The 72,089-nt window shown below is 38.4% G+C and overlaps 1 pseudogene; it reads left to right on the forward strand.

Moving 5' to 3' along the window:
• The first annotated feature begins 12,284 nt into the window (after nt 1-12,284).
• On the forward strand, nt 12,285-16,797 carry LOC100994762 (keratin, type II cytoskeletal 8-like; annotated as a pseudogene).
• Nucleotides 16,798-72,089: the final 55,292 nt, after the last annotated feature.

Below are 72,089 nucleotides of genomic sequence, written 5' to 3' on the forward strand. Positions count from 1 at the left end.
CGGATTTACACTGCCACCAGCAGTGCATACGCATTCCCTTTTGTCTGAAACCTCACCAGAATCTGTTATTTTTTGACTTTTTGATCATAGCCATTCTGACTGATGTGAGATGGTATCTCACTGTGGTTTTGATTTGCATTTCTCAAATGGTTAGTAATGTTAAGCATCTTATTTTATATGACCGCTGGCCACATGTATGTCTTCTTTGGAAAAGTGTCTGTTTCCATCCTTTGCCCACTTTTTAATGGGTTTTTTTTTGACTTGTAAATAGTTAGCTTATAAATTCTGGATATCAAACATTTGTGGGATGCATAGTTTGCTAATATTTTCTCCCATTCTGCAGGTTGTCTGTTTACTCTGTTGATAGTTTCTTTTGCTGTGCAGAAGCTCTTTAGTTTGATTAGTTTCCATTTGTCAATATTTGCTTTTGTTGTAATTGCTTTTGGCATCTTTGTCATAAAATCTTTGCCAGATTTTATGTTCTGAATTGTATTTCCTAGGTTTATCCCCAGAGTTTTTATAGTTTGGGGTTTAAAATTTAAGTTGTTAATCCATATTGAGTAAATTTTTGTATATAATATAAGGAAGAGGTTCAGTTTCAGTCTCCTCAGATAGCTAGCCTGTTATTTCAGCACCAATATTTTAACAGCGAGTAATTTCCCCATTGCTTGTTTTTGTCAACTTTGTCAAAGATCAGATGGTTTGTCTATGTCTCTGTTTCTTTACCAGTGTCATGCTGTATTGTTTACTCTAGCCTTGTAGTATGGTTTGAAGTTAGGCAATGCAATGTCTAAAGCTTTGTTCCTTTAGATTAAGCTTGTTTTTTCTGTTTGGTCTTTTTGTTGTTGTTGTTCCCTACGAATTTTAAAATAAATTTTTCTAGTTTTGTGAAGAATGTCTTTGGTAGTTTAATAAAAATAGCTTTTTTTTTTTTCTTTTTTGACAGAGTCTTGCTCTTTCACCCAGGCTGCAGTGCAATGGCCCCATCTTGGCTCACTGCAACCTCCACCTCCTGAGTTCAAGTGATTCTCCCGCCTCAGCCTCATGAGTAGCTGGGATTACAGGTTACCGCCATCACGGCTGGCTAAATTTTGTATCTTTGTAGAGATGGGATTTCACAATGTTGGCCAGGCTGGTCTTGAACTCCTGACTTCAGGTTATCTGCTTGCCTCGGCCTCCCAAAGTGCTGGGATTACTAGTGTGAGCCACCACCGTGTCTGGCTGAGGAATAGCTTTGAATCTGTAAATTGCTTTGAGCTGTAGGGCCATTTGAATGATATTCATTCTTTCTATTCATGAATATGGAATATTTTTCTACTTGTTTGTGTCATCTCTGAATTCTTTGAGCAGTGTTTTGTAATTCTCATTGTAGAAATATTTCATCTCTCTTGTTAGCATTATTCCTAGGTATTTTATTTTTGTGTGTGGGTATTATGAATGGAATTGTATTTCTGATTTGGCTCTCAGCTTGGATACTGTTGATGTAAAAAAATGTTACCGATTTTCGTACCCTAATTTTGTCACCTGAGATGATGCTGAAGTTGTTTATTAGGTCGAGTAGCTTCTGTGCAGAGATTATGAGTTTTTCTAGATATAGAATCATGTCATGTGAAAAAGGTACAGTTTGACCTTTTCTCTTACTATTTGGATGCTTTTTATTTTTTGTCTTGCCTAATTCTTCTGGCCATGACTTCCAGTACTATGTTGAATAGTGAGAAAGGGCATCCTTTTCTTGCTCTGTTTTTCAAGAGAATGCTTCCAGCTTTCACCCATTCAGTATGATGTTGGCTGCTGATTTGCCACAGAGGGCACTTATTATTATTTTGGGATATGTTCCTTTGATGCTTAGATTTTGATTTTTTTTGTCTTGAAGAGATGTTGGCTTTTACTGAAATATTCTTTACATCTATTGAGATGATCATATAGTTGCTGTTTTTAATTCTGTTTCTGTGATGAATCGCATTTATTGATTGGCATATGTTGAATAACCTTGTATCCCAGAAATGAAGCCTACTTGATATGCTGCTGGGTCCAGTTCGCTAGTAGTTTGTTGAGTATGTTTGCTCATCAAGGATATTGGCCTGAAGTTTTCTTTTTTTGCTGTGTCTTTGCCAGGTTCTGGTATCAGGATGATGCTGCCCTTACAAAACAAGTTAAGGAGGAGTCCCTTCTTCTCAATTTATTTGGAATAAATAAATAAATAGCTTCAATAGTATTGTTACTAGCTCTTTTTTATACATCTGGTAGAATTTAGTCTTTTCTTAATTTTTAAGTGAATTTATTTTTGCTGTTGTGTTGCTTCAGTTTATTATAAATTCTGGATATTAACCTCTTGTTAGATAAAATTTGTAAATATTTTCTCTCATTCAGCAGGATGTCTCTTCATTTTGCAGATTGTTTCCTTTGCTGTGCAGAAGTGTTTAGTTTGATTTAGTTTTATTTTCTATTTTGTTTTTGTTGCCTGTGGTTTTGAGTTCTTAGCCATAACATCTTTGCCTACTGGTGACCTGGGGTGTTTCTTGTATTTTTTTTTTTAGTACTTTTATAGATTTTTGCATTATGTTTGAGTCTTTAGTGCATTTCAGTTGAGTTTGTTGATATGGAGAGAAATGGGGGGACTAGTTTTATTTTTCTGCATATGAATATCCAAATTTTCTAGAATAAATTATGAAAAAAGATTTCATTTTTCAAATACATGTTCTTGGTGCCTTTGTTGAAAATTAGTTGGTTATAAATACTTGATTGAATTTCTGGGTTCTCTCTTCTGCTCCATTAGTCTTTCTGTCTAGTTTTCTACCAATACCATGCTGTTTTGGTTATATAAACTTGTCGTTCTAAGTTCGATAGTATGATGCCCTTAAATTTCTTCTTTTTGCTCAGATTTATTTTTGAGTATTTGGGTGTTTTGCTTTTTGTTTTTTTATTTGCTTCCATAGTAATACTAGGGTTGTTTTTGTCTAATTCTACAAAAAATGGCATTAGTATTTTGATAGGGATTTTATTGTATCCGTAGATACCTTTGGATAGTATAATCATTTTAACAATGTTAATTCCTGAGCATTATCATTTTAAAAATATTAATTCCAATATTAGCTCATGAGCATGAAATGTCTTTCCATTTGTATTCCTTGTTGAGGTCTTTTGCCCTCTTGGTTAAATTTATGCCTAGGTCTTTTAGGTTATTGTAGCTATTGTAAATGGGATTACCTTGCTGATTTTTTTTAGCTAGTTATTATTACTGTATTTAAAACAGTGATATTTGTATGTTTCTTTTGTGTCTTGCAACTTTACTAAATTTGTTTATCAGCTCTAAGAGGTTTCTACAGTTTAGTTTTTAGGTTTTCCAAATATAAGATCATTTAAAGTACAAAGAAGGACAATGTTAATTCCTATTTTCCAATTTGGATGCTTTTTATTTCTTTGTCTTGCCTGGTTGCTCTGGCTAGCACTTCCGGTAGTATGTTGAATAGGAATGGTGAAAGTGGGCATACTTGTCTTGTTCCAGTTTTTACAGGAAAGGCTTTCAGCTTTTGCCCATACAGTATTATGTTAACCATGGATTGGTAATACAGGGCCTTTTTTATTTTGAGTTATGTTATTTCTGTGACTAGTGTTTTGAGAGTTTTTGTCATTAAGGAATGCTGAATTTTATAAAATACTTTTTCTTCATCTATTGAGATGAACATATAGCTTTTGTTTTTCATTTTTTGATGTGATGTAACATATTTATTGATTTCCTTTTTTCTTTGTGTTGGAAACCAGAGGTTTATTATCACTCAAATCAGTCTTCCCAAGCATTCGGGAATCAGCATTTTTAAGGATAATTTGGTGTTGGGGGCAGTGAGTTGGAAGTACTAATTAGTTGTGTCAGAGATAAAATCACAGAGAGTCAAAGTTGTCTTCTTGAGCTGATTCAGTTTCTGAGTGGGGTCCCCAAGATCAGATGAGCCAGTTTATCATTCTGGGTGGTGGCAGCTGATCCATCAAGTACAGGGTCTGCAAAATATCTCAAGCACTGATCTACAGTTTTACAATGGTGATGTTATCCCCAGGAGCAATTTGGGGAAGGTCAGAATCTTGTAGCCTCCAGCTAAATAACACCTAAACCATAATTTCTAATCTTGTGGCTAATTTGTTAGTCTTAAAAAGGCAGTCTATCTCCCAGGCAAGAAGGAGATTTCTTTTGAGAAAGGGCTCTTATTGTCTATGTTTAAGACTATAAACTATAATAAATTCTTCCCAAAGTTATTTCAACCTACTTCCAGGAATAAACAAGGACAGTTTGGAGGTTAGAAGCAAGGTGGAGTTGGTTAGGTCAGATCTCTTTCACTGTCTCAGTTATAATTATGCACTGATGGTTTCAATCTCTCCCTTTGGGTTTTATAACACCTTAATCAAGGTTTTGGCTAATGAAGACGGGAAAAGGGTGACAACCACTCTAACTTATTTCTGTAGACCAGGGGTATAGTGCAGGTTGCTGTTAACCCCCAAGTGAGAGGAGTGGAACCACTTTGCAACTGTTTTGAGCATATGAACATACTCTGGCAGGCTGGGCTGGGTTTCCAAAGCTTGTATGACAAAGGCATTAGTATTCTCATTAGTAGTTTTAGCACAGCATTTAAGAGAACAGCATGCTACTTGGTAAACAATGAGTTCTAGGATAAAGAATGCAATTCCTAGTTTTAAAAGTAAAGATTGAAAAGCATTAGTTTGGGGACTTGTAGGCCATAAAGAATTTAGGATGTAATTCAAATTTCATGAAAAAACACTTAAGAATAACTAGCAATAGGTGGACTATAGTTGTTTTTGAAACATATTTTTTCCCTTTCCAGTCCCCATTTTTATTAAAGATAAATTATAGTAGGTCAAATTTACTTGCAAAATACATTTTAGTCTTTTTTAAAGTCGGCTGTGCTGGAACTTTTTTTCTACAAGGAATCTCAGATTGTACTTTTTAAAGCCTTGAAGCCAGGCCATGGGTTTGTACCCTCAAATACCTATGAGTTTCTCACCTTGATATCCCAACATAACTTGGAGCTCCTGGGGCTGTCAGCAAATGACATTCTTTACTTACCACAGGTCAGGAACCAATACTTACAAATAGTTTCTAAATTCTGGAAAAATCAGGTAGAGAGAAATCAATATGCTTCTAATTTTATTCACAGGAGTATACATTACTCAATCACTAAATCTTGTAAATAATTTAAAAGAAAAAGTGTTCTTGACTCTGAAACACCAAAATTTAGCAATGTTTAACACATCAGCTCTCAATGAGAGTCCTAGAAGTTTGCCTTATTCCTTCTATCCCAATAGTACAATTTCTAAGTTTATCAGAGACCTGAATTCCTTAGTACCATCAGAGTTCTCTGTGTGATTATGAACAAGGCAACAATTTACACTATACCTGAAGGATTCCCTTTAGTATTGCATTTAGTATATATCTTCTGGTGACAATATTCTTAGTGTTGGTTTGTTGACAATGTTACTATTTCTTCTTAATTTTGGAAATATTTTCACTGGGTATGTTATCTTCCTCCAAAAAGGATTTACGTGTGCTTAGGGCCAAGGACTAGGTTAGGGGCATTGGTAATACAGAGAATTTGATTTAAGTGAAGGACTGGGATGACTCAAGGACAGCTGGCTTATTTTAATTTACCTCTGTTCCTAGGGTGCATTGCTTCTGGGTTCCAACCTAAAGACAGAGGGATGGCCAGGTGCAGTGGCTCATGCCTGTAATCCCAGCACTTTGGGAGGCCGAGGCGGGCAGATTACCTGAGGTCAGGAATTCAAGACCAGCCTGGCCAAGATGGTGAAACCCCATCTCTACAAAAATACAAAAAATTTGCGGCACATGATGGCGGATACCTGTAATCCCAGCTACTTGGGAGGCTGGGGCAGAAGAATTGCTTGAAACCGGGAGGCAGAGGTTGCAGTGAGCCGAGATCGTGCCATTGCACTCCAGCCTGGGCAACAAAGCGAGACGCTGTTAAAAAGAAAAAAAAAACGACAGAGGGATTTGCCAGGGCCCCTTTCATTGTTAGACCCTGAACTACAATTGATGTCTCGCTTACCCCATTAATCTACCAAAAGCTCTGCTCAGCTTCTCTGCCTCTTAACTGCCTTTTGTTTGTTTGTTTGTTTGTTTTTTGTTTTGTTTTGTTTTGTTTTTTTTAATTGGCAGGTGCTTCCAAGAGAAAAGCAGCCAAAAATGCTGGGCTCATCTCTCTAAATTTCCTCCTTCTTTTGGATTTTGGCCCTATAATCTTTCACTGATTTGAATGTAAACAGATTTTTTAAAAAATTGTATTCAGCTTTCCTAGCTGCTCTCACTAGAATGGATGGTCGGAATTATCTAGATCATCATGATTGAGGGCAAAACCATTGGTACCCTGCCCATATTCTCTTGGCAATACCTTTTCTGTGTATGCTGATCTTATGGTTTATTCCATCTCATTGTAGACTGTAGTGGGATGAAAAGTGTATCTCCCCAAAATATCAGTTCCTAATCCCTGGAAACTTTAAATGTTACCTTACAAGGAAAAAAAATATTTTTGCACGTATGGTTAAATCAAGGAGGCTGAGATGGGGAAGACTATGCCGGATTACTTGGGTGTGACCTGAATGCCAACCCAAGCGTCTTTATGAGAGAGAAACAGAGGGAAATTTTGCACACACATGCAGAGGAGAAGGCAATATGAAGACAGAGGCGAAGGTGAGAGTGATGCAGTCACAAGGCAAGGGAAGCCGGCAACCACTGGGAGTTGAGTTGAAAGAGTTAAGCAACAGATTCTCCTCTAAATCCTTTGAAGGAGTGCAGTCCAGTTGACACCTTGATTTCAGCCCAGTGATACTGATTTTGGATCTCTGGTCCCCAGGACTGTGAGAGAATATATTTTTGTGGTTTTAAGCCACCCAGTTTCTAGTAATTTTTTACTGCAGCCACAGAAAACATACCTAGATTGTTTCCATCAAAGCCATTTTTATATCATTTTCCTATCTCATTTAATTAAATACCGTAAGACACCTGGCAGGTTCAAAGCCTTGAGTCCCTGTCCTTCAGAAACTCACAATCTGCTATCATAAGTAATTCTGACCCAACCTGAAAATAATAAGCAAGTGCTAAAATTAAAATAAAATATCAAAGAAAATATGGGAGAGGGAGAAATTAATTTTAGCTGAGGGAACCCAGGAAGTCATCTTAGATAGGATGGTATTTAAAGATCTTTTACTGCCTTCAAACTCCTCACACTTTGTGTTTTTATGTAAGTTTTCGTCACTCTTGCTTTTTCCTTTTTTTCTTTTTCTTTTCTTTTTTTTTTTTTTTGATGGAGTCTCACTCTGTCGCCCAGCCAGGCTGGCGTGCAGATGTGCGATCTCGGCTCACTGCAACCTCTGCCTCCCAAGTTCAAGTGATTCTCCTGCCTCATCCTCCCGAGTACCTGGGATTACAGGCACACGCCACCATACCCAGATAATTTTTTGTATTTTTAGTAGAGAGAGGGTTTCACCATGTTAGCTAGGCTGGTCTCGACCTCCTGACCTCAAGTGATTCACCCGCCTCGGCCTCCCAAAGTGCTGGGATTACAGTTGTGAGACACCGTGCCTGGCCTACTTTTTCTCTTGTAATTGCTTTCATTTCGTTTAACAAAGGAATACTGTAAAATAGGGTTTAAGAGCATGTTTTCACGGTTCCACTTCCCCTCTGTTTATTCTTACTGTGCTTGACATGGCTTTAGAGAAGGGGACACTCCAAGGGCTCCTGGCACGACAGCGATGGTGAGACTTCCCACAGGGAAGTGGTGTCTCCTTCCCACAGGGCTCCCGGAGACTCTGTCTTCTAGTGAAAGAAGGGCAGCTGACAGTACGAAAAGGGGCTGTTTCCGGTCGAGGATTTGTGGCAGTTGGGGTCCATGTGTCAGAATGACTGAGTTGGGGTGAAAGGGATTACTTTATCATTTCTTCTCAGAATACAGGGCGGCTTAAGGGGTACATTGAGAATCACAGGGAATGCCAAGGCTTACAATCTCTGTAAAGGGAAGTAGTATTTTCAGGAGGGCCCATAAGAGGGCAGTATTAACGAAGGATCAATTTCTACAGGTTCTACAGAGTGTGAGAGCCAGGGTATATACTCTTGAGCCCACATCCAAAGCACCACAGTCTTTAAAAATGCCATGCTCAGCCTCACAAAAACCCAGATGCTTCTGTGCTTTATTTTAGCACCTACCCACCTGATAAGGTATGGGGAAACAACCAAAAGCCAAGTATGTGTATAAAATTACAACCCTGTGTAGACAGACGCCCTCCCTCATCTGCCTCCCAAAGTGGGAGAATGAATGACAAAAGTTAAGATAGGCATTACTAAAGCTAGAATTGACTAGGAATTTTAGTTAGTTCGGTGGCATACAACAATTTTACATAACAATTATAATTATTAATGAGGTACACTAAATTATATCAGATTTATAGAAGTTTCCCACAATTTTGGAATGTATTTATACAAAACAGCCCAAAGAAACCGAAAAACCATTTCACATTTGACAATGCTTCCTATATGATTGCTATACCAAATAAGCCAAATACATCATTTTTGGATGATAGGAACCCTAATATATAAATGATTAATTAGGTCAGAAATAGAAATACTTTATAATTTGATTTTGAAAAACTTTTTTATTAAATATAAAAGGTTTAAAACACTGAATATCACAAAATAGAATTCCAGGTCACATAAGTCATTCATTTAGCCAAAATGTGGTAGGGCTACAGTTACAGACATCTTGTGGTGGAGCTACAGACAGACATCTTGCAATGGGGATGCAGACAGATGCCTGACCATAGAGCTACAGTTATGGAATATCTCCCCAGGACTATTTTTCTATTGCAATTAAATCCCTTCACATTGAGTCAGCAGATCCCCATTGGTAGAGAAAGTACCACAGTCATCTCCAAGTCCAAGAGAACTAGGTGGCCATTTGGGCTGGCCTCTGGACTCTCTGGCCTCATCACCAGAGAGAGACTACTGAACCCCGAGTACATAGCCAGAAGGGCAATCCCAGACAAGCTCCCAAATTTGTAACCACCCAAGGGGTTCACCTTACACAGTGCCTAGAAAAGCCCATTTATCAAAACAGGGGAAATGCAATAGAGAAAGAGTAATTCACACAGAGTGTTCTGTGCAGGAGACCAGAATTTTATTATTACTCAGATCAGTCTTCTGATTTGCATATGTTGAAGGATCCTTGCATCCCCGGAGTAAATCCTGTATGATCATGGTATATTTTATTTTTAGTGTGCTGTGAATTCAGCTTGCTATTTTTTTTAATTTATAAAGATGAGTTTAACACTAAAAATTATTAAAATTTTTGATAGGAATTTGTTTGTAACATCTGTAGTAATTTTAAATGAATTCAAAATAGTTAACATAGTCCCATGTACATATTACATATTCAAAATAAATATTTACCAATCTGGGTTTATATAATTTTTTTAAAAATTTTTATTTTATTATTATTATACTTTAAGTTTTAGGGTACATGTGCACAATGTGCAGGTTTGTTACATATTTATACATGTGCCATGTTGCTGTGCTGCACCCATTAACTCGTCATTTAGCATTAGGTATATCTCCACATGCTATCCCTCCCCTGTCCCCCCACCCCACAACAGTCCCCGGAGTGTGATGTTCCCCTTCCTGTGTCCATGTGTTCTCATTGTTCAATTCCCACCTATGAGTGAGAACATGCGGTGTTTGGTTTTTTGTCCTTGCGATATTTTGCTGAGAATGATGGTTTCTAGTTTCATCCATGTCCCTACAAAGGACATGAGCTCATCATTTTTTATGGCTGCATAGTATTCCTTGGGGTATATGTGCCACATTTTCTTAATCCAGTCTATCATTGTTGGACATTTGGGTTGGTTCCAAGTCTTTGCTATTGTGAATAGTGCTGCAATAAACATACATTTGCATGTGTCTTTATAGCAGCATAATTTATAATCCTTTGGGTATGTACCCAGTAATGGGATGGCTGGGTCAAATGGTATTTCTAGTTCTAGATCCTTGAGGAATCACCACACTGTCTTCCACAATGGATGAACTAGTTTACAGTCCCATCAACAGTGTAAAAGTGTTCCTATTTCTCCACATCCTCTCCAGCACCTGTTGCTTAATTTTTAATGATCACTATTCTAACTGGTGTGAGATGGTATCTCATTGTAGTTTGGGTTTGCATTTCTCTGATGGCCAGTGATGTTGAGCATTTTTTCATGTGTCTGCTGGCTGCATAAATTTCTTCTTTTGAGAAATGTCTGTTCATAGCCTTTGCCCAGTTTTTGATGGGGTTGTTTGATTTTTTTCTTGTAAATTTGTTTAAGTTCTTTGTAGATTCTGGATATTAGCCTTTTGTCAGATGAGTAGATTGTAAAAATTTTCTCCCATTCTTTAGGTTGTCTGTTCACTCTGATGGCAGTTTCTTTTGCTTTGCAGAAGCTCTTTAGTTTAATTAGATCCCATTTGTCAATTTTGGCTTTTGTTGCCATTGCTTTTGGTGTTTTAGACATGAAGTCCTTGCCATGCCTATGTCCTGAATGGTATTGCCTAGGTTTTCTTCTAGGGTTTTTATGGTTTTAGGTCTAACATGTAAGTCTTTAATCCATCTTGAATTAATTTTTGTATAAGGTTTAAGGAAGGGATCCAGTTTCAGCTTTGTACATATGGCTAGCCAGTTTTCCCAGCACCATTTATAAAATAGGGAATCATTTCCCCATTGTTTGTTTTTGTCAGGTTTGTCAAAGATCAGATGGTTGTAGATATGTGGCATTATTTCTGAGGGCTCTGTTCTGTTCCATTGATCTATATCTCTGTTTTGGTACCATTACCATGATGTTTTGGTTATTGTAGCCTTGTAGTATAGTTTGAAATCAGGTAGTGTGATGCCTCCAGCTTTGTTCTTTTGGCTTAGGATTGACTTGGCTTTGCGGGCTCTTTTTTGGTTCCATATGAACTTTAAAGTAGTGTTTTCCAATTCTGTGAAGAAAGTCATTGGTCACTTGATGGGGATGGCATTGAATCTATAAATTACCTTGGGAAGTGTGGCCATTTTCACAATATTGATTCTTCCTACCCATGAGCATGGAATGTTCTTCCATTTGTTTGTATGCTCTTTTATTTCATTGAGCAGTGGTTTGTATTTCTCTTTGAAGAGGTCCTTCACCTCCCTTGTAAGTTGGATTCCTAGGTATTTTATTCTCTTTGAAGCAATTGTGAATGGGAGTTCACGCATGATTTGGCTCTCTCTTTGTCTTTTATTGGTGTATAAGAATGCTTGTGATTTTTGCACATTGATTTTGTATCCTGAGACTTTCTGAAGTTGCTTATCAGCTTAAGGACATTTTGGGCTGAGACAATGGGGTTTTCTAGATATACAATCATGTCATCTGCAAACAGGGACAATTTGACTTCCTCTTTTCCTAATTGAATACCCTTTATTTCCTTCTCCTGCCTAATTGCCCTGGCTAGAACTTCCAGCACTATGTTGAATAGGAGTGGTGAAAGAAGGCATCCCTGTCTTTTGCCAGTTTTCAAAGGGAATGCTTCCAGTTTTTGCCCATTCAGTATGATATTGGCTGTGGGTTTGTCATAGATAGCTCTTATTATTTTGATATAAGTCCCTTCAGTACCTAATTATTGAGAGTTTTTAGCATGAAGGGCTTTTGAATTTTATCAAAGGCCTTTTCTGCATCTAACGAGATGATCATGTGGTTTTTGTCTTTGGTTCTGTTTATATGCTGGATTACATTTATTGATTTGTGTATGTTGAACCAGCCTTGCATCCCAGGGATGAAGTCCACTTGATCATGTTGGATAAGCTTTTCGATGTGCTGCTGGATTCGGTTTGCCAGTATTTTATTTAAGATTTTTGCATCAATGTTCACCAAGGATATTTGTCTAAAATTCTCTTTTTTTGTTGTGTCTCTGCCAGACTTTGGTATCAGGATGATGCTGGCCTCATAAAATGAGTTAGGGAGGATTCCCTCTTTTTCTATTGATTGGAATAATTTCAGAAGGAATGGTATCATCTCCTCCTTGTACCTCTGGTAGAATTGGGCTGTGAATCCATCTGGTCCTGGACTTTTTTTGGTTGGTAAGCTATTGATTATTGCCACAATTTCAAAGGCTGTTATTGGTCTATTAAGAGATTTAACTTCTTCCTTGTTTAGCCTTGGGAAGGTGTATGTGTCGAGGAATTTATCCATTTTTTCTAGATTTTCTAGTTTATTTGCGTAGAGGTGTTTGTAGTATTCTCTGATGATAGTTTGTATTTCTGTGGGATTGGTGGTGATATCCCCTTTATCATTTTTTATTGCATCTATTTGATTCTTCTCTCTTTTCTTCTTTATTAGTCTTGCAAGCAGTCTATCAATTTCGTTGATCTTTAAAAAAAAAAACCAGCTCCTGGATTCATCAGTTTTTTGAAGGGTTTTTTTGTGTTTCTATTTCCTTCAGTCCTGTTCTGATTTTAGTTATTTCTTGCCTTCTGCTAACTTTTGAATGTGTTTGCTCTTGCTTTTCTCGTTCTTTTAATTGTGATGTTAGGGTGTCAATTTTGTATCTTTCCTGCTTTCTCTTGTGGGCATTTAGTGCTATAAATTTCCCTCTACACACTGCTTTGAATGTATCTCAGATTCAGGTATGTTGTGTCTTTATTCTCATTGCTTTCAAAGAACATCTTTATTTCTGCTTTCATTTCCTTATGTATTCAGGAGCAGGTTGTTCAGTTTCCATGTAGTTGAGCAGTTTTGAGTGAGTTTCTTAATCTTGAGTTTTAGTTTGATTGCACTGTGGTCTGAGAGACAGTTTGTTATAATTTCTGTTCTTTTACATTTGCTGAGGAGTGCTTTACTTCCAACTATGTGGTCAGTTTTGGAATAGGTGTGGTGTGGTGCTGAAAAAAAAACGTATGTTCTGTTGATTTGTGGTGGAGAGTTCTGTAGATGTCTATTAGGTCTGCTTGGTGCAGAGCTAAGTTCAATTCCTGGGTATCCTTGTTAACTTTCTGTCTCATTGATCTGTCTAATATTTGTTCATTAGACACACCCCGTGTGGTGCCTAATGTTTATTCATTTCTGTTGCCTAATTGCTCTGGGTAGTACTTCAAGTATTTTGTTTAATAAAGGCAGAAAAGTGGGTATTTTTGTATTCTTCCTGATATTAGAGGAAAGCTTTCAGCTTTGCCTCATACAGTATGTTGTTAGATGTCCATTTGTGAAAATTTGTCCTTTATTGTATTGATGTGGCCTTCCCTCTAAACCTACTTTATTTTTTATCTGAAGAATTTCGCATGTTATCAAATGCTTTCTCTTTGTCTGTTGAGGTGATTGTATAATGAGTGTTCTACATTCTGCTTATGTGATGTATCACATTTATTGATTTGTGTGTGTTAAACCATCTTTTCACCTCTGGGATAAACTCACCTGATTATTGTGAATGATTTTTTAATGTGCTTCTGAATTCAGTTGTTGAAGATTTTTGCATCTACATTCAACAGGGATATTAGACTACAGTTTTTATTGTTGTGTTATTTATGGCTTTGGTATCAGTGTATTGCTAGTCTCATATAATTAGTTTGGAAGTATTTCCTCCTTATATAATTTTTTAAAGAATTTTGAGAACAATTATTATTGTTTTTCTAAAAATATTTGGCAGGATTCTCTAGTGAAACCATCAGTTCCTGGACTTCTCTTTAATGGGAGATTTTTTTTCTTATTATTTTAATCTCCTTACTTATAATTGTATGCTCAGGCTTTCTATTTTTTCTTGGTTCAATCTTGGTAGCTTTTTGTGTCCAGAAATTTATTTTTTTCTGGTTTTCTAATTTGTTCTCTTAATTTATCTGAGATTATTCTAATGAGAATATTCTTGTATTCTCTTACAGCTGTCTGTAATAGTCTCTAATGGTCCTTTTTTTTTTTTTTTTTTTTTTTTTTTTTTTTTTTTTGATGGAATCTCACTCTGTCGCCCAGGCTGGAGTGCAGTGGGGTGACCTCGGCTCACTGCCAGCTCTGCCTCCTGGGTTCACACCATTCTCCTCCCTTAGCCTCCAAAGTAGCTGGGACTGCAGGCCCCCACCACCACGCCCAGCTAAATTTTTATTTTTTAGTAGAGACGGGGTTTCACCATGTTAGCCACAATGGTCTCGATCTCCTGACTTCATGTTCCACCTGCCTTAGCCTCCCAAAGTGCTGGGATTACAGGCATGAGCCACCACACCCAGCATCTAATGATCCTTTTTATTTTTGTGGTATCAAGTGTAAGGTTTTCTTTTTCTGTTTCTGATTTTATTTGTTTTTCTTTTTGTTTCCTGATTAGTCTAGTTTATGCTTTGTCAATTGTGTTTTATTTTTTCAAAAAACAGCTTTTTTTTTCATTTTTTTATTGTTATTTCAGTGTCAATTTTGTTTATTTTTGCTCTATTTTAAAATTTTATTTTCTTGACCAAGAAGCCGCTTCTCTGCCCCTTCTGGAATCTCCACCTGGTTCAGCCCACCTGCCTCCACTCCTGATTCCACCATGTCCATCAGGGTGACCCAGAAGTCCTACAAGGTGTCCACCTCTGGCCCCTGGGTCTTCAGCAGCTGCTCCTACTTGAGTGGGCCCAGTGCCCACATCAGCTCCTTGAGCTTCTCCCGAGCGGGCAGCAGCAGCTTCCAGGGTGGCCTGGGCAGAGGCTATGGTGGGGCCAGCGGCATGGAAGTCATCACTGCTGTAATGGTCAACCAGAGCCTGCTGAGCCCCATTAACCTGGAGGTGGACCTCAACATCCAGGCCATGCACACCTAAGAGAAGGAGCAGATCAAGACCCTCAACAAGTTTGCCTCCTTCATTGACAAGGTACAGTTCCTGGAGCAGCAGAACAAGATGCTGGAGAACAAGTGGAGCCTCCTGCAGCAGCAGAAGATGGCTCAGAGCAACCTAGACAACATGTTCGAGAGCTACATCAACAACCTTAGGTGGCAGCTGGAGACTCTGGGCCAGAAGAAGCTGAAGCTGGAGGCAGAGCTTGGCAACATGCAGGGGCTGGTGGAGAATTTCAAGAACATGTATGAGGATGAGATCAATAAGTATACAGAGATGGAGAATGAATTTGTCCTCATCAAGAAGGATGTGGATGAAGCTTACATGAACAAGGTAGAGCTGGAGTATCGCCTGGAAGGGCCGACTGATGAGATCAACTTCCTCAGGAAGCTGTATGAACAAGAGATCCAGGAGCTGCAGTCCCAGATCCTGGACATGTCTGTGGTGCTGTCCATGGACAACAGCCACTCCCTGGACATGGACAGCATCATTGCTGAGGTCAAGGTGCAGTACGAGGAGATCGCTAACCGCAGCTGGGCTGAGGCTGAGAGAATGTACCAGAACTAGTATGAGGAACTGCAGATGCTGGCTGGGGAGCACTGGGATGACCTACTTAGTACAAAGACTGAGATCTCCACGATAAACCAGAACATCAGCTTGCTCCAGGCTGAGATTGAGGGCCTCAAAGGCCAGAGGGCTTCCTGGAGACCACCATAACAGATGCGGAACAACGTGGGGAGCTGGCCATTAAGGATGCCAATGCCAAGCTTTCCCAGCTGGAGGCTGCCCTGCAGCGGGCCAAGCAGGACATGGCACTGCAGCTGCGTGAGTACCAGGAGCTGATGAACTTCAAGTTGGCTCAGGACATCGTGATCACCACCTACAGGAAGCTGCTGGAGAGCGAGGGGAGCTGGCTGGAGTCTGGGATGCAGAGCATGAGTATCCATATGAAGACCACCAGTGGCTATGCAGGTAGTCTGAGCTCGGCCTATGGGGGCCTCACAAGCCCCGGCCTCAGCTACAGCCTGGGCTCCAGCTTTGGCTCTGGCACTGGCTCCAGCTCCTTCAGCCACACCAGCTCCACCAGGGCCGCGGTTGTGAAGAAGATTGAGGCCCAGAATGGGAAGCTCGTGTCCGAGCCCTCTGACGTCCTGCCCAAGTGAACAGCGGTGGCAGCCCCTCCCAGCCTGCCCCTCCTGCGGCTGCCTCAGAGCCCAGAGGCAGGCTGCTGTGCAGGGAAGCACAGGGAACAGGAGACACACCTGAGCCTCAGCCCTAGCCCTCAGCCCACCCGCGGGGGAGTTCACGGCCTGGGGATGCCCCTTGCCCATGCCTCCAGCTACAAAACAATTCAATTTCTTCCTTCCTTCCTTCCCTGCTTCCTTCCTTCCTTCCTTCCTTCTTTCCTTCCTTCCTTCTTTCTTTCTCTTTCTTTCTTTCTTCTTTCTTTCTCTGTTCTTTCTTCACTCTTCTTTCTTTCTTTTCTTTTTACTTTCTTTCTTTCCTTTCTTTCTTCTTTCTTTTTCTTTCTTTCTTTCCTTTTTCCAAAATAAAACCTCAGCTAGCTCAGAAAAAAAACTTTTCTTTTACTTATTTTGTATTTGATTCAATCCTAATTTTATAATTCCTTGACATGCAATGTTAGGTTGTTTATTTGAGATATTTTTTACATTCATGTAGATGTTTATTACTATAAACCTCCTGCTTTAAACTGCTTTTGTCATATCCCATTTTTTTTTTGGTATGGCATGTTTTTTTTCATATCTTTAAGAGAATTTTAATTTTTTTCTACTTTATTCACTGATTCATTTGTTGTTCAGGAATATTTAATTTCCATGTGTTTGTATAGTTTTGAATATTCCTTTTGTTATTAGCTTTTAGTTTTATTCAATTTTGTACTTGAAGTTATTTCAATTCTTTAAAATTTGTTGAGACTTGTTTTTTGGCTAAACGTAATCTATACTGGAGAATGTTTCATATACTGATGAGAACAATATGTATTCTGTAGTTGTTGGATAAAAAATTTTGTAAATATCACCAAGTTCCATTTGGTCTAAAGGGCAGTTTAAATCTAATGATTCTTTGTGTGTTTTCTGCCCAGATGATTTGTCCAATGCTAATAGTTGAGTGTTAAGTTCTCCAGTCATTATTTTTATTTATTTACTTAGAGACAGGGTCTTACTCTGTAGCCCAGGCTGGAGTGCAATGGCACAATCATGGCTCACTGCAGCCTTGACTTTCCAGGCTCAAGTCATGCTCCAGCCTCAGCCTCCCAAATAGCTGGGACTACAAGTGTGCATAAGTATGCTGAGCTATATTTTTTATTTTTTGTAAAGACATGGTCTCATTATTTTGCCCAGGCTCCCAATCATTATTCTAGAAAAATCTCTTTCTCCCTTTAGATCTAATAAGATCTGATAATATATGCTTTATATACTGGAAGTTCTAGTGTTGAATGCATATATATTTACCATTGTTATATCTGCTTTCTGAATTGATCACATTATTATATATATTAACTGTATTTATCTCTTTTTACAGTTTTTGCCTTAAAGTCTGTTTTATCTGATATAAGTATAGCTATTCTTGCTTGCTTTTTATTTCTGTTGTGTGAAATATCTTTTCCCATCTCTTCACTTTTATTCTATGTGTGTCATTAAAAGTTCCTTTTTAGGCAGCTGATATTGTAGTCGTGATTTTAATTATATTCATTTTTCCAGTCAGTATTATTAAGTGGGCAATTTAATCCATTTACGTTTAATGCTGTGATAGAGATTACTTAATATTGCTATTTCATTGTGTTTTGGGTTTTTTGTATATCATTTGTCCCTTTCTTCCTCTCTTATCATCATTGCAGTTTGGTGGTTTTCTGTAGTGGTAACATTTGCATCCTTTCTCTTTCTTATTTTTGTGTCTGTTCTACCAGTAACTTTTATACTTTTGTGTTTTCATAATGGTAGATATTGCCCTTTTGTTGTCAGATGTAGGACTCTCTCAAGCATTTTTTGTGAGGCAGACCTAGTGGTGAAGAATGTCTTCAGTTTTTGCTTATATGGGAAAGATTATCTTTCTTTTTTATATTGGAGGATGGCCTGGCTGGGTATAGTATTCTTGGCCGACAGTTTTTTTTTTTTTTTTTCTTTTCACTGTCTGAATATATTAACTTATTCTCTATTGGCTTTTAAGATTTCTGCCAAGAAATCTGAGATTATTCTAATGAGGATACTGTTGTATGTGACTGTTTTTTATCTTGTTGTTTTAATAATTATCTCTTAGTCTTTTGACTTCTGACAATTTGACCATAATGTTACACCTGAGAGCACCTTCTTGGGTTGAATATGTTTTGCAATCTTTGAGCTTCCTGGATCTAAATGTTTATATCTCCCTCACAACTTGGAAATGTTTCAGCTATTCACTTACTAAATGTGTTTTCTATGTCTTTCCCCATCCCTTCTTTTTCAAAAACTCCTGTCATACAAATATTTATTCACTAATGGTGTCCCATAAATCTTGCAGTCTGTCTTCACTCTTTTTTATTTTCATTTCTTTTTTTCCCTCTGACTGGGTAATTTCAAATAACCAACATTGTAGTTCAGAGGTTCTTTTTTCTCATCTTGATTAAGTCTTCCATTGAAGCTCTCCTTCCTGTTGTGTTTTTTATTTTGTTCATTTAATGCTTCAGATGTAAGATTTCTGTCTTCTTCTTTTTTATGGTATTTATTTTTTGAAAAATAATTATTGTTTATATTGTAAATTGTTTTCCTGATTTTGCTGAATTTTCTCACTGTACTTTCTTGCATCTCATGAAATTCTTTTAATATTCTTGTTTTGAATTCTTTCTCTGGCAATTTGTAGATTTCCCTTTTATAGCAGCATGTTATTAGAGAGTAACAGTGTGTCTTTGTTGGTGTCATATTTCTTGGGTTTTTTGTTTTTCTGTTTGTTTCTTGTGTGTTTGCATTGATGTTTGTGAAACTGATAGGACAACTGCATTTCCAAAATTTTAAAAGTGTCTTTCAGAGAGAAAGAACTTCACCTTTTGGGGGTTTTAGTGTGCCAGTTTGGAAGGGTGTGGTTACTCTGTTTAATGGTAGATTCATTGGTATACTCTTCATACAACTTCTTCAGCTGTGTTCAATTTGACAATAACTGTGATTACCTTGGTGACTGGGGCTGTAGAAGTTTGTAGCAGCAGCAGCAGCAGCAGCAGCAGCAGTAGTGTAGTTTGTTAATGTCCTTGTTGGTAAGAGCATTTGAGTCCTCTTATTCTCATTTTTCCCAAAATAAGGAGATGCAACCAAGTGATGGCAGCAGCCACTGCCATTATGCTGGCTGCAGCAGGGAGGTATGGCTGGGGCTGCATACTCCATGGAGCCAGTGGGAGCCAAGGACCAGCAGTAGCTTTGCCCCTTCTAAGTTGGGATGGGAGCTCCCCATGTTCAGCTGCAGCCACCCAAATCATGGCTGTAAACCCAGGCATCTCAGTCCATGGAACAGGCAAAAACCCCTCCCTCCTGGGTTGGGCTGCAGCTATCCTAGTTGCAGCTGCAGATCCAAGCCTCCCTGTGCTATTGGTGGGGCCCAGGAGTAGGCAGAATCTCTGCCCCTTGGGTACACGTCCATTTGCCCAACCCACAGCTGCAGACCTAGGTCTCCTGCTCCACTAAGCTGGCAGGAGTTGGGATGAGCAGGAGCCCCACCCTTTCCCAGTTGCCAGGGTGGGAGCTACCCAGGTGCAGCTGCATTCTCCATGCCAGGTGCACAACCTGGTTCATCCTCATGGCCTGGAAAGGCCCCCACCCATGTTCCAAAAGGCTTGGGGTTATCTGCTCCTGCTGCCTGGCCTCTCTCTGCTCCCAGGATCTGCTCTTATCTGAGTGTGGGTTTGAGGTCAAAACAGGGCACTGTCACAGCCTGGCAGGTGTGCACATGCTCACGGAAATATTGACATGCTCTCCCCCTGCCCTCTTGTCCCCCTCCAGAAGTTAGGCCCTGATGAACATGAGATTGGAAGCTAAGTGGGAGACTGAGAGGGGCTGGGCACTGGCCTGCAGGTGCCCCTTGGTGTCAGTAGCCTGGGCACCATGGATGATTACAGGAGGCAGACAGGCTCCTGAGTGGAAGAGGGAGGGTCTCCAGTGAAGCCTCACCTTCAGGACAGACTGCCAGTCCTGAGGACCAGAGGGGGGAACTTATGGTGCTTTGTTTCTGGGCCTGCCAGTGGCCACTGATGTACCAATGAGCATGCACTTCCTCCCTTCTGAGGTCCATAAATGCCCTAGGCTCAGCCTAAGCAGTGCAGAGGACTGAGAGGACAGAAAGGATGGAGAGACAATGGAATGATCAGCTGCAGAGAGGAGTTACCCTCTCTACTGAGAGCTTCAGAGAACTGCAGAGACATGGGGACTACCAGCTGCAGAGAGAAGCAATCCTCTCCAGGGTCTCCTCTTTGCTGAGAGCAGCAGATGTTGATTTGACCACTAGCAGAGAGGAGTTACCATCTCCAGTGCCTCCTCTCTGCTGAGAGCTGAATACTTGATGGGATGACCTGCCTACAGAGAGGAGCTACACACTGTGGGTCTCCTCTGAGCTGTTCCAACACTTAATAAACCTCCTCTTAGTCTTGTTCACCCTTCACTTGTCTGCATGCCTCAGTCTTCCAGGATGCAGACAAGAACTTGGGCAAAGGCACCACTGGCCACAGAGGTTTGTGAGCAGAAAACTGACACCTTAAAGATCCTGTAACACAAGGGGATTTCTTTTAGTGTCAGGTCTTACATGGCCTACAAGCTACTTCAGCAGTGCTTGATTCCAGATGCAGTGATCAGAGCAGTTGTAGGGTTGGGGTCCTAGGCTTGGGTTCTTGTGAACCTACTTAGGCACCTGGATCTTGGTTTGTAAGTTTTCTCTCTGTGACATTATTATATTTAGGTTGTCCACAGTGCCACAATCTGTAACTCTGAGGCACTCTTTAGCAGCTCAGGCCCAGTGGTGGGTTGTGGCTGTGGATCTATTCCTAGGGGACAGAACACAAAATTCGTGCTACTTCAGAGATGAAGGGGCTCTCTGGAGGTTTGTGCCTGGAAAGACGTTTACTGCTGCAACTTGGTAGCCTGATCCAACAAGGCTCAGTAGCAACTTGGACCCCAAGGAATAAGGCACCATGTAGTGGTTACTCTCAATCTTGGGTTAGTGGGGCTCTGCTGTACCCCAGACTCTGTAAGGCCATCAAAGCCAACAAGTACTTGTTCCTAGCTGCAACAAGTACTCCAGAATGGCAGATCACAGCTGTTGATTGTCTCCTGAGGGGTAGGGAGAAGTACAGAAATAATGACACTCTCTGTGGAGAGAAGTGTCTCAACAGCTAAGACTGCATGAGGTTAGTGTAGCTTCAGGGAAGCAGGATACTAGAATTCTTTGGCCTGTAGGGTGGGGTATCTCAGCTGCACCACTTTTCTATTTCCCTGAGACATGGAGTACTACATCAGTTCACCCTATGATATGCTACTGTTTAGCTTGTCCAAGACACCATTTCCCCAGGGCACAACACACCTTTTCATCTCAGGCCCAGAGTGCATACCTGTTCCAGGTGACTCAGACACCATTTCCCTGGTATGTTGGGCACCACTCACTTTAAGTACTGTGGTGCATGACCACATTGGATGGCAAAGGCACCCTTTTCTGAGAGGTACTTGGGCACTAGGGAAGAATAACTCCTCTGGGTGGCCAAGGTGCTGTTTTCCAAGGAGACAGTGTAGTACTTTAGCTTAGATACAGAGAGGTGTGACTGCTCTTGATAGCCAAGGCACAATTTCTTTGGGATTTTTAGTGTTGCTTCAGCTCTGACACAAGGGTGAAGGGTGCAGCAGCAACTGAGATATGTTTTAGGAGCTGCCTTGCCAAGGCATCATTTCAACAGAAAGAAATGTGCAGCTTTAGCTTAGCCCAAAGAGGCAAATTGAAGGCATCCTGTCAAAGTACTGTTTCTTCAGGAGGAAGTGCACTGCTTCAGCTCAGTCCTCTAGCAGCAGGGAATCACTGTGGCTGAAAGAGGTAGATGGAGCCCCTCTGTCAAAGCACTACTTCTCCAGCAGGAAGTGTCACTAACTTTTTATTTGTTTATTTATTTTTGAATTTATTAAAATTATTGTATTTATTTGTGGAACACAATGTGATGTTTATCAACATATGAGGTAATTCACATACTTATCAGTTTTTAGTTTAATTCAATCTTATTTGTCTATATTTGCTTTTGGTGTCTGTGTTTTCCAGGTCTCATTCAAAAAGGTCATTGCCAAGACCAATGCCATGAAGATTTTTTCCTGTTTTCTTCCAGGAGTTTTAGAGTTTCAGGCCTTACATTTAAGTCTTTTAAATCCAATTTGAGGTGTGTGTGTGTGTGTGTGTGTGTGTGTGTGTGTGTGTGTGTGTTTTGAAATTAGGTTTTCTTCCTGTGGATATCCAGTTTTCTCAGCATCATTTGTTCAAGAGACTGTTCTTTTCCCACTGTGTGTTTCTGGCCTCTTTGCTGAAACTCAATTGACCTTAAGAGCATGGATTTATTTCTGGGCTCTCTATTCTGTTCCTTTTGTTTTAATGCCAGTACCACCCTATTTAGATTATTATTATTTTGTAATAGATTTCAGTCCAGGCAATGAGATGCCTAGGGCTTTGTTCTTTATGGTCAAAATTACTTCAGATATTTGGAGTCTTTCCTGGATATATATGAATTTTAGATTTTTTTTTTCAATTTCTGTGTATAATGTCGTGTGGACATTGATGGGGATTGCATTGAATATGTAGGTTGCTTTGGATGGTATGGACATTTTAGCAATATTAAACTTCTTATTTAATAAATAAGTGAGATCTTTCCATGTATTTGTGTATTTTTTATAGCAAAACAGGGGATCTATAGTCAATAATAAAAAGTATATTTCAATTTCTTTTATCAATGCTTTATAATTTTAAATGTATAGATTTTTCAACTTCTTGGTTAAATTTATTCCTAAGTATTGTTTTTATTTTTATTTTTTTGCTATTTTGAATGGGTTTTTTCATTGTTTTTCAGATCGTTTATTTTTAGTGTATAGAAACACTAGCAAATTTTGTTTGTTGATTTTGTGCTCTCCAACTTTACTGAATTTGTTGATCAGTTCTATAAGTATTTTGGTAGAGTTTTTAGGGTTTTACATATATAAGATGATGTTATCTGCAAATAGAAACAATTTATCTTCTTCATTTCCAATTGAATGTCTCTTTTTTGCTTCCCTACTTTTTTTTTTTTCTAGTTAGAACATCCAGTACTAGGTTGAACAAAATTGGCAAGAGTGGGAATCTTTATCTTATTTTTGATCTTAGGGAAAAAGCTTTCAAATTTTCTTTGTTAGGTATTATGTTAACTAACGGCTGGTCACATGTACCCTTTATTAAGCTTTTATGTCTTTAGCTATTCTTATGTATGTAGTGATAGCTTATTTTGATTGTAATTTATGTTTCTTGAATGGCTAATGATGATAATAAGCTAGTTTTTTATGTACTTATTTTTAATCTGTATTTTCTGATCTGTGAAATTATTTATTTTCTAATTAAATTGATTTTTTTATTTTCTGTTGTTTTAATTGTTTTATCTGCTATATACTTGTCTTTTTTAAGCATGCAGCTTGCAAATATTTTCTTCCAGTCTGTAGCTCATCCATTTATTATTTTAAGAGTGTCTGTCACTGAACGAAAGTCTTTGATCTCAATGATTAAACCCAATTTATCATTTTTATCACTCTGTTTTTGATACCAAGTCTAAAAACATTTTGTTTATGCATATATCTACCAAATGTTTCTTCTATTTTTTCTAAAAGTGTTTTTGTTAATTTTTTTACTTAAATCCATACTTACTTTTGAATTTATTTGGGTAAAAGGGTTGGGACATGGCTTGAAGTTTATTTATTTGCCTGTGGATTTCTAATTATTTTGGTGCAATTTGTTGAAGAAGCTATCCCCCCTCCAAAGAATAATTTTCACAAGTTTGTGAAAAAATCAATTGAGCATATTTGTATGGGTCTGTTTCTGACTGCTCTATTCTATTCCAGTGACCGATGTATGTATCCACGAAACAATGCCACACAATATTTATTACCATAAATGTATAATAGACCTTAAAATTAGGGAAACTAATTCCTTTTACTTTATTTTCAAGGTGGTTTTAGTTATATAAATTTCTTTCCAATATAAATCTTAGGTTTATCTTGTCTTTAAGATTCTTGTTAAACATTGTGAAAAATTGTGTTAAACCTATATATTAATTTTAATAGAGTTTACATTTTTACCATAATATTTCTTCAGTCAATGTACATGGTATATCTCTCAATGAATTTAAATCTTCTATGATATTTTTATCAACGTTGTGACATTATAAGCAAACAAGTGCTCTCTATATTTTTTTAGATCTATGTCTAAGTTTTGCTTTCATTTGAGCAATTGTAAACATTATTGTAATTTTAAGTTCCATGTCTACATAATAATTGCCAGTATATAAAAATAAAAATTATTTTTGTATGTTTTTCTTTAATGGTGTGACTCTGCTGAATTCATGTATTAATTTTTGGAAGACTTTTAGGGATTCCTTGGAATTTTGTCCACAGGTAATCGTATCACCAGAAAGTGAAGTCACACTTATCAGTTTTTCTTTAAAAATATTATGCTTTTTATTTCTTTGTGCTGCCTTATTGGACTATTTTAGACTTCTGTCACTATGTTTAATAAGGGTGGTGAAAGCAGATATTATTACCTCATTCACAGTCTTATGGGGAATGAATTCAATCTTTCACCATTAAATTAGTGGTAGATAGTTTGTAGAAGTTATTTATCAAGTTGAGTAAGTTCATCTATATCCCTATTTTTTTTTCTGAGAGTTATTATTATAAAAAGGTGTTGAATTTTGTCAAATGCTTCTTTTCTGCACAAATTTATTTTAGAATGTGATTTCATTCTTTAGCCTATTAATATTATTCTTAGTTTGCTAAGAATAATGCCCTCCACCTCCACCCATGTTTCTGCAAAGAACATTATCTCATTTCTTTTTATGGCTGCATAGTATTCCATGGTGTATATGTACCACATTTACTTTATCCAGGCTATCATTGCTGGGCATTTAGGTTGATTCCATGCGTTTGCTATTGTGGATAGTGCTGCAATGAGCATAAACTTGCATGCTTCGTTATAAGAGAATTATTTATATTCTTTTGGGTATATATCCAGAAATGGAATTTCTGGGTTGAATGATATTTCTGCCTCTAGGTTTTTAAAACATCAACACACTATCTTCAAAAATGGTTGAACTAACTTACCCTCCCACCAACAGTGTAAAAAGCATTCCTTTTTATTCACAACTTTGCCAGCATTTGTTTTTTGACTTTTTAATAATAACCATTCTGACTGGTGTGAGATGGTATCTCATTGTGACTTTGATTTGCATTACTCTAATGATCAGTGATGTTAAGCTTTTTTCACATGTTTATTGCCTCATGTATGTCTTCTTTTGAGAAATGTTTGATCACATTCTTTGCCCACATTTTAATGAGGTTCTTTTGTTCTTGGAAATTTGTATAAGTTCCTTATAGATGCAGGATATTTGACCTTTGTCTGATTGGTAGATTGAAAAATTGCATTCTGCAGGTTGTCTGTTTACTCTGCTGATAGTTTCTTTTGCTGTGCTGAAGCTCTTTAGTTTAATCAGATCCTATTTATCAATTTTTGCTTTTGATGCAATTTCTTCTGGTGTCTTTGTCATAAAATCTTTGCTTATGCCTGTGTAATAAATAATATTGTCTAGGTTTTCTTCCAAGGTTTTTATAAATTTGGGTTTTACATTTAAGTCTTTAATTCATCCTGAGTTGATTTTTGTGTATGGTGTAAGGAAGGGGTCCAGTTTCAATTTTCTGCATATGACTGGCCTGTTCTTCTGGTAGCATTTATTAAATAGGAAATTCTTTTTGCATTGCTTGTTTTCATGAAGTTTGTCAAAGATCAGATGGTCACAGTTGTGCAATCTTATTTCTGGGTTCTCTATTCTGTTTCATTGGTCTATGTGTCTGTTCTTGTGCAAGTACCATGCTATTTTGATTACTGTAATTTTGTAGTATAGTTTGAAGACAGGTAGTGTGATGCCTCTGTCTTTGTTCTTTATGTTTAGGATTGTCTTGGCTATTCAGGGTCTTCTTCTGCCATATGAATTTAAAAATAGTTTTTTTCTAATTGTGCGAAGAATATCAATGGCGGTTTACTGGGAATAGCATTGAATCTATAAACTGCTTTGAGCAATATGTCCATTTTCATGACATTGATTTTTCCTATCCATGAGCATGGAATGATTTCTCACTGGTTTGTTTCGTCTCTGATATCTTTGAGCAGTGGTTTGTAGTTCTCCTTGAAAAGGTAATTCACTTCTCTTGTTAGCTGTATTCTTAGGTATTTTATTCTTTTAGTTGCAATTGTGAATGGGACTTCATTTGTGATTTGGCTCTCGGCTTGCCTGTTGGTGGTGTATGAAAATGATAACATATTTTGCACATTGACATAGTATCCTGAGAGTTTTCTAAAGTTGCTTATCAGCTTAAGAAGCTTTTGAGTTGAGATCGCAGGGTTTTCTAGACATAGGATTATGTCATCTGCAATCAAAGATAGTTTGACTTCGTCTCTTCCTATTTGAATATGCTTTATTTCTTTCTTATGCCTGATTGCCCTAGGCAGAACTGCCAATAGTATGTTGAATAGGAGTGTTGAGAGAGTGAAAACTAGTCTTGTGCCAGTTTTCAAGGGCAATGCTTCCAGCTTTTGAGCATTCATTATGATATTGGTTGTGGGTTTGTCAAATATGGCTCTTATTGTTTTGACATATGTTCCTTCAGTACCTAGCTTACTGAAAGTTTTTAACATGAAGTCATGTTGAACTTTATCAAAGGCCTTTTCTGCATCTATTGAGATAATCATGTGGTTTATGTCTTTAGTTCTGTTCATGTAATGAATCACATTTATTGATTTGCACGTGTTAAACCAACCTTGCATCCCAGGGATAAAGCCTACTTGATCGTGGTGGATAAGCTTTTTCATGTGCTGGTAGATTCAGTTTGCCAGTATTTTATTGAGGATTTTTGCATCAGTGATTATCATGGATATTGGCCTGAAGTTTTCCGTTTTTGTTGTATTTCTGCCAGGTTTTAGTATCAGCATGATACTAAAACCTCATAAAATGAGTTAGAGAGGAGTTCCTCCTCCTCAATTTTTTGGAATAGTTTTAGTAGGTATGGTATCAACTTTCCTATATACCTCTGGTAGAATTCAGTTGGGAATCCATCTGGTCCTGGATTTTTTTGTTGATATGCTATTTATTACTGCCTCAATTTCAGAGCTTGTTATTTGTCTATTCATGGATTCAATTTCCTCCTGGTTCAATCTTTGAAGAGTGTACGTGTCTAGGAATATACCCATGTCTTCTAGATTTTCTAGCTTATGTACATAGAGGTGTTTATAATGTTATCTGATGGTAATTTGTCTTTCTGTGGGGTGAAAGGTAATATTCCCCTTATCATTTCTGATAGTGTTTATTTCAATCTTCTCTCTTTTTTTCTTTGTTAGTCTAGCTGGTGGTCTACTTTATTTTTCAAAAAAACAGCTCTGGATTCATTGATCTTTTGAAGGGTTTTTTATGTTTCTGTCTTCTTCAGTTTCGTTCTGATTTTGATTATTTCTTCTCTTCTACGAACTGAGAACCTTTGTAAAATCAGGTGAGCACTCACAGTATCTGGTTCTAACTTCATATCGCTAAAAGAGGCACTGAAGAGATAGAAAAAAACAGACCTAAATCATTGATGCCACCCCTCTAGCTCAGACATCAGCAGTGTGGTGCAGAATGTCTCTGGGCACTGGGGGAGGTTTAACAGCAATAGTGAGACATTGAACACAGTGTTGTCCTGTTAGACCAGAAAGGAAAACCAGAACCACCTCAACTGAAGCCTGTCCATGGAGGAAGCATTAAATTAGTCTTAGCCAGAGGTGAATAACCAACCTCAGCAGTCCAAACTTGAGTGCCCACAAACCTCACCACCAAGAGACAAAGTGCTTTCAGCCTTTAAATAAACTTGACAAGCAGTCTAGGCCATGAGGACAGCAACTCATGGCAAGTTCTAGGAATTAACTAGGCCCACAGACAGTGGATTTGGTGATGGGGTCGGGGGAGTATGCAACATACTGAAACCTGAGACACCAGTTGGGACAGCCAAGGGAGTGCTGGCATTATCTCTCTCTTAGCCCCAGGCTGCACAGCTCAGGGCTCCAAAGGAGACCCCTACCTTCCTTCTGAAGAGAGGAGAGGGAAGAGTGAAAGGACTTTGTCTTGAAACTTGGATACCAGCTGAGCCACAGCAGGAACGGGCACCACTCACAATCATGAGGCCTCCATTCCAGGCCCTATTTCCCAGAAAACACTTCTAGAAACACCCTGGGCCAGAAGAAAACCAGCTACCTTGAAGGCAAGAAACCAGTCCTGCCAGCATTTATTACCTGCTAACTAAAGTACCCTTGGGCATTGCATAACCAGTAGTTATAACCAGGTACTACATCAAGGGCCTTGGTGAGCCTCGGAGACTCGCTGGCTTCAGGTGAGATTCAGCACATTACCAGCTCTGATGGCTATTGGGAAAAACTCCTTCTGCAGGAAAAAAAGAAAATAAAAAATTAAAGGGGACTTTGTCTTGAACCATATATACTGACACCACCACAGGGGGTAAAGCACCAAGCAAACTATTGGGTTCCCAATTTCAGGACTTGACTCTTGGATGGCATTTACGGACCTGCCCTGGGCCAGAGAGGATCCCTCTGCCCTAAAGGGTGACTCCCAGGCTAGGCAGCATTCATCACAAAGCTGCCTGGCCTGGGACTTAAGAAACTTTGAGCCTTAAGGGAACACTGATGGTAATCTGGCAGTACTCCTCATGGCCTGGGCTGGCAGTGGCTATGGGAGAAAATCCCTCTGCCTTTGAAAGGGGTGGGAAGAGTGGGAAGGACTGCATCTTGTGGTTTGAATATCAGCTCAGCCACAATACAATAAAATACCAGGTAGACATCTAAAGTTTTGGACTGTAGTCCCTGACTTTTAGATGGCACTGTTGGACCCACCCAAGGCCTGGTAACCTCATTTCCCTGAAGGGAAGAACATAAGCTTAGCTGGCTTTGCCACCTGCTGATTATAGAGCCTCAGGGCATTGAGCAGCAAACATAGGCAGTAGCTAGAAAGTGGTTACAGGAGGCCTTGGATGAGACCCAGCACTGGGCTGGCTTAAGGTCTGATCCAACAGAGTCCTAGTGGTGGTGGACACAGGGGTGCTGGTGTCACTTCACCTCCAGCTTTAGGTGGCTCAGAACAGAGACAGAAACTTAGTTTGTTTGAGAAAAAGTAAGGGTAAAGAACAAGAGTCTCTGCCTGGTAATCCAGATCATTCTCCTGGATATTGTCTAAGACCAACAATGTAGTAACTCTACCAGTCTGCAAAAACACAGCTTTACTGAGAGTTTGGGATAACCTTAAAGCAGAAACAGCTTAGATCACAACACTCAAGTATTTTCAAATATCTGGAAAGCCTTCCCAAGAAGGATGACTGCAAATAAGCCCAGACAGTGAAGGCTACAATGAAAACCTAACTCTTCAATGCCTGGACACTGGAGAACATCTACTAGCATCAACATTATCCAGGAAGTTATGACCTCACCAAATGAACTAAATAAAGCACCAGTGACCAATTCTAGAGAAACAGAGATAACTGACCATTCAGACAAAGAATTTAAAATAGCTATGTTTAGGAAACTCAAAGAAATTCGATACCACAGATAATGAATTTAGAATTTTATCTGATAAATTTAACAAAGGTATTGAAATAATAGAAAAAATGGAGGAGAAATTCTGGAATGGAAAAATGAAATTGACATAAAGAAGAATGCATCCGAGTCCTTTGACAGCAGAATGAACTGAGGAAAAGAAAAAAAAATAGTGAGCTTGAAGACAAGATATTTGTAAATACACAGAGGAGACACAAGAATAAAGAATAAAAAACAATAAAGCACATCTATGAGATATAGAAAATCGCCTCAAAAAGGCAAATCTAAGAGCTATTGGCCTTAAAAATGAGTTAAAGAAAGAGCTAGGGATAGAAACTGTATTCAAAGTGATAATAACAGAGAACTTCCCAAATCCAGAGAAAAATATCAGTATCCAAGTACATGAGGGTTAAAGAACATCAAGCAGACTTAACACAAACAAGACTACACCTAGGCATTTAATAGTAAAACTTCCAAAGGTCAAGGAGAAAGAAAAAATTCTAAAAGTAGCAAGAAAATGAAAATAACTTAAAATGAAGTTCCAATATTTCTGGCAGCAGACTTTCAGTTGAAACTTTACAAGCCGGAAGAAAGTGGCATGAGATATTTACAGTATTGAAAGAAAAGAAACTTTCCCCAGGATACTATATTGAGTGAAAATATTCTTCAAATATAAAGGAGATATAAAGATCTTCCCAGACCACAAAAGTTGGGGAATTTCATTATACCAGACCCATCGTACAAGAAATGCTAAAGGGAGTACATGAACAATAAATAATTACCTGAAGGTACAAAACTCACTGGTAATAGTAAGTACACAGAGAAACACAGAATATAACACTGTAACTGTGGTGTGTAAACTACTCTTATCCTAAGTAGAAAGACTAAATCAAAAATAATATCTACTACAACTTTTAAAGGCATATTGAGTACAATAAGATATAAATAAAACAACAAAAATGAAAAGGTATGGAAATAAAGTAATATTTTATTCATTTTCTTTTTGCTTGTTTTTGAAATTTGTTTATGCAAATAGTGTTAAGTAGTTATGTTAAAATAATGGGTTATAAAATAGTATTTGCAAATTTCATGGTAACTTCAAACTAAAAAACATACAATGCAGAAACAAAAAAGAAAAAGCAAGAAATGCTATCATATCACCAGAGAAAATTATTTTCACTTGAAAACGGAGTCTTCCTTCATTCCTGAAGAAAGGAATAAAAAAGAAAGAAGAGAAGTTACAAAACAACCAGAAAACAAATAGCAAGGTGGCAGGGGTACGTCCTTACTTATCAATAATGACATTGCATGTAAATGGACTAAACTCTCCAATCAAAAGTTATAGACTACTTGAATGGAAGAAAAATTAAGACCTATGGAGGTATTGCCTACAAGAAACACACTTCACCTATAAAGACACACATACACCAAAATCAAAGGGATGAAAAAATATATTTCAAGCCAATGGAAACCAAAGAACACAAGAAGTCTCTTTACTTATATCAGACAATATAGATTTCAAGACAAAACCTATAAGAAGAGACAAAGAAGGTCACTATGTAATAATAAAGGGATCAATTCAGCAAAAGGATATAACAATTTTAAAGATATATGCACCCAACACAAGAGCACCCAGATATATAAAGAAAATATTATTAGAGCTAAAGAGAGAGATAGGCTCCAGTACAATAACTGGAGACATCAACATTCCACTGTCAGCACTGGACATATCTCCCAGACAGAAAATTAACAAAGAAACCTCAGACTTAATTTCCATGATAGACCAAATAGATCAAGTATATATTTACAGAAGATTTCATCTAAGAGCTTTAAAATACATATCATTTTCTCAGCACGTGGATCATTCTCAAGTATAGACTATATGTTAGGTTACAAAACGGGTCTTAAAACATTCAAGACAGGCCAGGCACTGTCATCCCAGCATTTCGGGAGCCTGAGGTGGGTGGATCACTTGAGGTCAGAAGTTTGAGACCAACCTGACAAACATGGTGAAACCACATCTCTACTAAAAATACAAAAATTAGCCAGGCTTTTTGGCATGTGCCTTTAGTCCCAGCTACTCAGGAGGCTGTGGCACAAGAATCACTTGAACCTGGGAGCTAGAGGTTGCTAGAGCCAAGATCACACCACTGCACTTCAGCCTTGGTGACAGTAAAGACTCCATCTCAAAAAATAAATTAAATTAAAATAAAATAAAATTCAAAAAAATAAAGTAACACTAAATAACTTTTTTGACCACAATGGAATAAAACTGTAAGTTAATAAAGAGGAATTTTGAAAACTATGCAAATACATGAAAATTAAGCAATATGCTCCTCAATAACCAGTGGGGTCATGAAGAAATTAAAAAATAAATAGATAAATGTTTTGAAACAAATAATAGTAGAAAAACAACATACCAAACCCTATAAATACAGCAAAAGAAATACAAATAGGGATGTTTATAGCTATCAGTGCCTGCAAAAAAGAGAGGAAAAACTTCAAATGAACAATCTAATGATGCGTCTTAAACAACAAGAAAAGCAAAAGCAAACCAAACTCAAAATTAGAAAATAGAAGGGGATTTGCTGCAAGATGGCCGAATAGGAACAGCTCTGGTAAGCAGCTCCAAGCGAGATTGATGCAGAAGGTTGGTGATTTCTGTATTTAAAACTGAGGTACCTGGTTCATCTCATTGGGTCTGGTTGGACAGTGGGTGTGGCCCACGGAGTGTGAGCCAAAGAAGGGTGGGGTGTTGCCTCACCTGGGATGTGCAAGGGGTCGGGAGATGTCCCTCCCCTATCCAAGAGAAGCCATGAGGGACTGTACCAGGAGGAATGGTGCACTCTGGTCCAGATACTGCACTCTTTCCATGGTCTTCATAACCGACAGACCGAGAGATTCCCTCCTGTGCTTACGCCACCAGGACCCTGGGTTTTGAGCACAAAACTGGGCGGCCATTTGGACAGACACCAAGCTATCTGCAGTAGTTTTGTTGTTGTTGTTGTTGTTGTTGTTGTTGTTGTTGTTTTTTCATACCCCAGTGGCACCTGGAATGCCAGAGAGAGAGAACCATTCACTCCCCTGGAAAGGGGGCTGATGTCAGGGAGCCAAGTGTTCTGGCTCAGTGAGTTCCACCTCCATGGAGCCCAGCAAGCTAAGATCCACTGGTGTGAAATTCTCACTGCCAACACAGCAGCCTGAGGTTGACCTGGGATGCTGAGCTTGGTGGGGCAAGGGGCATCTGCCATTGCTGAGGCTTGAGTAGACGGTTTTACACTCACAGTTTAAAAAAAGCCACAGGGAAGTTCAAACTGGGTGGAGCCCACCACAGCTCAGCAGGGCCACTGTGGCCAGAATCCTTCTCAAGATTCCTGCCCTCTGGGCAGGGCATCTCTGAAAAAAAAGCAGCAGCCCCAGTCAGGGACTTATAGATAAAACCCCCATCACCCTAGGATGGAGCAACTGGGGGAAGGGGTGGCTATGGGCGCAGCTTCAGCAGACTTAAATGTCCCTGCATGACAGCTCGGAAGAGAGCAGCAGATTTCCCAGCTAAGTGGTCAAGCTCTGATAAGGGACAGACTGCTTTCTCAAGTGGGTCTCTGAGCCCCGTGTACCCTGACTGGGAGACACCTCACAGTAGGGGTCGACAGACACCTCATACAGGAGAGCTCTGGCTGGCATCTGCCAGGTACCCCTTTGGGATGAAGCTTCCAGAGGAAGGAACAGGCAGCAATCTTCGCTGTTCTGCAGCCTCCACTGGTGATACCCAGGCAAGCAGTGTCTGGAGTGGACCTCCAGCAAACTCCAGCAGACCTGCAGCGGGGGACCTGTTAGAAGGAAAACTAACACATGGAAATGAATAGTATCAACATCAACAAAAAGGACGTCCACTCAGAGACCCCATGTGAGGGTCATCAACATCAAAGACCAAAGGTAGATAAATCCATGAAGATGGGGAGAAACCAGCGCAAAAAGACTGAAAAATTCCAAAAACCAGAATGCTTCTTCTCCTGCAAAGGATCACAACTCCTTGCCAGCAAGGGAACAAAACTGAACAGAGAATGGGTTTGACTAATTGACCGAAGTATGCTTCAGAAAGTGGGTAATAACAAACTCCTCTGAGCTAAAGGAGCATGTTCTAACCCAATGTAAGGATGCTAAGAACTTTGAAAAAAGGTTAGAGGAATTGCTAACTAGAATAACCAGTTTAGAGAAGAACATAAATGACCTGATGGAGCTAAAAACACAGCATGAGACCTTCAGAAAGCATGCACAAGTATCAGTAGCTGAAATGATCAAGCAGAAGAAAGAATATCAGAGATTGAAGATCAACTCAATGAAATAAAGTGAGAAGGCAAGATGAGAGAAAAAAGAGTGAAAAGAAACAAACAAAGCCTCCAAGAAATATGGGGCTATGTGAAAAGACAAAATCTACGTTTGATTGGTGTACCTGAATGTGATGGGAAAAATGGAACCAAGTTGGAAAACACTCTTCAGGATATTATCCAGGAGAACTTCCCCAACCTAGCAAGGCAGGCCAACATTCAAATTCAGGAAATACAGAGAATACCACAAAGATATTGCTCAAGAAGAGCAACTCTGAGACACATAATCATCAGATTCCCAAAGGTTGGAATGAAGAAAAAAATGTTGAGGGCAGCCAGAGAGAAAAGTCAAGTTACCCACAAAGGGAAGCCCATCAGACTAACAGCGGATCTCTCTGCAAAAACCCTAAAAGCCAGAAGAGAGTGGGGGCCAATATTCAACATTATTAAAGAAAAGAATTTTATACCCAGAATTTCATATCTGGCCAAACTAAGCTTCATGAATGAAGGAGAAATAAACTTCTTTACAGACAAGCAAATGCTGAGAGATTTTGTCACCACTAGGCCTGCCTTACAGGAGTTCCTGAAGGAAGCACTAAACATGGAAAGGAACAACAATAACCAGCCACTGCAAAAACATACCAAATTGTAAATGCCATCGATGTTATGAAGAAACTGCTTCAACTAATGTTCAAAATAATCAGCTAGCATCATAATGACAGGATCAAATGCACACACAACAATATTAACCTTAATGTAAATGGGACAAATTCCCTAATTAAAATACACAGACTGGCAATTTGGATAGAGTCAAGACCCATCAGTTTGCTGTATTCAGGAGACCCATCTCATGTGCAAAGATGAAAAATAGGCTCAAAATAAAGGGATACAAGAATATTGACCAAGCAAATGAAAAGAAAAAAAAAAGCAGGGTTTGCAATCCTACTCTCTGGTAAAACAGACTGTAACCAAACAAAGATCAAAAGAGACAATGGCATTACATAATGATAAAGGGATCGATGCCACAAGAAGAGCTAACTGTCCTAAATATGTATGTACCCAATACAGGAGCACCCAGATTCATAAAGCAAGTTCTTAGAGGCCTACAAAGATACTTAGACTCCCTCACAATAATAGTGGGAGATTTTAATACCCCACTGTCAATATTAGAGAGATCAATGAGACAGAAAATTAACAGGGATATTCAGGACTTGAACTCAGCTCTGGACCAAGTGGACCTAATAAATATCTACAGAACTCTGCACCACAAATCAACAGAATATGCATTCTTCTCAGCACCACATCGCAGTTACTCTAAAATTGACCATATAATTCGAAGTAAAATACTCCCCAGCAAATGAAAAAGAACGGAAATCATAACATACAGTCTCTCAGACCACAGTGCAATCAAATTAGAACTCAGGATTAAGAAACTCACTGAAAACTGCACAACTACATGGAAAATGAGCACTGTGCTCCTGAATGATTACTGGGTAAATAAGGAAATGAAGACAGAAATAAATCTTTGAAACCAATGAGAATAAAGACACAACATACCAGAATCTCTGGGATACATTTAAAGCAGTGTGTAGAGGGAAGTTTATAGCACTAAATTCCCAGAAGAGAAAGCAGGAAAGATCTAAAATTGACACCCTAACATCACAGTGAAAGGAACTAGAGAAGCAAGAGCAAACAAATTCAAAAGCTAGCAGAAGACAAGAAATAACTAAGATCAGAGCAGAACTGAAGGAGACAGAGATAAAAAAACAAAAAAAAAAAACCCTTAAAAATTCAATGAATCCAGGAGCTGGTTTTTTGAAAAGATCAACAAAATAGATACATTGCTAGCCAGACTAATAAAGAAGAAAAGAGAGAAGAGTCAAATAGATGCAATAAAAAATATTAAAGGGGATATTGCCATCAATCGAAATACAAACTACCTCTATGCAAATAAACTAGAAAATCTAGAAGAAATGAATAAATTCCTGGACACATACACTCTCCCAAGACTAAAGCAGGAAAAAGTCAAATCCCTGAATAGAACAATGACAAGTTCTGAAACTGAGGCAGTCCAGCAACCAAAAAAAAGGTCCAGGACCAGGATTCACAGCTGAATTCTACCGGACATAAAATGAGGATCTGCTACCATTCCTTCTGAAACTATTCCAAACAATAGAAAAAGAGGGAATCCTCCCTAACTCATTATGTGAGGCCAGCATTATCCTGATAACAAAATCCGGCAGAGACACAACAAAAAAAGAAAATTTTAGGCCAATATTCCTGATTAACATCGAAGCAAATATCCCCAATAAAATACCGGCAAACTGAATCCAGCAGCATATCAAAAAGCTTATCCACTTGATCGTCGTGGCACGATCAATTTGGCTTCAACCCTGGGATTCAAGGCTGATTCAGCATACACAAATCAATAAACGTAATCCATCACATAAACAGAACATGTATCACAGAACTTAAAGTATAATAAAAAAATTAGTATCATTTCTATATGCCAACCATGAACAATGTGAAATGGAAATTGAAAAGTAATTTCATTTACTGTAGCCACACATAAAATTAAATACCTTGGAATTAACTTAACCAATGACATTTCAATAATGAAAATTGTAACACAGAGATAAAGAAAATTGAAGAGAACACCAAAAAATCGTGAAAATATTCCATGGTCATAAATTCGAAGAGTCAATATTGTTAACATTTCCAAACTACTCAAAGCAATCTACAGATTGAATGCAACCCCTATCAAAATACCAATGATATTCTTCACAAAAATATAAAAAATAATCCCAAAATTTGTATGAAACAACAAAAGACCCAGCATAGCCAAAGCTATTCTTAGGGAAAAAAAAAAAAAAAAAAAAAAAAAAACTGAAGGAATCACACTACCTGACTTGAAATTATACTACAGTGCTATAGTAACCAAAACAGCATGGTATTTGATGGCATAAACTCAGACACATAGACCAATGAAACAGAATGGAGAAGCCAGGAACAAATTCACACACCTGCACTGAACTCATTTCTGACAAAATTGCCAAGAACCTACTTTGGGGAAAGTACTGTCTCTTTTATGAATGGTGCTAAAATGAAACTAGATTCCATCTCTTGCCATATAAAAAATAAAAATGGATTATAGACTTTAGTCTAAGACCTCAAACTATGAAACTACTGCAATAAAACTTTGGAAAAACTCTTCAGGACATTTGTGTGGGCAAAATTTTTTTGAGCCAGACACCACAAGCACTGGCAACCAAAGAAAACATGGACAAATGGGATCTCAACACATTAAAAAAAAACTTCTGCACCACAAAGGATATTATCGACAAAGAGAAAAGGAAACCCAAAGAATGAGAGAAAACATTTGCAACCTACCTCTCTGAAAAGGAATAATAACCAGGATATATAAGGATCTCAAACAACTCTAGAGGAAAAACTAATAATCCCACCAAAAAAGTGGGTAAAATATTTGAACAGACATTTCTCAAAAGAAGACACGCAAGTGGCAAACAGGCGTATGAAAAGGTGCTCAACATTATTGATCATCAGAGAAATGAAAATCAACACTATAATGAGGTATCATCTCACCCCACTTAAAATGGCTCATATCCAAAGCTAAACAATAACAAATGCTGGTGAGGATGTGGAGAAAAGAGAATTCTCATAAACCATTGGCGGGAATGTTAACTAGTACACCCATTATAAAAAACAGGTTCAAAATTTCTCAAAAACCTAAAAATTTACCTATCATATGATCCAGCAATTCCAATGCTGTGTATATACCCAAAAGAAAGGAAATTATTTTACTGAAGAGACATCTGCACTCCTATGTTTGTTGCAGAACTGTTTTCAATAGCTGAGATTTGGAAGCAACCTAAGTGTCTATCAATAGATGAATAAATGAAGAAAATATGGTACATATACACAATGGAATACTATTCAGTTGTAACGAAGAATGAGATTCATGGATGCATCTGGAGATTATCATGTTAAGTGAAATAAGCCAGGCACAGAAAGACAAACATCACATGTTTTCATATATTTGTGGGATGTAAAAATCAAATGAATTGAACTCATGGACATAGAGAGTAGAAGGATTGTTATAAGAGGCTGTAAACAGTAACAAATGGTTAATGGGTATCAAAAAATAGAAAGAATAAATAAAACCTACTATTTGGTAGCAGAACAGAGTGATTTTAGTCAATAATAACTTTACTGCATATTTTAAAATAATTTAAAGAATGTTATTGGATTGTTTGGAACCCAAAGAATAACTGCTTGAGGAAATGGATACCCCATTCTACTTGGTGTGCTTATTTCACATTGCATGACTGTATCAAAATACTTCATATGCCTACCATGTACCCTCAAAATTGTAAAAATTAATAAAAATTTTAAAATTGTAAAATATATTTGTGTAGAATTTTTAAAATATATTTTTTGATTTTGTTTTATTTTAATAGGTTTTAGGGAACAGGTGGTGGTTGGTTACTTTAATAAGTTATTTCGTGGTGATTTCTGAGATTTTGGTGCACCCATCACCCAAGCTGTGTGCACGCTTCCCAATATGTAGTCTTTTATCCCTTGCCACCCCCCACCCTTTCCCCTGAATCCCCAAAGTCCAATGTAGCATTCTTATGCCTTTGCGTCCTCATAGCTTAGCTCCCACATGTGAGGAAGAACATGCGATGTTTGGTTTTCCATTCCTGAGTTACTTCACTTAGAACAGTAGTCTTCAATTCCATCCAGGTTGCTAAGAATGCCATTATTTCATTTCTTTTTGTGGCTGAGTATTATATCATGGCATGTATATACAATATTTTCCTTAGCCACTCATTGATTGATGGGAAATTGGGCTGCTTCCATATTTTTGCAGTTGCAAATTGTGCTGCTATAAACATGCATGTGCAAGTATCTTTTTCGTATAATGACTTCTTTTCCTCTGAATAGATACCTAGTAGTGGGATTGCTGGATTAAATGGTAGATCTACTGTTAGTTCTTTAGGGAATCTCCACACTCTTTTCCACAGTGGTTGTACTAATTTACATTCCCACTAACAGCGTAAAGATGTTTCGTTTTTAGCACATCCACGCCAACAAGTATTAGGTTTTTTGTTGTTGTTGTTTGTTTGTTTGTTTTTTTATTATTGCCATTCTTGCAGGAGTAGGGGTTATTGCATTGTGGTTTTGATTTGCATTTTCCTGAAAATTAATGATGGTGAGCATTTTTTCATACGTTTGTTGGCAAATTGTATATTTTCTTTTGAGAATTGTCTATTCATGTCCTCAGCCCACATTTTGTTGGAATTATTTGCTTTTTTCTTGATGAATTGTTCGTGGTTGTTTTTTTGTGTGTGTGAATTCTGGATATTAGTTCTTTGTTAAATGTATAGGTTCTGAAGATTTTCTCCCACTCCATGGGTTGTCTGTTTACTGTGCTGATTATTTATTTTGCTCTGCAGAAGCTTTTTAGTTTAATTAAGTCCCATCTACTTATCTTTGTTTTTTGTTTCTTTGTTTGTTTTTGCATTTGCTTTAGGGTTTTGGGTCATGAAGTCTTTGCATAAGCCAATGTCTAGAAGGGTTGTTCCAATGTTATATTCTAGAATCTTTAAGTTTTTAGGACTTAGATTTAAGTCTTTGATCCATCTTGAGTTGATTTTTGTATAAGGTGAGAGATAAGGATCCAGTGTCATTATCCTAACTGTGGCTTGCCAATTATCACAGCATCATTTGTTGAATAAGGTGTCATTTCTCCACTTTATGTTTTTGTTTGCTTTGTCGAAGATCACTTGGCTGTAAGTATTTTGGTTTATTTCTGGGTTCTCTATTCCGCTTTATTGGTATATGCGCCTATCTCTACACCAGTACCATGCTCTTTTGGTGATTATGGCCTTATAGTATAATTAGAAGATGGGCAAAGTGGTGCCTTCATAGCTGACCTTTTTGCTTAGTTTTGCTTTGGGTATGTGGGCTCCTTTTTTGTTTCATATTAATTTTAGCATTGTTTCTAGTTCTGTGAAGAATAATGGCAGTATTTTGATGGGAATTGCCCTGCATTTATAGACCAGTTTTGGCAGTATGGTGATTTTCACAATACTGATTCTACCCTTCCATGAGCATGGGATGTGTTTCCATTTGTTTGTGTTGTTTATGATTTCTTTCAGCAGTGTTTTGTAGTTTTCCTTGTAGAGGTCTTTCGTGTCCTTGGTTAGCTATATTCTTTAGTTCAGTTGAGTATAGTTTTGTTTTTCAGCTATTATAAAAGGGATTGAGTTCTTGACTTGATTTTCAGTTTGGTTGCTTTTGGTGTATAGCAGAGCTACTGATTTGTGTACATTAACTTTGTATTCTAAAACTTTGCTGAATTTGTTAACCGGTTCTAGGAGAATTTTGGATGAGTGTTTAAAATTTTCTAGGTATAAAATCATACAATCAGCAAAAAGGAAGAGTTTGACTTCCTCTTTACCAATTTGGATGCCCTTTATATCTTTCTCTTGTCTGACTGCCCAGGCTAGGACTTCCAGTACTGTATTAAATAGAAGTGATGAAAGTAGGCATTCTTGTCTTGTTCCAGTTTCCAGGGGGAATGCTTTCAATTTCCCCCCATTCAGTACAACGTTGGCTGTGGGTTTGTCATAGATGTCTTTTATTGCCTTAAAGCATGTCCTTTCTGTGCCGATTTTGCTGAAGGTTATAATCATAAAGGGATGCTGGATTTTTTTCAAATGCTTTTTCTGCATCTATTGAGAAGATCATGTAATTTTTGTTTTTAATTCTGTTTATGTGGTGTATCACATTTATTGACTTATGTATGTTAAACCAGCCCTTCACCTCTGGTGTGAAATCCATTTGCTCATGGTGGGTTATCTTTTTGATATGCTGTTGCATTTGGTTTGCTAGTAATTTGTTGAGGATTTTTGCATCTATGTTAATCAGGAATATTGGCCTGTAGTTTTCTTTTTTGTTATGTCCCTCCCTGGTTTTAGTATTAGGGTAAAACTGGCTTCATAGAATGATTTAGGGAGGATTACCTCTTTATTTTGTAGAATACTGTCAATAGCATTGGTACCAATTCTTATTTGAATCTCTGATAAAATTCAGCTGTGAATCTGTCTAGATATGGGCTTTTTGTCATCTGCAATATTTTATTACCATTTTAATCATGCTGCTTGTTATTGATCTGTTCAAAGACTCCATATCTTCTGCTTTAATGTAGAAAGGTTGTATATTTCCAGGAATTTATTCACCTCCTCCAAGTTTTCTAGTTTATGCATGTGTAACAGTGTTCATATTAGTCTTGAATTATCTTTTGTATTTCTGGGGTGTTAGTTGTAATATCTCCTGTTTTGTTCCTAATTGAGCTTATTTCAATATCTTCTTTTCTTTGCTAATATTGCTAATGGTCTATCAAGCTTATTCATCTTTTCAAAAACGAGATTTTGTTTCATTTATTTTTTGTATTTTTTTGTTTTGATTTCATTTAGTTGTGCTCTGACCTTCGTTTTTTCTGGTCTCCTGCTGGGTTTATATTTGGATTTTTCTTGTTACTCCAGTTCCATGAAATGTGACCTTAGGTAGTCTGTGCTCTTTCAGACTTTTTGATGTAGGCATTTTATGCTATGAAGCTTTCTCTTAGCACCACTTCTGCTGTATCTCAGATGTTTTTATAGATTGTGTCACTATTACTGTCCAATTCAAAGAATTTTTGAATTTGCATCTTGATTTTATTGTTGACCCAACGATCATTTGGGAGCAGGTTATTTAATTTTCATATATTAGCACCATTTTGAGGAGTCGAGTTGATTTCCAATTGTATTCCACTATGGTGTGAGAGAGTACTTGATATAATTTTGATTTTCTTAAATTTACTGAGACTTGTTTTGTGGTCTCTCATATGGTCTATCTTGGAGAATGTTCCATGTGTTGATGAATAGAATGCATGTTCTGCAGTTGTTGGGTAGAATGTTCTGCAAATATCTGTTAAGTCCATTTGTCCTGGAGTACAGTTTAAGTCCATTATTTCTTTGTTTGCTTTCTGTCTTGATGACTCGTCTAGTGCTGTCAGTAGAACATTGAAGTCCTCACCATTATTGTGTTGCTGTCTATCTCAATTTCTTAGGTCTAGTAGGGATTGTTTTATAAATTTGGGATCTCCAGTGTTAGGTGAATATATATTTACAATTGTGATACTTTTCTGGTGGACTAGTCCTTTTACCATTATATAATGTCCATCTTTGTCTTTTTAAACTGCTGTTGCTTTAAAGTTTGTTCTGTCTGATTAAGCATAGCTACTCCTGCTTGCTTTTTGTGTCGATTTGCATGGAATATGATTTTCCACTTCTTTACCTTAAGTTTATGTGAGTTCTTATTGTTAGGTGAGTCTCCTGAAGACATCAGAAATTTAATTGGTGGATTCTTATCAATTCTGCCATTCTGTATCTTTTAAGTGGAGCATTTAGGCCATGTACATTCAAAGTTATTATTGAGACGTGAAGTCCTATTCTATTCATCATGCTATTTGTTGCCTGAATACCTTGTTTCTTGTGTCTGTGTTACTGTTATGTAGGTCTTGTGAGATTTATGCTTTAAGAATGTTTTGTTTTGGGGTATTTTGAGAATTTGTTTCAAGATTTACAGTTCATTTCAACAGTTATTGTAGTGTTGGCTTGGTACTGGAGAATTCCCTCAGCATTTGTTTGTCTGGAGAAGACTGTATCTTTCCTTCATTTATGAAGCTTAGTTTCACTGGATACAAAATTATTGGCTGATAATTGTTTTAGGGAGGCTAAAAATAGGATCTCAATCCCTTCTAGTTGTAGGGTTTCTGCTGACAAATCTTCTCTTAATATCATAGGTTTTTCTTTATAGGTTACCTGATGCTTTTGCCTCACAGCTCTTAAGATTCTTTGTTTTGTCTTGACTTTAGATAACCTGATGTGCCTAGGCAACGAATTTTCTAGGTCTTCTTTGCATTTTTTGTATTTGGCTGTCTAGATCTCCAGCAAGACCAGAAATGTTTCCTGAATTTTTCCCTCAAATATGTTTTCCAAACTTTTAGATTTCTCTTCTTTCTCAGAAACACCAATTATTCTTAGGTTTGGATGTTTAACATAGTCCCAAACTTATTGAAGGCTATGTTCACTTTTTTTCATTCTTTTTTTCTTTGTCTTTGACGAATTGGGTTAATTTAAAAGTCTTGTTCATTTCTAGAAGTTGTTATTGTTTTTTATTTATGCTTTCTATTCATTGAAAATTTTTTTTATATTCTATATCATGTTTTTTATTTCTATTTTCTATGTTTTTATATTCTATATCATGTTTTTGATATAAGTCAGTCTTCATCTTTCTCTGTTCCTCCTTGATTAGCTTAAATAATTCACCTTCTGAATTCTCGTTCTTGCAATTTGGAGATTTCTTCTCGGTTTGGATTCATTGCTGGTGAACTAGTGTGATTTCTGGGGGGTGTTAAATAACCTTGTTTTGCCATATTACTGAAACTGTTCTTCTGGTTCCTTCTCATTTGGGTAGACTATGTCAGACGGAAGATCTGACATTCAAAAGCTGCTGTTCAGATTCTTTTGTCCAAAGGGGTGCTACCTTGACGTGGTGTTCTCCTCCTTCCCCTAGGAATGGGGCTTTCTGAGAGATAAACTGTAGTCTTTTTTTTTTTTTCTTTTTGCTCTTCTAGGTTTTTCCACCCAACAGAGCTACCAAGCTCTGGGCTGGTAATGGGGAGTGTCTGCAACGAGTCTGTTAATGTGATCTGTCTTTAGGTCTTGTAGCCATGGATACCAACACCTACTCTGGTGAAGGTAACAGGGGAGTGAAGTAGACTCTGTGAGGGTCCTTGGTTGTGTTCTTGTTTAGTGCACTGGTTTTGTGTTGGATGGCCTTCAACTAGGAGGTTGCACTTTCAAGAGTGCATCAGCTGCGGTCCTATAGGGAGGATGCAAGATTGCCCTAGGGACACTTAGCTAAGTATTCAGCTTTCTCAGGTGATGGGCAGGGCCATAGAGCTCCCAAAAGATTGGAACCTTCATCTTTTGCTACCAGAGCGGGTAGAGAAAGACCAACCAGTGGGGTCAGGGATAGGTGTGTCTGAGCTCTGTCTTTCTTTGGGTGGGGCTTATTGTGGCTGCTGTGGGAGATGTGGCTGTGGTTCCTGGTCCAATGGAGTTATATTCCCAGAAGGATTTATGGCTGTCTTTCCTGAGTCATACAGATCAGTAGGGAAGAGGGGGAATGCCAGCCATCACAGGCCTCAGCCTGCTCCCATGCAGCCCACAGTCCTAAAGGTCGGTCTCACTTTCACTGTGTTCTTCCAACAGCACAGAGTTTATTTCCAGGCAACCAGTGACCAGGGTCAAGAACTTGCCCCAGACCATGAGCTTCCCTGATGAGAAAGCAATCAGACTCAGTTTTTTGGCATATCAGGCAGCCTGCAGTGGTGATTCAGTTTTTTCAAATGTTCTGTGGATTACCTCGTATTTCCTGGTATGTTCTTGCGGTAGTTCTTGAAGAAAAAGTTTATGATGTGAGTCTCCACATGATGCTTTGTTCATCTGAGCATAAGCTGCAAGCTAGTTCTGCCTCCTATCTGCCTTCTTAATTCCAGTGTCCTGTGTGTAAAATTTTTGAGAGTATTCCTTCATTATCTGTTCATGCCTGCAAGGTTTGTAGTGAAGTTACCTGTTTTGATTAATATATTTTCTCTCTTCTCTTTTTCTGTTTTTCAGTCTTGTTAACTGGGAACCACAGCCCCATCCCCAACAGCAATCATAGCAAGCCCACCCAAGGAAAGGCAGAGCTCAGACACGCCTATCCTTGACCCCACCTGGTGATCTTTCTCTAGGAGCTCTGGTAGGCAAAGACAAAGGTCATAATCTCTTTGGAGCTCTATGGCCCTGCCCACCACCTGAGAAACCTGAATACTTAACTAAGTGTCCCTAGGGCAATTTTGCGTCCTCTCTGTAGGACCACACATGATGCACTCTTGAAAGCACAAACTCCTGATTGAAGGTCAAACATTTATATATTTTATGGATTTATTTAAAGAATTAGAGGGCTTGGCCACAATGGCTGACTAAAAGTGACTGGTGTGCATGACTCTCACAGAAGGAAATGGAAGGGATGATTAAATACAACACCATTTACTGAAACATCTGGGTACACGCATTGGGACTAATCAAGGAAACATCTCGACCCATAGAGAACAGAAATAAAAGGCAGGATTATTTCTCAACCAGGAGTGACACAGAGCAAGGGGGACATTCCTCACCCAGGGAAGCAGAGAGTGAGTGAGCAATCGCGGGAACCCACACTTCTCCAAGGGATCTTTGAAAACCTTGGGTCAGAAGATTCCCTTGTGAACTGACCCCCCCGGGGCCTTCAGTCTGTCACATAGAGCTATGTGGATTATTGCCAAAGGAGCTATTCAGGCACACATGGAGCTTCAGGAGCCATAGATACTCAGGCTTCCCAGCAAAAGCAGCTGCAACTCCAGCAAAGTAAGAGGTTAGCCCCTATTTATACCCCTAGGAAAGGGGCTGAATCCAGGTGGCTGAGCAGTAATGGGCTGCAGGTCCTGCTTTCATGGCACCTCACAGGATACGACCCACTGGCTTTGAACTCCAGCCAGCCACCAGTAGCAGCATTACACCTCTCAGAGACGAAGCTTCCATGGGGAAGGTTGGGCCACTGTCTTTGCTGTTTATCAGTCTTAGCCATTGTTGCCTTAGGAATCCAGTAAGTCTGAGGCAGCTAAAGACCGGAAGAGCTCCCCAGCTGTTGGAGCCCAGAAGCTCTAAGGAGAAGTGGTCAGAATACTTATTCATGTGAATCCTGAATTCCTTTTCTCTTCACTTGGTGGAATATCCCTAGTGGGGTCTCCAGTCACCCCCACCAGTGTTTTCTGGCCAGCAGCAATTTCAAACCGCCCTGGGATGGAGTTCCCAGAGGTAGGGTTGGGCCACCATCTTTGCTGTTTGGCCGCCTTAGCTGTACTTGCCTTGGGGCGTTGGAGAGTCTAAGGCAACTGAGAGCTGGAGCAGAACTCCAGCACAGCAAAGTTGCTCTAGGAAAAGGTGGCCAGACTGCTTTTTAAAGTACAGTATCAGTCCTACTCCTCTTCAATGGGTGGGATCTCCCCACTAGTGTCACCAGCCACTTCCTGCAGGCACATTCAGGCTGACCACAGATCTGTACCTTCCTGGGAAGGAGCTCCCAGAGAAAGGGGTAGGTCACCATCTTTGCTGTTTCACAGCCTTCACTGTTGACAACTCCAGGTACTTGGAAAATCCAACATGACTAGGGACAGGATAGGAACCCCAGCATATTGCAGCAGCCTTCCAAAAAAATGGCCAGATTATTATGTGGGTTCTCATTCCCATATCTCCTCAGTGGGCAGGTCCTCCAGGCCTGGGTCTCCTGCCACACATTGCTAGGGCTATCAAACCAATAGCAGCTCTGCAACTCTTTGGACAGAGCTTCAATGGGGAGGGATGGGTTGCCATCTTTGCTGTCTCACAGCCATTGCCCTTACTGTCTCCAGGCTCAAGAGAGTCTGCAGGGACCAGTGGCAGGTCAAGATTCCCAGCACAGAGCAATGACCTCGCAGAAAAGTAACCAGACTGTTCTCCACAGAAATACTGTTTTTTTTTTTTGGCTCCTCACAGTGCAGGACCACCTGACCTGAGACTCCAGCACAAACACCCTGCCTCCATCTGATCACCAAAATCAGAGATAGTTTAGCATTTCTCTGAGGAGAAAATCAGAGTCAATCCAAAACCTCTCCACCACTATATTTACAATGTTATAGTCCTAACAATCCTCGGGCTGGGGAAGGAACAAAGGGCCTAGTCAGTATGTCAGTACTGCCAGCACACCATATCCACCATATGGAGAGAAGTCCAGCTCCTATTCCCTGGGAACCCCCCGCCCACTCTTAACCAAGCAGGGCTCCTGGCTCATGAATGAAGAATGGTCACTCCACCCATGGCTGGGAATACCCACTTGTAGCATCCAAGAGTTTACCTGGAGAGAGGCTCCCAGAGGCATATGACAGCCCCTCTGCCACTGCCACAGCAACAGTTCTATCCCTAGGCTGCCTTTGCTCTGGGAAAGAAACAAAGAGCCTGAGGGCTACACTCGAGCTTATAGCATGCCACATTCACCATATAGAGAGGAGATCAGCCTTTCCTCATGGTGAGCCTTAAACCTTCTACCCAACAAGCAAAACCCTAAGCTCACACCAGCAGTGCTGCAGCCCCTTTCCACTGGCTGAACACTCCCAATAACAGAAGCTCTGCTTTTCTCAGAGGTAGAGACCCAGCAGCAACCAAAAGCCCCTTTGCCACTGCCTCTTCAGTGGAACTGCCCTTGCTACCCTTGGGCTAATGAATGAGCAAAGATGCTAAGTACCTTATTTACACCTTCAACAAGTTGAAGTCCACCCAATAAATGGAAGCAACTCTATCTCCCATGGGTTCCACTCACCCACTGCTTGTTATGAGGTGAGAAACCCTTGCCTTGTTGCAAGACAAGGAACCCCACAGCACATACCCTCCAGTCTGTGCTAATTGCATTGAGTAATTGCTGACCTGCATCTCTCTAGGGTGGTGTCCCCAGAAGACAAGCAAAAGATCCTCTGCCACAACCACCAGTAAGGTCCCTTCTTATGCTGCCTCTGAGTTGGGGAGGAAATATGAACCCTGAGATCTTTACAGAGTTGCAGTGAGCAGCCCAGAAGTGTCAAGCTGCAATCTACAGCCAGTACTCAAATAGGGGAGAAGCCCCCACTTTCAGAGCATAGAGAGGGAACATGGCTGCAGCTGTGAGAAAATATAGGGGAGACACGACTGAGCAAGAGCCAACCAACTGACAACTATACCTAATTCCCACCTACTGGATTATGCCCCAAAGCTTCAACACCAAAAATACCTTGCTAACATAACCCTTATGTGAAACCAAAGACAAGAAATCACCCAAAAATAAAGACCCTGCACAAAACCTTCGACTTCTGAAAACATCTAGGAAAGAAGTCTATTGACTTTACTCAATCTACACTGAAGTTAAAGGAACGCCCACACACAGATGAGAAATAACCAACACAAGAACTCCAGTAACTGTAATGGTCTGAGTGGCTTATGTCCTCCAAAAAGCAACAGTAGTTCCCCACTAATGGTTCTTATTCAGACCAAGTTGGCTGAAATGAAAGAAACAGAATTCAGAATATGGATAGAAACAAATATCATTGAGATTCAGGAGTATTGCAAAACCCAATCCAAGGAAACTAGGAATCACAATAAAATAATATGGAAAATGAAGATGAAATAGCCAGTATAAAAAAGAACCTAATGGATCTGATAGAGCTGAAAAACACACTACAAGAACTCCAGAATGCACTTGCAAGTATTAATGGCAGAATAGGTCCAGCTGAGGAAAAAAATCTCAAACATTGAAAACTGGCTCTCTGAAATAAGATAGTGAAATAAAAATAAAGAGAAAAGAATAAAAATAAATTTAAAAAACTCTGAAATCTATGGGATTATGTAAAGAGGCCAAATCTGTGAATCTTTGGCATCCCTGAAAGAGATGGGAAGGAAGCAAACAACTTGGAAAACATATTTCAGGATATTGTCCATGAAAACTTCCACAGCCTGGCAAAAGAATCCAACAGTCAATTTCAGAAAATACACAGAACTCCTGCAGGATTCTATATATATATTTAAAAAACCAAGACACATAATCATCAGATTTCTAAAGTCAAAAATTAATGAAAAATTTTAAAGACAGCTAGAGAGAAAGGGAAAGTTTCACACAAATGGACATTGTCAGGCTAACGTTGGAACTCCCAGCAGAAACCCTATGAGCAAGAAGGGATTAGGAGCCTGTATTGAATGTTCTTAAAAAACTTTTTTTTCAATCGAGAATTTTATATCCAGCCAAACTAAGCTTCTTAAGTAAAAGAGAAATAAGATCTCTTTCAGATAAGCCAATGTTATAGGAATTTGATATCACCAAACCTGCCTTACAAGAGACCCTTGAAAAGAGCACTAAATATAGAAAGGAAAGATTTACCAATCAAACTTAAGTACACAGACCAGTGAGAGTATAAAGCAACTCCACAAACAAGCTGGCATAATATCCAGCTAACAACATGATGAAAGGGTCAAATCCACACATATCAACACTAACCTTGAGGTAAATGAGCTAAATGCCCCACTTAGAAGGCACAGAATGGCAAGTTGCATAAAGAACCAAGACCCAATGGTATTCTGTCTTAAAGGAACCCGTCTCACACCTAATAATATCCATAGCCTCAAACAAAAAAGGATGGAGAAAAATATACCAAGCAAATGGAAATCAGAAAAATGCAGGGGTTGCAATTCTAACTTCAGTCAAAACACTTTCAACCAACAAAATAAAAAAAATACTAAAATGGACATTACATAATATATATGCACGCAACGTGGAAGCACCCAGATTGACAAAATTAATTCTTAGAGACATACAAAGAGACTTATACTCCCACACAATAATAGTGGGAGACTTCAACACTCCACTGACAGTATTAGACAGATAATAAAGGCAGAAAATGAACAAAGATATTTAGTATGTGAACTCAACATTGAACCAAATGTATCTGATAGACCTCTACAGTAATCCTCAACCCAAAACAACAAAATATACATTTTCCTCATGAACACATGGCACATACTCTAAAATCGACCACAAAATTGGACATAAAACCATCCTAAGTAAATGCAAAAGAATGAAAATCATACGAAACACACTCTTGGACCACAGTAAAATAGAAAAAATAAAAGTTAAGACCCAGAAGATTGTTCAAAACCATGTAATTACATAGTAATTAAACAATGGCTCCAGAATGACTTTCAGAAAAAATATGAAATTAAGGCAGAAATCAAGAAGTTATTTGAAACTAATGAGAACAAAGCTACAACATACTATAATCTCTAAAACACAGCTAAGACAGTGTTAAGAGGGAAGTTAATGTCACAAAATGCCCACCTCAGAAAGTAAGAAAGATCATAAATTAACAACCTAACATTACAAGAGATAGAATTAGAGGTAGAATAGCAAACCAACACCAAAGCTAGCCAAAGACAAGAAATACTCAAAATCAGAGTTTAACTGAAAGAAATCAAGACATAAAAAACCAATCAAAACATAAACAAATTCAGGAGTTGGTTTTTTGAAACAAATTAATAAAATAAATAGGCCACAAGCTAGACTAATAAAAAAAAGAGACAACATCCGAATAAACACAATTGGAAATGACAGAGGATGTTACCTCTGACCCTGCGGAAATAAAAATAAACATAAGTAATTACTATAAACACCTCTATGCACATGAATTAAAAACCCTAGAAGAGATAAATTGTTGGACACAAACACCCTCCCAAGAATAAACCAGGAAAAAATTGATTCTCCAAACAAACTGACAATGAACTCTGAAATTGAATCAGTAATAAATAGCCTACCAAAAAAAAAAAAAAAAAAAAAAAGCCCAGGACCAGATGGATTCAGAGTTGAATTCTGAAAGATGTTCAATAAAGATTTGGTACTATTCCTACTAAAATGACTCCAAAAAGCAGAAGAGAAGGGACTCCTCCCTAACTCATCCTATGAGGCCAGCATCATCCTGATACCAAAAGCTGGCAGAGAAAAACAAACAAACAAACAAACAAATGAACGAACAAAAACTTCAGAAAAAGAAAACTCAAAAAAAGACAACTTTAGGCCAATACTTTTGATAACATTAATTCAAGAATCCTCAATAAAATACTAGAAAACAAAATCTAGCAGCACATCAAAAAGTGAATCCATCAAAATCAAGCAGGCTTTATCATTAAAATGCAAGGTGGTTTAATATATGCAAATCAATAAATGTGATTCATCACATAAACAGAAATAAAGACAAAAACCATGTGATTATCTCAATAAATGAAGAAACTGCTTTCAGTGAAATTCAACACCCCTTCACGTAAAAAATTCTCAATAAGCTAGGTATTGAGGAAACATACTTCAAAATAATAAGTCATCTATGAAAATCCCACAGCCAACATCAGACTTAATTCATTCCCCTTGAAAACCAGCACAAGACAAGGATGCTTTCCTCTCACCACGCCTATTCAACATAGTATTGGAAGTCCTGGCCAGAGCAATCAGCCAAGAAGAAAAAATACAAGGCATCCAAAATGAAAGAGAAGAAGTCAAACTAACCCTGTTTTCAGACAACATGATTGTGTATCTAGAAAACTCCATCTTCTTAGCTCAAGAACACTTTTAGCTGACATACAACTTCAGCAAAGTTTCAGAATACAAAATTAACAGCAAAATTGCTAAAATCCTTATATGCTATAACATCCAAGCTGAGAGCCAAATCAGGAATGCAATCTTATTCACAACAGCCAACAAAACAATGAAATACCTAGAAATACAACTAACCAGAGACGTGAAAAATCTCTCCAATGAGAATTACAAAACACTGATCAAAGAATTCAGAGATAATACAAACAAATAAAATGACATTCCATGCTCTTTGATAAAAAAAATCAGCACTAATAAAATGGCCATACTGCTCAAAGCAAATCACATATTCAATGCTATTTTTATCAAATTTCCACTTACATTTTACACAGAAGTTGAAAAACCTATTTGAAAACTTATATCAAATAAAAAGCCTGAATAATCAAGGCAATCCTTTGCAAAAAGAACAAAGCTAGAGGCATCATGTTACCCAACTTCAAACTATGCTACAGGAATACAGTAACCAAAACAGCATGGTACTAATGCAAACACAGACAAAGACCAAGAGAAGAGAATAGAAAGCCCAGAAATAAGGCTACACACCTGCAACCATCTGATCTTTGACAAAGCTGACAAAAACAAGAAATGGCAAAAGAATTTCCTATTTTATGAATGATACTGGGATAACTGCCCAGCTATATGCAGAAGATTGAAACTGGATCTCTTCCTTTCACTATATACAAAAATTAATTCACGAAAGATTTCAGACTTAAATGTAAAACCCCAAATTATAAAAATCCTGAAAGACAACTTGGCAATACCATTCTGGACACAGGAACAGGCAAAGATTTTATGAAGAAGACACCAAAAACAATTGCAACAAAAGCAAAAAGTAATAAATGAGTTCTAATTAAAACCTTCTGGACAGCAAAAAAAAAAAATCAACAGAGTAAAAACACAACCTACAGAATGGGAGAAAATATTTGCAAACTACGCATCTGACAATGGTCTAATATGTAGCATCCACAGAGAACTTAAACAAATTCACAATAAATATACTAACCCATTCAAAAGTGGGCAAAGGAGATGAAAAAAGTGGGCAAAGGACATGAACACACAGTTTTTAAAAGAAGACATACATGTGGCCAACAAGCATATTTTTTAAAAGTTCAATAATACTGATCATTAAAAAAGTGCAACTCAAAACCACAATGAGATACCATCTCACACCAGTCAGGTTGGCTATTATTAAACGTCAAAAAATAAAAGGTGCTGGCAAGGTTGCAGAGAAAGAGAAACACTTATATACTGTTGGTGAGGGTGTAAATTATTTCAACCGTTGTGGAAGCAGTGTGATGATTCCTCAAAGAGCTAAAAACTGAACTACCATTTGACCCAGCAATCCCATTACTAAGTGTGTACCCAGGGGAGTATAAATCATTCTAGCATAAAGACACATGCAAGTGAATATTCATTGCAGCCTTATTCACAGTAGCAAAGACTTGGAATCCGTGTAAATCCCCATCAATGACAGATTGGCTATAGAAAATGTGGTAATGGAATACTATGCATCCACAAAAAAGAACAAGACGATTTCTTTTGCAGGAATATGGATGAAGCTGCAGGCCATTATTATTAGCAAACTTTTGCAGGAACAGAAAACCAAATACAGCATGTTCTCATTTACAAGTGGCAACTAAATGAGGAGAACTCATGGACGCAACAAAGGGAACAATAGACACTGGAGCCTACTTGAGTGTGGAGCAAGGGAGAAAAGAGTAGAAAAAAAATAACTATTTGGTACTAGGCTTAGTACCTGGGTGACAAAATAAATTGCACAGCAAACCCCCATGACACGAGTTGACCTATATATATATGGTTTAAGATCTCTTGCATAGAATGGTGGCTATAATCAACAATAATTTATTGTATATTTCAAAACAACAAACAGAGTAAATTTTAAGTAACTAGTCACAAAAATTATAGGTAAGCTAAGTGCTTAATATGTTAGCTTTCTCTAATCATTCCAGTTTGTACACATTTATCAAAACATGACTTTCTTTCCTATAAAGGTATACAATTATAACTTGTTTATCAAAATAATAATAACTTTAAAAAGAAATAGACAAATCAATCTTTTGGAATCTCCAGGGACTCTATAGATCTATAAAAACCTTGAAAAAGAACAAAGTTGGAGTACTCACATTTTCTGATTTCAAACTTACTGCCAAACTACACTAATCCAACCAGTGTGGTACTGGCATAAAGACAAACATATAGGCCGATGGATACAATAGTGAGAAGGAAATAAGCTAAGTAGATTATGATCAAGTAATTTTTGACAATGTTTTCCTGATGATTCAATAGAGAAAGAGCAGTTTATTCAAATAATGTTCCTGAGAAAACTTATCTACACCTGCAAAGAATGAAGTTGGACCTTGACCTTACACAATAAAAGAAAACCAAAACAAAAAATTGATCAAAGCCCTAAACACAAAAACTAAAACTGTCAAAGTCTTAGAAGGAATAATTGTGGAAAATTTTCGTGATGCTGGATTTGGAAAATTTTGTTTTTAGATATAAAACTAAAATCATAGGCAACAAAAGAAACATTAGATAAATTGGACTTCATTAGTACTAAAATCTTATGTACATGAACACTGTCAATAGTGAAAACTCAAACTACAGAATGAGAGAAAATATTTGCAAATCAAATATCTGTTAAGAAATTAATAGTCATAATATATAAACATCTGTTACAACTCAACAACAACAAAACCCAGTTGAAACGTACAAATACTTGACTATATATTTCGAAGGACTTGAATGAACACTTCTCTAAATGAAATATATTGCAGCTCAACAAACACATAAGCAGATGTTAAACATCAGTAATCATTGAGAAAATGCAGATCAAACTCCAAATCGGATCCTACTTTACACCCACTAAGATGGATACTAACTAAAAAAAAGTATATAACAAATTTTGGCAAAGATGTAGAGAAAGTAGGCCCTTGTGCGTTGTTGATGAAAATGTAAAATAATATAGCCACAATGGAAAGCTATCTAAGAGCTCCTCAAAAAATAAAAAAAAAAAAATTATCATATGATCAGAAAGTATAAGTGTATATCTAAAAACATTGAAAACAAGCATGAAGAGATATTTTTAAACCCATGTTCATAGCAGCTTTATTCACAATAGACAAAAAAAGGTTAGAGCAACAAGTGTCCATCAATGCTTGATTGAATAAATACAAGGTTGTATATACATATAATGGAATATTATTCATCCTTACAAGGAGTAACATTCCAAGGCATGCTACAATGTGAATGAACCTTGAAAGAATTATGCTAAGTAAAAAGAGCCACCAACAAAAGGAAAATATGGTATGATTCCTTGTATTTGAGATTCCTAGAATATTAAAATAAATATAGGTACGAAGTAGAATAGTGGTTATCAATGGCTGGGAATGGGAGTAGTTTGGAGTTATGGTTTAATGGGCACAAAATTTTAGTTTGAGATGATAAAATTTCAGGAGTTGGGTAGTAGTGATTATTACGCAATAACGTGAATGTAGTTAATACAACTAAATTGTATAATTAAAAATGGTTAAAGTGGTAAATTATATATTATTTGCGTATTACCATGATATTTAAGTCATTAAAAAATGATTAGGACTTTTGGGTTCAGTTCAGACAGATAAGAAGTTGAGAACAGAAGCTTTTACTTTTTAACAAGAAATGAAGTAGACAAACAAAAAGTTAACTATTTTTCAAGAAACTGCTGTGGTGAAATAGAATATTTTTAGACTTCCTAATTTTTTTGGATAAAGCCTTAACCTTTGAATAACTATTTACATATAATGAGACAGGTATCTTGCCATTTGCTAATATCTATTGTATCGCTTCCAGAGATGACAAAATAGTTATGTCCTGGACTAGTTATCTAAATTAAGTTTTGAGGTGCTAGAGATTCTGGAGTGGCTATCTTTCTAGATATTTGAATTTCTAGGAAGAATAAACTCTGATCTTTTACACATCTATGGGTCATAAAAGCTGAGAGACATGGGCCTGTGTGGCTCCTGGAGAGATTTTATTATATACCAGCATATTGGCATAATGAGAAGGTCCTTTCAGGAGGGAATGAAAGCAGCTATCCCCTTTCCATTTGTAAGCAGAAAGGAATTTTTTTTTCTTATTCATCTATAGAGTGTCTAACTACTGATGTAGGACAATTGACTTGGTGATCATGTCACCATAGTGTCCATGAATAGGCAAAAGGCAAGCCAACATACTTATTACATACTGTGAGGTATAGTAAGAAAACTTGTCTAATCTAGAACAGCTCATGTGTACACTCAGAATAAAATTAATAAACATGAATATTAAAAACTTAATTCTCAGCAGAAAATTGAAGCCAATGGATATGTGACCGTCTCAAAATCCTGAAGGCTCATGGAGGAAGACACATGAACCATTTGCTTTCCTGGAGGAAAAAGAAAAAATGTTAACACCATATAAACTGATAGAAACATAAAATTAAAAATAACTATGAATTGCTGAAGGCCAAGTACAAGCTAGTTTGTCCGAAGCTGGTGGGGGCCACAGTGGTATTGAGGTTGATGTCCATTTGCAACCTCTTTTTTTTTCCCCCCCTAGGAGTTTCAACAGGCTCTCGGGGGAAGAACAGATCAATTGGAAGACAGCTCCCTCTGCTGGTGCTAAGTCGAGAAGGTGGTAAATAGTCACTGTGACATCTACATAGGCTTAAGTCCCTTGTGGAAAAAACAAGTTTAATTTTTAGGAGAAAAGGATACCAGCAAAGGCCGTTAGTGAAACAGTATTAAAGTTGAAAGGAGGAAAATGTCATCAGCACTATAATATTTGTCTCACTTAAGAAAAAAAGGCCTTAATTTGCAGCAGGGAAGTATTTAAATATATAGACTGTAAATATTGGAGGATACATTTTTGTGGCTTAGAATGTGAATGGGGGAAAATACAAAATAGGCCTCCGAGAGAGGGAAGATGAAACACTCGAGACACATCCCTGTGAGATAGAGCTACTGTGCACTCTAAAAGCCAAGGCTTAATTATAACATTAATGAACATCTCTTCAATACATATTACGGACACCATAACAAGGCATGAATATAACACAGAACTATCACTGGGAGAGTTGCAAGAGACAGACTCCTTGAAGAAAAGAAAAATAAAGATACAAAGTAAAGATGGGAAAAAGGGGGTGACAAAAACAAGGTCACTGAAGAAATTCATAGCAACAATAACAAAAAAATGTAAAATGCAGTTGAACTCCTAGCTAGATAAACATAAATTCTTGCACTATAGTCCTACTTGTCTCAGTCTTAATTTCCCAATAAAACATGCCCAGGTTTCAACATCAAAAAAAATTATTAGGCATGTCAAAATGTAAGGGAAAACACAGTCTAAAGAGCCAAGACTATAATTAAGACAATAATCAGATGTGACATATATTTGTAATAAAGTTTGAAGTCAAGCGACATGATGCTTCTAGCTTTCTTCTATGTACTTAGGATTTTCCTGGCTAGTCAAGCCTTTCTTGATTCCATATGAATCTTAAAATAGTTTTTCCAATTCTGTGAAGAATGTCATCGGTAGTTTGATAGAAATAGCATTGAATATGTACATTGCTTTGAGCAGTATAGTAATTTTAATGATATTGATTCTTCCTATCTGTAAACACAAAATGTTTTATATTTCTTTGTGTCGTCCCTGATTTCTCTGAGTGTGTTTTGTAATTCTTACTGTTGAGATCTTTAGATATTTTATTCTTCTGGTGGCTAGTGTGAATAGAATTGCATTCCTGATTTGGCTTGTAGCTTCGAAGTTGTTGGTGTATAGGAATGCTACTGATTTTTGTACATTAATTTTGTATTCTGAAACTTTGCTGAAGTTGTTTATCAGGCCAAGGAGCTTTTGAGAAGAGACTATAGAGTTTTCCAGTAATAGAATCATGTCATCTGCAAACAGAGATAGTTTGACTTCCTCTCTTCTTATTTGGATATCTTTTATTTCTATCTCTGGATTGATTTCTGTGGCCAGGACTTCCAATTCTATGTTGAATAGGAGTGGTAACAGGCTGTCCTTGACTTATGGTGATTTTCAGAAGGGAATGCTTTCAGCTTTTTCCCATTCAGTATGATATTGGCTGTGGGTTTGTCATAGATGGATCTTACTATGTTGAACTATATTCATTCAATGCCTAGTTTATTGAGGATTATTACGTGAAGCATGTTGAATATTATCAAAATCCTTTTCTGCATCTATTGAGATAATCATGTGTTTTTTATTTTGTTCTGTTTATGTAATAAATCACATTTATTAATTTACATGTTGAACTAACTTTGCTGCCCACAGATATAGTCTACTTGATCCCAGTGCTTTAGCTTTTTGATGTGCTGCTGTATTCCCAGTATTTTATTGATAATTTTTGAATCTCTGTTCATTAGGTATACTGCCCTGAGGTTTTCTGCTTTTGTTTTATCTCTGCTAAGTTTTGGTATCAGAATGACTCTGGCCTCATAGAAAGAGCTGGGAAGGATTTCCTTCTCCTCAATTTTTTTGAATAGTTTCAGTAGAAAGAATATCAGCTCATCTTTATACATCTTGTAGAATTAAGCTGTGAATCTGTTTGCTCTTGAGCCTTTGTGACTGGTAGGCTTTTTATCACTCTTTCAATTTTGGAGCTCATTGCTGGTTTGTTCAGGGATTTGATTTCTTCCTGGTTTACTCTTGGGAGGTGGTATGTTTCCAGGAATCTGTTTTTCTAGGTATTCTAGTTCATGTGCATAGAGGTGTTTGCAGTCGTTTCTGAAGGTTTTATTACATTTCTTTGGGGACAGTGCTAATGTCCCTTTTGTCTTTTCTAATTGTGCTTACTTGGATTCTGTCTGTTTTTTATGTGTCCAGCTAGTTGTCTATCTTGTTATTTTTTTTAAATAAGCAACTCCTGGATTTATTGTTCTTATGTATATTTTGTGTGTCTCTTTTTTTTTTTCTTTTAGTTCCGTTCTAATTCGTTTATTTCCTCTTTTCTACTAGCTTTGTAATTGGTTTGTTCTTGTTTCTCTAGTTTCTGTCATTGTGATACTATGTTGTTAATTGGAGTCCTTTCTTTATGATGTGGACATTTAGTGCTATAAATTTCTCTTAAGACTACTTTAGCTGTCTCTGAAATACTCTGGTATTTTGTATCTTTGTTCTCACTAGTTTTAAAGAATTTCATAAATTTTTCCTAATTTCTTTATTTACTAAATGTCATTCAGGAGCCAGTTATTTAATTTCCAAGTTATTGCATGGTTTTGAGAGATTTTTAAGTATTGATTTTTATTTTTATTGCACTGTGGTTTGACAGTGTGCTTGGTATAATTTCAGTGTTTATTTTTTAATTTGCTAGGGATTGTTTTATGTCTGATTTGTGATTGATCTTACAGTAGGTGCCATGTTGCAAAGAAAAAAATGTACATCCTGTTGCTTTTGGGTGGAGAGTTCTGTATATTTCTATGTGATTGGGTCCATGTGGATATTTAGGACTTCAACTGAGCACTGGATCAGGTTCATGTGATCCAGTGCTCAGTTGGAGTCCTGAATATCTTTGTTAATTTTCTGTCTGTATGACCTGTCTAATACTGTCAGTGGGGTGACAAAGTCTCTCACTATTATTGTGCTGGAATCTAAGTCTCTTTGTAGGTGTCTAAAAATTGCTTTCTGAATATAAATAAACACGCACTTTATGAGTAGGTGTTGGATCCATATATATTGAGGATAGTTAGGTCTTCTTGTGAAATTAAATCTTTTACCATTATGTAATGCTTTTTTCATTTTTAATTTTTGTTGGTGTAAAGTCCGTTTTGTCTGAAATTAGGATTGTAACGCCTCCTTTTTTTCTGTTTTCCATTTGCTTGCTAGGTCTCTCTCTATTTGTTTATTTTGAGTCTATGGGGGTCACTGAATGTGAGATGACAATCTTGAAGACAGCATGCTATTGGTTCTTGCCACTTTATCCAGCTTACCACTCTGTGCCTTTTAATTGGAGTACTTAGCCCATTTACATTCAAGGTTAGTAATGATATGTGCATAATTGTTCCTGTCATCACGTTGTTAACTGGTTATTATGTAGACTTACTTTTGTGGTTGCTTTATAGTGTCACTGATCTATGTATATAAGCGTGTTTTTGTAGTGGCCAGTAATAGTCTTTTCTTTGCATATTTAGCACTCCTTTTAGGACCTCTCATAAGTCAGATCTCGTGGTAATAAATTCCTTAGCATTTTCTTTTCTGAAAAGGATTTTGTTTCTTCTCCATTTATAAAGTTTAGTTTGGCTAGATGTAAAAACATTGATGGCAAATTATTTTCTTTAAGACTGCTGCATGTAGGTCTTCATTATCTTCTGACTTGCAGGGTTTATGCTGATAAGTCCACTGTTAGCCTGTTGGGGTCCCTTTATAGGTAATCTGCCCCTTCTTTCTAACTGTCTATAACATTTTTTCTTCATTTTGACCTTGGGGAATCTTATGATTATGCATCTAAGGGATGGTTTTCTTGTGTATTATTTCACAGAGTTCTCTGCATTTCCTGAATTTAAATGTCGGTTTCTGTAGTGAAGTTGTGGAAATTTTCATGGACAGTATCCTGAAATATGTTTTCCAAGTTGCCCGCTTTCTCACTATGTCTTTCAGGGACACCAATGAGTCATAGAGTTGGTCTCTTTACAAAATCCCATATTTCTCATAGTTTTCATAGCTTTTGCACAGGTTTTTTCTCATCTGTCTGGACATGTTTCCTTTAGTTGTGACACAATTTGAATGCAGTCAGTAGACTTTTTTTTCCTGGATGTTTTCAGAGAGCTAAGTCTTTGTGCAGAGTCTTCATTTGTAGATGAATTCTTGCCCTTGGTTTCACATGGAGGTATATCAGCAAAGTATTTTTGGTGTTGAAGATTTCATCTGTGATCCTGTATGTGGCACTTAAGCATAATGAGCAGTAAGGGGGCTCTTACTCACCCACATGGCTCCTATGTATTTTCTCACAAGGTATTTGCTCAGGAGCTCAGGCTTTATGTCCCAACCAACTCTCAAGCATGCAGAAAGAAGGGGAAGGGACCTTAGCTGTGGTTATGGCAGGAAGACTTTCACTTATTTCTTGGAACTCCACCCCAGAGACATTCAGGCTGCTATCAATCAATGTTATTGGTCTGGTATGGGGTGGCTGTGCTGTGAGCCCAAGCCAGGGGGGGGGCTGCTTGGTAATGAGCAGAGGTGAAGGGTGGGTCATGGGGTAGACAGACTGCCCTTTTCTCCTTAGGGCAACTACAACTTGCTCCAGATGTGGTTAAAGCACTCAGGGTCTTTTCTCCTTTGCCCGTCCAAAGGCAGCAAGGGCAGTACCACTGAAGTGGCAGTAAGAGAGGGGATTTGTGTTGCTTCTTGGAGCTCCACCTCAGGGAAATGTAAAGCCACTGCTACTGGAATTGTTCAGCTGGTGGTGGGATGGCTGCACTGCTCACAGGGAGGAGACTGAGCTACTCTACAGGTTGTGACTGTGGCATGCTGGGAGCAGAGTTGAAGCCCTGACTATTTATTTTTGCCCAAACAGAAGGCAGCAGGGGCAAAACTGCTGCTGTGGCAGTGGCAGAGGGGATGTTTATTGTCTTTTGGAACCCCTTCCCAGGAAATCTCAGAGCCACTACCAGTGGCTCTGAGCTCAGCTGTGGGTGGGTCTCAGCTGTGGGTGGGTCACCTGATCTGTGGTCCTGAACCAGGGCCCTGCCTGGTGAAGAGTTGTACGTGGGGGCTTCCAAGGAAGAGGGACTGGATCCCTCTCTGTATTGTGGCTGCAGTGTGCTGGAGGTGCCAGGATAATAACTAGGTCCTTTATTCCTTCCCTAGACCAAAAGCAGTTAGGGTGGTACCACTGTAGCTACAATAGTGGAAGAGTTGTGGATTGTCCCTGGAATTTCCTCCTCAAAGAACTGCAGAACCACCTCCACTAAAGTGTTTGTGTGGGGGCAGAGTAGTTATGCTGGAACCCGAGGTAAGGAGGCCCCACCCAGTAAGGAGAAACAGAATCAGGAAGTTGTGCAATAAAGTGTGGCCACTTTATTATGCAGGTGGCTGTGTAACAAAGGAGATCCATGAGGTGGCTGCATTTTTCTGGGGATCCATTCCTTGCCTCTAGTCACTGTGCACTCTCCGTAGTTTGAAGGCAACAGTAGCATGGGTTTCAAGAAAGCAGAAATGGAAGCTTGCCTCTCCCTGTGAGAGCTCTGTCCTGGGGAAATGCAGAGCTGCTACCAGCCTGAGAGCCCTGGGAAGGGATAACTGAAGTCTTGGATTGAGAATTCTCACACATTGAAGAGAAGGAGGATCAGGAACCTGCATAAAAACCAGTCTGGCTGCTTTTTCTGTGGGATGGCTGCATTGTGCTGGGTATCCCTGCCAGTCCCTAGTAACTGCACACTCTCTGGGGCCTGAAGGCAACAGTGGCAAAGGCTGCAAGACAGCAAAAATGGCAGCTTGCCTCTTCTTGTGAGAGCTCCATTCCCACAAGTGCAGAGTGGCTACTGGCTCAACAGCTCTGGGGGGTGGTGCATGGAGTCCCAGGCCGGTGGGCCTTATCTTGTGAAATGCAGTGGAAGTTAAGCCTGCAGCCCATCAATGTTCAACCTGCAGTCCATCAGTGTTCAACCTCCTGGGTTTGGCTCCTGTCTTGTGGGCACGTGAGGGAGCGTGATCTCCCCCATTGCCAGAGCTGCAGCCACTAATGCTGGTATGTTTGGAGATTCAAGGCTTCCTGGACTCTGTGTGCACCTGAACAGTGTCTCTGCCCAGACTACATGTAGCTCTGCATGTCAGTCTGAAGGCCCCAGGGGAGTGGGCTCATTAGGGGATCTCCTGAGCCTAAGGTTGAAAAGGTCCATGGAAGATGTATGAGTCTTGAGGGACTCTCACTCATTTACTATTTCCTCATGGTAAGAAAACCATGTCTCTTTGCCACTCTTAGGTTGGCAGTCATCCTGTCTCGCCCATCTCCATTTCTTGTGTGTCAAATTTTTTCCTCACAATGAAATTCACACAATGAATTTCAATGTGTCCACCTGGATATTTCAGTTGAAGATCTAGAATTTCCTCATGACTTTTTCTTCTTTCTTTCTTTTTAATTTAATTTAAATTTAGTTTAATTTAATTTTAAGCTCTGGGATACATGTGCAGGACATGCAGGTTTGTTACAAAGTTAAAAGTGTGCCATGGTGGTTTGCTGCACCTATCAACTCATCACCTAGTTATTAAGCCCTGCATGTGTTAGCTATTTATCCTGATACTTTCCCTCTCCCTGCATCCCTGACAGGCCCCAGTGTGTGTTGTTCCCCTCCTTGTGTCCATGTGTTCTCATTGTTCAGCTCACACTTATAAGTGAGAACATACAGTGTTTGGTTTTGTTTGTGTGTTACTTTGTTGAAGATAGTGGCTTCCAGCCCCATCCGTGTCCCTGCAAAGGACATGATCTCAATCCTTTTTATGGCTGGATAGTATTGCATGGCGTATATGTGCCACATTTTCTTTATTCAGTCTATCATTGATGGGCATTTGGGTGGTTCCAAGTCTTTTCTATTGTGAATAGTGCTGCAGTGAACATGCACGTACATGCAACTTTATAATAGAATGATTTATATTTCTTTGGGTATGTACCTAGTAATGAGATTGCTGGGTCAAATGGTATTTCTGTTTCTAGATCTTTGAGGAATTACCACACTGCCTTCCACAATGGTTGAACTAAATAACATTCCTAACAACAGTGTAAAAGTATTCCTATTACTCCACAGCCTTTCCAGCATCTGTTGTTTCTTGACTTTTAAAAATCTTCATTCTGGCTGGTGTGTAATGGTATCTCATTGTGATTTTGATTTGCATTTCTCTAATGATCAGTGACATTGAGCTATTTTTTCATATTTGTTGGCCACATAAATGTCTTCTTTTAAGAAGTGTCTGTTCATATCCTTTGCACAGTTTTTTGATGGGGTTGTTTTCTTCTTGTAAATTTATTTAAGTTCCTTGTAGAATCTTGATATTAGACCTTTGTCAGATGGATAGATTGCAAAAATTTTCTCCCATTCTGTACATTGTCTGTTCACTCTGATGGTGGTTTCTTTTGCTGTTTAGAAGTTTTTGGTTGAGTGCCGACTCTCTTCTGGCTTGTAGGGTGTCTGCTGAGAGGTTCGCTGTTTGGTGGGTTTCCCTTTGTAGGTGACCTGGCCTTACTCTCTGGCTGTCCTTAACCTCATTTTCCTTCATTTTGACATTGGAGAATCTGATGATTATGTATCTTGGGGTTGTTCTTCTCTTGGAGTATCTACTGGGGTTCTCTGGAATTCCTGAATTTGAATGCTGGCCTGTCTTGCTAGGTTGGGGAAGTTCTGGATTATATCCTGAAGTGTGTTTTTCAGCTTGGTTCCATTCTCCCAGTCTTTTCAGTACTTCAATCAGTCATACGTTCAGTCTTTTTACATAGTTCCATAGTTCTTGGACATTTGGTTTATTTCTTTTCATTTTTTTTCTCTAATCTTTTCTACCTACCTTATTTCAGCAAGATAGTCTTCAAGTTCTGCTATTCTTTCCTCTGCCTGATCAGTTCGGTTATTCATATTTGTGTTTGTGTCTCAAAGTTCTCGAGCTATGTTTTTAAGCTCCATCAGTTCATTTATGTTTCTCCCTCAACTGACTATTCTAGTTAACAGCTCCTGTAACATTTTATCATTGTTCTTAGTTTCTTTGCATTGGGTTAGAACATGCTCCTTTAGCTCAGTGAAGTTTGTTATTACCCACATTCTGAAGCCTATTTCTGTCAGTTCATTCATCTCATCCTCCGTCCAGTTCTGTGCCCTTGCTGGAGAGCTGTTGCAATTATTTGGAAGAGAAGTAGAACTCTGGCCATCTCAGTTTTCAGCAATTTTTTGTTGATTCTTTCTCATCTTTATGAGTTTGTCTAGTTTCAATCTTTGAGACTGCTTACCTTTAAATGGGGTTTTTGTGGGAAATTTCTTGTTGATGCTGTTATTGTTGTTTTCTGTTCATTTGTTTTTCTGTTAACAGTCAGGCCTCTCTTCTGTAGGGCTGCTGTAGTTTTCTGGGGGTTCACTTCAGTCCCTATTCTCCTGGGTCCCACCCACACCTGGTTCGACCTCAAGGAGGCTGGAGAGCAGCAAAGATTGTTGCCTGTGATTTCTGTCTTTGAAGGGCACCACCCGGATGCCAGCAGGAACACTCCTGCATAAGGTGTCTGGTGATAACCTCTGTTGGGGGTTCTCACTCAGTCAAGGGGCTTGGGATCCAAGACCTGCTTAACGAAGCACTCTGACTGACACTTGGTGGAGGGCGTGTGCTATGCTAGAGGGAAGCTCACTCATCTGGGCTGCCCAGGTTCCTCAGAGCCAGCAGGGGGAAATACTAAGTCTGCTGGTCTGTGGAGACCAAGGCCACCCCTCTTCCAAGGGGCTGAAGCCCAGGGATATCAGAGTTTTTTTCCTAAGCCCCTGGCTGGAGTTGCCAAATATCCTGCAGGAAGGCCCCACCCAGTGAGAAGGGGTGGGTCAAGGTCTGGCCTAAAGAGGTGGTCTGGCCACAATCTGCCACAACTGTGGTGCTGCACTGTGGGGAATTACTCTTGGGTCCAAGCCATCCAGTCTCTCTGGCACAAGCAGGGGAAAAACGGTGGACTGGAGCTGCAGTGATGGCTGACGCCGTTCCCTCCTGGGAGTTCAGTTGTCTTAGGGATCAAGCAGCCACAGTGACCATGGCCACCCCTCTTCTGGGAGCTCAGTTGTCTTAGACAGCAGGTAGGCACAGTGAAGGCTGATGACTCTCCCTCAGGGAGCTCAGTTGTCTTAGGCACAGGCAGCCATGGTGATGGCTGCTGCCCCTTCCTTAGGTATCTAAGTCACCCTGGGCAGCAGACAGCCACAGTGATGATGGCCACCCCTCCTCAGAGAGCTCAGTAGTCTTAGGCAGTTTCCAGCAAAGTGGCTGTTGAGAATGTGCATGGCTCTGTTGTTGGGACCCAAGGTCCTCATGGCATGGGCTCATGAGTGGAAACTTCTGATCTGTGGGTTGCACAAATCCATGGAAAAAGCACAGTTTCCCAGGTGGGGTAGCACTATTATTCATTGCCTTCCTTGTCTGTGGGTGGGGCGGTCCCCTTGGCCCATGTGGCTCTCAAGTGGGCAATTGAACCACCTTGCTTTTCCTTGCTCTCTGTGGGTCACACCAACAGCCTAGTCAGTCCAGATGTCAGAACCTGGATACCTCGGTTGCTGGTGCAGGATTCCTACACTCTTTTGGTTCTTCTCAGTGAGAGCCTTCGACAGCAGCTGTTTCTAGTTGACTGTCTTGGCCTTGCCCCTTGACTTTTTCTTCTTTCAATGAGAGAACCACACACTAGCTGCTTGTAGTCAGCCATCTTTTTCCTCCACCCCCAATAGTTTCATAATACAAAATCAACATACAAAAACCAGTTACAGTTCTATACACTAAAAACAAAGCATCTGGAAAGAAAATTAGGAAAACAATTCAATTCAAATTAGCACCCCTTACAAAAATGTAAGTAAAACTAGGAATAAACAAAGAGACAAAAGACATCTATATTAAATAATTTAAAAAATGATAAACTAAATTAAACAAGACCACATACATTAAAAAATCTTGTGTTAATTAATTGGGGGACAATGTTGTTAAAATGTTCATACTATTGAAAGTGATCTACAAATTTAATGCAATTTCTATGATAATCAAATTGGTACTCTTTACAAAAATAAAAATGTATATATAAAATTTATTTGAAAACACAAAGGGCCACACTTAGCCAAATCAATCTTCAGTAAACAAAAGTTAAATGTATCAAATTTTATGATGTCAAAATATGTTGTAACACCATAGCTGTTAAAAGAGTATGGCATAAAATAAGATATATAGACCAATGGAACAAAACAGGGCTCAGAAAAAAAAGAATTCATACATGTATGGTCAATGGATCTTTTATAAGTCTGCCAAGAAAATACAATGAAAAATGATAGTCTCTTCAACAAATGCCATTGGAAAAACTTCCCCCACACATGTGAAAGAAAAAACTTAATCATTTTACATCATAATAAAAAATTAACTCAATATGGAAACTGTAAAAGTTTTAGAACACATTAAAATCATTTTTAATGGTCTTGGCAATGATTTCTCAGCTATGGCATGAAAAGTATAGACAACAAAACCAAAAATGAACAAGTGAAACTACATAAAACCAAAAACTTCTGTACAGCAAAGGGAACAATCAACAGAGTGAAGATGCAACCTACAGAATGAGATGTATTTGGAAACAATATATTTGATAAGAGATAAACTCAAAAAAAATAAGGAACATCTATAATTCAATAGCAAAAAAACTCTAATATTCTGATTTTTAAAAGGGGCTAAGAACATAGGTAGATATTTGTCTAGAGAAGACATGCAAATGGCCAATAGATATATTTTTAAATGCTTACTCACACTAATCATCAGAACAATGCAAATTAAAACGACTATGCAATATCACCTTGCAACTTTCAGAATGGCTGCTACCAAAAAAAGTAAAAGACAACAAGTGTTGGTGATGATGTGAAAAAAATGGAAGTTTGGTACACTGTACATGGGACTGCAAAATGGTGCAGCTGATAAATAAAACAGTTTGCAACTTTCTCAAAAAATTTAAAATAAAACTAACATACTATTTGTCAATCCCACTTCTAAGCATTCATCCAAAAGAATAGAAATTATAATCTCAAGAAGGTATTATTACCCTTATATCCATTGTAATTATATTCACAGTAGCTAATATGTGGAAACAAACTAAGTATTTATTGACAAATTATTCAATCAATAAAATGTGGTGTATACATACACAATAGAATACAATTTTCCTTTAAAAAATGTAAATTCTGAAATATGTAACAACATTTTAAATGCTGCTAAGAGCTATGGTGTATTTTTTCCCTCTAAAACTCATGTTGACATTTAATTCCCAATTTGGCAGTATTGGGAGATGGGGCCTTTAACAGGTGTTTGAATCAAGAGGGCTCTGCCCCTATATATGGATTAGTCTTAATGGATTAATAAATTAAGAGATTAATGAGAGATTCAATTAATAAGTTATCATGGGAGTAAATGTGTTGCTTTATAAGAAGAGGAAAAACCTGAGTTGGCACACTCAGATCCCTAGCCCTGTGATTCCCTTTGCCACCTTGGGACGCTGCAGAGAGCCCACAACAGCAAGAAGGCCTTCATTTGATCTGGCTCCTTGATCTTTAACTTTGCAGCCCCAAAAGCAGTAAAAATTAATTTTATTTCTTTATAACTCATCCAGTTATAGGTATTTTGTCATAAGCAACAGAAAATGGACCAAGACAAAAATTGGTACCAAGGGGTGAGGTCTTACTGATAATAAATATTCAAAAGTGTGGGAGTAGATTTGAAAATGAGCAATTGACACATGCTAGAAGAATTTAGAGAAAAAGGCTAGAAACAGCCCAGATTCTGGTGAGGATGTAGAAGACAAAAAGACAAGAAAAAATTTAAACCTTTTTAGAGCTTTTTTAAGTGGTCATGTCCAGAATGCTGATAGGTGTAGAAAGGTAAAGGCCATTCAGATGACGTTTTAGATAGAACTGAAGAGTAAGGAACAGAAATTGAAGTAAAGGCCATCCTTCTCATAAATTGGCAAATGTCTTGGATGAATTTTGTCCATGCCCAAGGGCTTTGTCGAAGGCTGAACTTGTGAGTGATACAGCAGGATATTTTGCAGAAGAAATTTCTACACAAAATATAGAAGGAGGTTCTTGGATAATTTTGGCCACTCACAGTGATATTCTGAAGAAAAAGAACAATTTAAAAACAGCATTCATAATTAAAAGGAAAACAGAGTAAACTTATTTGGAAAATGCTTAGCCTGGCCACAAAAGTGGCCAGTACAAAAATGTGTCCAGGAGAGAAAACCAAGGGTGTAGCCCAATCGCCATTTTCTAAATAAGCACACATAGAAAAGAGCTAGGTGCTATTCCTCAAGACAATGGAAGAAAAAAGCATTTCAGATATTTTCAAGGCTGCCACTTTCATCATGGAATCAAACACCTAGAAGGGCAGACTGGTTTCAGGTTTCAGGCAGCAGGCCTGGACACTCTCCATGGGCTCACTACTAAGAGTCACCTTAGAACACTGGTCCCCACACACCATTGCAGTGTTTCATAGCCAGCCGAAATCATGGCTCAAGAGGTGTTAAGTGCATCTCATGCTTCAGATCCAGGAATAACAAGTAATAAACCTTGGCAACATCCACATGGTAATAATTCTTCAGATTTGAAGAAAGAAAGACTTGAAAAGGGTTGACAGCCTCTACCACATGTCAAAGGATGTTCTCAAAATCCAAGGCATCCAGATAGAGATTTTTCAGAAAGAGCCCCCAAAAGAGCAAAGATAAGCAGAGATGTGAGGTTTCAGCTTCGGCAGAATGTTCCCACCAGGAAGAAGGTCCTCATCAGATGAGATCCCTTGACCTTGAACTTCTCAGTCTCTATAACTATAAAAAATAAATTCCTTTTTGCTATAGATTACCCACTGTGTTTCAAGTATTTTGTTGTAAGCAACAGAGAGTGGACTAAGACAAATGCATGCTTCCGCTTATATGAGATATCTAAATAGGCAAATTTCTGGAATCAAAAGTGAAATGGTGATTGCCATGGGCCTGGAGTGGGGTATGTAATGACTAGTTACTAATCAATGGGTATAAAGTTTTAGTAAAGTAAGATGAATAATCTCTAGAGATTTGCTATATATTATTGCACCTATAGTCAAGAATAATGTATTGCACACTTAAAAATTTAAGAGTAGATCTCATATTAAGCATTTTTAACATAATATACAGAAATAAAACAAATAGTAGCCAATAACTTCTCAAAATTCATGGCAGAAACCAAAGCAAATATGCGGAAGCTCAGAAAACACCAAGCAGAATAAATACCAATAACACTAAACCTAGACATATAATGTTCAACTTCTTAAAACCAAAGACAAAGGAAAAAATGGGAGATAATTGAGAGAGAAAGTTTGTGCTTACATTTTGAGCAACACCAATAAGAGTTACAGTGGAATTCTTCTTGGAAATTGTGAAAGGAATAATAAAATGGGGTGGCCGCTTTAAAGTTTCTGTAGGAAAAAAAGTCAAACCAAATTACGTATTTGGGAAAAATATTAGTCAAAAATAGAAATAAATACTTTGCCAAAAAAAGGAAATAATTTCTTGTTAGAAGGGCTTCTATACAAGAAATTTTATAGAAAATTCTTCAAAAAGAAGAAACGTGATACAGTAGTGAAGACTAAATATGCATAAAAAATTCTGAGAAGTGGAATAAATTAAAGTTAAATAATTATTTTTCATTTTTCAAGTTTTTCAAGTTGACAGTTACCTATTTGAGGCAATGAAAGTAGCAAAGTAATGGTTGTTTATGGAATAAATAAAAGTGAAAATATAAGAAGAAATGGAGAAATCCTGGCAAGATGACCGACTAGACACAACCAGTGGAGGAGCTGTCACCAAGGGACTGATATGACTGACACACTCCTAACAGAACTTCAGAGGAAAGACACTGAAGGAAGACACATAAGCCAGGCTGAAGAGTCAGCTAGCTGAGAACCCTGTGCCTAGAACTCATCCCTGGTCTCTAACAACTGTGGGGAATGGATGCTCTTTGGGCCCACATCATAGCTTTTGTGCTGATGGACTGCCTCTGACTGTTGGAGAGCTTCAGTGGGTCGGCCCCCGCAGTCATACACAAGCCCACTCACTCTCTACCCCACTGAAGCTTCCTTCAACCCCATGGCCATCGCCAACATCACTTTGCTGGCATATGTGTGCACAGGTGGATCATGCCCTACCTGCCCCACCAGAATGTACACAGGCATGCACCCTGCCCTGCCACGGCCACCAGTGTAAGTGCAATCCACCCCTCTCCCTCACTGTACTGCCATTGCAGTCAGAGCCCTGGTGGCCACAGAGCCTGCTGACCTTGCCCCGAATGGCACCCCACTCCTGCCCCAACACTGCTGCTGGGGGTGAAACTAAGCAAGAAAAACAGCTGATCCTTCCCCATCCTGCATGGCCTCGTCTATCTGTGTAAACATGCACAGAGGGTGAACACCACCCCGTGCCCACCAGCACCCCACCCACATGCTAACACTACCACCAGGACAAATTACATGCAGTCATGAGTAGCAGACCCCCCCACACACCCTTGCACTGTGCTATGTCTGTTACTGTTGCAAATATTCTCACAAAGGTGAGCAAGCTTTCACCTGCTAACATCCTGCCACAGCCAACAAGCATGCACCCCACCATGCTGCTACTGTTGCTGTTGCTGGAAGGCATGAATAAAGATGAATTCCACTGCCACAGCCCTATTAAATGCTTTGGCTGACACCACCCATCAGAGTGCTTCGACCAGTGGTCCAGTCACACCTAAGACCCACAAGTGCACCGAATTCCTAAATTTGAGAAGACAAAGAACTAAATTGGGCTCCAGTATTTATCTTCCAGAGTTACCGCACACAGTATAAAAGTTGTGAGCTGAGGTTTTGCCCCTTAAAATAGTCCAGAAATGAAGCCAGTTATCTGAACCTAGCTTATAACACAAAGCCTCAAGGCCATCAAATAGGATTTAAAAAAATCCAAAAGACAGCAACTTCAAAGATTAAAATAACACCAGCCCACAAAATGAGAAAGAACCAGCACAAGAACTCTTGACAACTTTAAAAGCCAAAGTGTCTTCTTTCTTCCAAATGACCCACTAACTTTTCAGCAAGTGTTCTGAACCAGGCTGAGATGATTAAAATGATAGAAATAACATTTCCAAATATGAGAATGAATGAAGATGATCGAGATGCAGCAGTATGTTAAAATCAATTCCAAGGAAGCTAAAAATTATAATAAAATGATAAAGGATATGACAGACAAAATAGCCAGTATAGAAAAGAATGTAACTGACCTGATAGAGATGAAAAACACACTATAATAATTTCAAAATGCAAGCATTAATAGCAGAATAGACCAAGCCAAAAAATATCAGAGTTGAAAGACTGGTTTTCTTAAATAAAACAGTATCAAATGAAGAGAAAAAAATAAATAATACTGCCTAGAAGTATGGGATTATTTAAAGAGACCAAATATATGACTCATTGGTGTCTCTGGAAGAGATGGGGAGTGGAAGCAACTTGGAGGACATATTTTAGGTTATCATATATGAGAACTTTTCCAACCTAGCTAGAGCAGCCAACATTCAAATTAGAAGCCGAGTTACATATTTCAGAAAAAGATTATCACCAAGACACATACTGATATAATTGTACAAGATCAAAATGAGAAAATATTAAAGGCAGCTAGAAAGGTCAGTTCACCCACAAAAAGAAGCCCATCAGAGAAACAATGAATCTCTTAGCAGAAACTCTACAAGCCAGAGATATTGAGGGCCAACATTTAACATTCTTAAAGAAACAAAGTTCCAACCACGAATTTTATATCTGGCCAAACTAAGCTTTATAAGCAAAGGAGAAATAAGATCATTTTCAGACAAGCAAATACTGAAATAATTTGTTGTCACCAAACATGCCTTACAAGAACCCAGAAGGAAGCACTAAATATTAAAATACCATAC

The sequence above is a fragment of the Pan paniscus genome, chromosome X (assembly GCF_029289425.2).
Source record: "Pan paniscus chromosome X, NHGRI_mPanPan1-v2.0_pri, whole genome shotgun sequence".
In the NCBI taxonomy this organism is placed as follows: domain Eukaryota; kingdom Metazoa; phylum Chordata; class Mammalia; order Primates; family Hominidae; genus Pan; species Pan paniscus.